The sequence below is a fragment of the Emys orbicularis genome, chromosome 1 (genome assembly GCF_028017835.1).
Source record: "Emys orbicularis isolate rEmyOrb1 chromosome 1, rEmyOrb1.hap1, whole genome shotgun sequence".
Lineage (NCBI taxonomy): Eukaryota > Metazoa > Chordata > Testudines > Emydidae > Emys > Emys orbicularis.
Window position 1 is genome coordinate 24,908,735 of NC_088683.1, and position 72,089 is coordinate 24,980,823.

General features: G+C 41.7%; 1 protein-coding gene across 1 annotated transcript; it reads left to right on the forward strand.

Moving 5' to 3' along the window:
• Positions 1-7,361: 7,361 nt before the first annotated feature.
• On the forward strand, positions 7,362-46,281 carry GNAT3 (G protein subunit alpha transducin 3). Its single transcript, XM_065397526.1, has 8 exons — positions 7,362-7,479; positions 19,762-19,804; positions 31,235-31,376; positions 38,006-38,163; positions 41,627-41,755; positions 43,850-43,979; positions 44,369-44,522; positions 46,091-46,281. The coding sequence occupies exons 1-8, from the start codon at positions 7,362-7,364 to the stop codon at positions 46,279-46,281; spliced, it is 1,065 nt and encodes a 354-aa protein (XP_065253598.1).
• The last annotated feature ends 25,808 nt before the right edge of the window (positions 46,282-72,089 follow it).

Sequence of the window (72,089 nt, forward strand, 5' to 3'; positions counted from 1 at the left end):
GGGAAATGTTTATTTTAAATGCTGTGGAAATTATAGACCTGATTTTTTTATTGCCTTGCTCCTGTGCAAGTGAGTGCAAAGAGGGTGTAACGCTCTCATTCTGACCTATTTACACTCACCTTGCACTGATATACATGACTACAGAAGGTGCAAGGCATTGAAGAACTATTATAGGGTCTAGGTCACCATTTCCCTATTCCAGTTTTATGCATGTGTAACTCCATTGACATCAATGGAGTTAGACCAGTATAAAACTAGAGAAACACAGTAGTGAATTAGGCTCGTAGTTTTGAGACAATGTTGTTCTTCCCTCTAGGCTTGTGACTTTATCATTTAAATTGTAAGTCACTTTATATATATATATATATATATATAGATGTATTGCTCTAAAAATCTAATGCTCTGAAGTTAATCGGAGCTCGAATTCTGATAAACAGATGCCTGGCACAAATCTTGCAATGATGTTTCAGTTACAGCTGCTGTGGCAGTTGGGACTGAGTGCCTGACCTTGTTCTCTTGATTGTTCCCTTTATTGCCTTTGACTGGCCTTCCCCAGTGTGATTCATGAGGGGGTGGGACTGACCTAGGCAAGCAGGCTTTAAAAGCCAGAGGTAGAGCGACCAGGGGAGCAGAGCAGACAGGGGGCTGCAGACAGGGGAGTTTGAGAGGGAGTTTGACAGAGGGAGGCTTACGATGGTTAGGAAGACCCGCAACACCTGTGCCAGCACTGCTTCTGTCTCCTCCACCTGCGCCTGTAGCCAGACAGAGCACCTGAGCATGGATGCTTTTACCCAGATCCTGGTGTGGTTTTGCAGGGACTGTAACTTGCAATTTCCACTTACTGATATCCAGGCTGGGGGGGGGGGCATCCAATGTGAAAGGTGCCTGCTGGGGGAATCTCTCAGGCAGCAGGTGGGAGAGCTACAGGAGGAGGTGGCTAGGTTGAGGAGCATCCGAATCCACAAGCAATTCCTGGACAGTGTCCAAGTGGAGACAGCTGAGGTAGCTGTCCCAGTACACAGGACTGCTGACACACCACTGGTGGAGGAGGAGATGGCTCAGGGTGGACACTGACAGCTGGTTACTTCTGGCAGCAGGCAGTGCTCCACCCCTGCTCCGAACCCTCCCGCCGTGGTAATAGGTAACCGTTATGCTCTTCTTGATACAGGAGAGAACGAATCACCCCCTACAGTAAAGGAGGAGAAGCCTCGTACCCCTAAGGCCGGGAGGTCTGCTGCCACCACTTCGAATAGGAAACGTAGGGTAGTGGTGGTCGGAGACTCTCTGCTGAGGGGGACGGAGGCGCCCATCTGTCGCCCTGACATTTCATCTCAGGAGGTATGCTGCCTGCCGGGGGCCCGTATCCGAAATATTACGGAGGCATTGTCAAGGATTATCCAGCCTTCTGACTACTACCCCATGCTACTCATCCATGTGGGCACAAATGATACTGTGAGGTGTGACACTGAGCAGATCAAGAGTGACTACAGGGCTCTGGGAGTACAGGTGAAGGAGTTTGGAGCGCAGGTGGTATTCTCTTCGATTCTTCCTGTCAAAGGTAGGGGCCCGGGCAGAGACAGATGCATCATGGAGGTGAATGCCTGGCTGCGAAGATGGTGTCACCAGGAGGGCTTTGGCTTCCTCGACCACGGGATGCTATTTGAGGAAGGACTGCTAGGCAGAGATGGCGTTCACCTTTCAAGGAGGGGAAAGACCCTATTTGGACACAGACTGGCTAACCTAGTGAGGAGGGCTTTAAACTAGGTTTGACGGGGACAGGTAAGCAAAGCCCACAGGTAAGTGAGGAACATGGAGACCTGGGAGATGGGTCGGAAACAAGAGGGAGCGTGGGCTATAATGGCAGAGAGAAAGGAGGGTCAGGGCAAAACTGGGAGGCAAAATCAAACCAGTATCTTAGATGCCTATATACAAATGCGAGAAGTATGGGTAAGCAGGAAGAACTGGAAGTGCTAATAAATAAATACAACTATGACATTGTTGGCATCACTGAAACTTGGTGGGATAATACACATGATTGGAATGTTGGTGTGGATGGGTACAGCTTGCTCAGGAAGGATAGACAGGTGTTGCCTTATATATTAAAAATGTACACACTTGGACTGAGGTGGAGATGGACATAGGAGACGGAAGTGTTGAGAATCTCTGGGTTAGGCTAAAAGGAGTAAAAAACAAGGGTGATGTCATGCTGGGAGTCTACCACAGGCCACCTAACCAGGTGGAAGAGGTGGATGAGGCTTTTTTTAAACAACTAACAAAATCATCCAAAGCCCAAGATTTGGTGGTGATGGGGGACTTCAACTATCCAAATATATGTTGGGAAAATAACACAGCGGGGCACAGGCTATCCAATAAATTCTTGGACTGCATTGCAGACAACTTTTTATTTCAGAAGGTTGAAAAAGCTACTGGGGGGAAGCTGTTCTAGACTTGATTTTAACAAATAGGGAGGAACTCGTTGAGAATTTGAAAGTAGAAGGCAGCTTGGGTGAAAGTGATCATGAACTCATAGAGTTCACAATTCTAAGGAAGGGTAGAAGGGAGTACAGCAAAATAGAGACAATGGATTTCAGGAAGGCGGATTTTGGTAAGCTCAGAGAACTGATAGGTAAGGTCCCATGGGAATCAAAACTGAGGGGAAAAACAACTAAGGAGAGTTGGCAGTTTTTCAAAGGGACACTATTAAGGGCCCAAAAGCAAGCTATTCCGCTGGTTAGGAAAGATAGAAAATGTGGCAAAAGACCACCTTGACTTAACCACGAGATCTTGCATGATCTAAAAAATAAAAAGGAATCATATAAAAAATGGAAACTAGGACAGATTACAAAGGATGAATATAGGCAAACAACACAAGAATGCAGGGGCAAGATTAGAAAGGCAAAGGCACAAAATGAGCTCAAACTAGCTACAGGAATAAAGGGAAACAAGAAGACTTTTTATCAATACATTAGAAGCAAGAGGAAGACCAAGGACAGGGTAGGTCCACTGCTCAGTGAAGAGAGAGAAACAGTAACAGGAAACTTGGAAATGGCAGAGATGCTTAATGACTTCTTTGTTTCGGACTTCACCGAGAAGTCTGAAGGAATGCCTAACATAGTGAATGCTAATCGGAAGGGGGTAGGTTTAGCAGATAAAATAAAAAAAGAACAAGTTAAAAATCACTTAGAAAAATTAGATGCCTGCAAGTCACCAGGGCCTGATGAAATGCATCCTAGAATACTCAAGGAGCTAATAGAGGAGGTATATGAGTCTCTAGATATTATCTTTGGAAAATCATGGGAGATGGGAGAGATTCCAGAAGACTGGAAAAGGGCAAATATAGTGCCCATCTATAAAAAGGGAAATAAAAACAACCCAGGAAACTACAGACCAGTTAGTTTAACTTCTGTGCCAGGGAAGATAATGGAGCAAGTAATTAAGGAAATCATCTGCAAACACTTGGAAGGTGGTAAGGTGATAGGGAATAGCCAGCATGGATTTGTAAAGAACAAATCGTGTCAAACCAATCTGATAGCTTTCTTTGATAACGAGTCTTGTGGATAAGGGAGAAGTTATGGATGTGGTATACCTAGACTTTAGTAAGGCATTTGATACGGTCTTGCATGATATTCTTATCGATAAACTAGGCAAATACAATTTAGATGGGGCTACTATAAGGTGGGTGCATAACTGGCTGGATAACCGTACTCAGAGAGTTGTTATTAATGGTTCCCAATCCTGCTGGAAAGGCATAACAAGTGGGGTTCTGCAGGGGACTGTTTTGGGACCGTCTCTGTTCAATATCTTCATCAACGACTTAGATATCGGCATAGAAAGTACGCTTATTAAGTTTGCAGATGATACCAAACTGGAAGGGATTGCAACTGCTTTGCAGGACAGGGTCATAATTCAAAATGATCTGGACAAATTGGAGAAATGGTCTGAGGTAAACAGGATGAAGTTTAACAAAGACAAATGCAAAGTGCTCCACTTAGGAAGGAACAATCAGTTTCACACATACAGAATGGGAAGAGAGTGTCTAGGAACGAGTACGGCAGAAAGGGATCTAGGGGTTATAGTGGACCACAAGCTAAATATGAGTCAACAGTGTGATGCTGTTGCAAAAAAAGCAAACGTGATTCTAGGATGCATTAACAGGTGTGTTGTGAGCAAGACACAAGAAGTCATTCTTCCGCTCTACTCTGCACTGGTTAGGCCTCAACTGGAGTATTGTGTCCAGTTCTGGGCACCGCATTTCAAGAAAGATGTGGAGAAATTGGAGAGGGTCCAGAGAAAAGCAACAAGAATGATTAAAGGTCTTGAGAACATGACCTATGAAGGAGGGCGGAAAGAATTGGGTTTGTTTAGTTTGGAAAAGAGAACACTGAGAGGGGACATGATAGCAGTTTTCAGGTATCTAAAAGGGTGTCATAAGGAGGAGGGAGAAAACTTGTTCACCTTAGCCTCTAAGGATAGAACAAGAAGCAATGGGCTTAAACTGCAGCAAGGGAGGTTTAGGTTGGACATTAGGAAAAAGTTCCTAACTGTCAGGGTGGTTAAACACTGGAATAAATTGCCTAGGGAGGTTGTGGAATCTCCATCTCTGGAGATATTTAAGAGTAGGTTAGATAAATGTCTATCAGGGATGGTCTAGACAGTATTTGGTACAGCCATGAGGGCAGGGGACTGGACTCGATGACCTCTCGAGGTCCCTTCCAGTCCTAGAATCTATGAATCTATGTGGCTCTGTGAGTTCATCTCTTAAAAAAATACTGGAAAGATTTGGTTATGCACAGATATCTTATTACCTGTTATTTTAAAGAACAAACATAGCAGGAATGTTGACTTAACACATCAGAGTGTTTTTTGGCTGTGTAAATAAATATGCAAAACTCCGTTGTTGACACTTAGCAACTGGTTCCACGCCTATAGAAGAGCAATGCAGAGAGTCATTAAATACATCGTTTTCTGGTAGAGTTTCTCCAGTGAGTAATAAGGATGTAATGAAGGAGCCAAATCTGCAGACCTTTGCACTGGGTTATATCGTCTTATTGATGTGTGGGGATAATGCCTATTACCTAATGGGACCTGCAGAGAGGAAAAGATCTATTCCTCAATTAAGACATTTCCCCCTTTTGTTCCAAGGGGAATGTAGCTGATTGATGCCATGCTTGCTTTCTCTTTATTCCTTTCTCTGCACATTCACCGCATCCAGCACTGGCCTCCTTCCTCTTACTGCTGACAGTCTGGCTACTGCTGGTGCCAGAACCTTCTCCTCTGCTGCTCCTGACCCCAGGCCTCTGTTGGTCTCTCTGCTCCCTCTGCGCTCATTCTCATTTCACATCTTGTCTGAAAACATAGCAAACCTCACCTGCTTCTATCTTGTCACTGGTATTTCCCTTGGCTATTATTTACAGGGCAAGTCCTGAAATACTGTATTTATTGGTGTTACCACAGCGCCTAGGAACCCTACTTGTGTAACAGGATGCCATTCTGCTCGGTGCTGTACAAACACAGAACAAAAAGATGGTCCCTGCCCCAGAGAGCTTCCAGTCTAGCTATAAGACAGGAGACAACTGGTGAATTGAGACAGACAGACAGAGGGGAACAGGGAAATAAGGGGACAATATTAGTCAGCATGCTTGGCAGTGATCTCTGCACAGGTAGCCTAACTGCTGTCAAGCTTTTGGTAAACATCATAGAGAAGACTAATGTTGAGGAAGGTTTCGAAAGAGGATAATGAGTTAGTTGGCGGTATTTGCAGGGAGCTCCTCCCAAACATGAGGGGCAACATAGGCGAAAGCATGAAGATGTTTGTTTACAAATTTAACGTGGTGATGGAGGCTTTCATCAAAGGCTGATCAGAGGCAAAAGTCAACCTTTCCATGCTGAGTGAGATGATAGGTCCGGTGGGGATGGATCATGAAGGGCCTTGAAAATGAAAACAAGTAGCTTAAGTCTAATACAATATAGAAAGGGGAGCCAATGACGAGATGCAGAGAGAGGAATGACCTGGGCAAAGCAACTTATATAACCCTCATCACTATGGAATGATACAGGAGCATAAGATTCATACAATCTGGCAAAACTTTTGTTGGGTGTAACCCTGGCATCATTAAAGTCAATGGCAAAACTCCCATTCCGGGCCAGGATTTTACCCATTGAGTTTTAAGAGACTGTAAAGTAAGGAATGACTAAGAACTGGACATCATTTGAATTAAATTCTCATCTGCCTCCAATATGCACTGCATGCAGTTGCGCGGAGGGGACCAGAAGGGAGTTGTTTCAGTCCCTCCAGTCCTTTGGGGTTATGTCCCAGCCTTTAGCCAGGTATAGATTATAGTAGCCACTCCCATGACACTGGGGACTTCCCCATGCCAGGGAACATTTCCACCTGGTTGGAGCCACTGGTTTTGGAAGCCCTTTGCACTGGCCGACTGGCACAGAGAGACCATTGCAAGGGAGAGAATTTGGCTCTTTAGAAAAGCCTGTTCTTTCACACAAAAAAGAGGGAGAGTGATATTTCTAACTAACCCCCCAACTGCACCATATTCCATAACAGTTAATGGGGTGGTAGGAATTGGCAAAGACACCATAGCTTTTACCAAAAGGTAGCCACACAAAAGTGTATTTCAGCAGTTACATATTGTTACAAAGTCTGAACAGGAGTCGATGTATATTCTCATAATAGTGTGAAATTAGAGAACATTTAGACATCCCAGTATGTTAATAATTAATTTATTCTTAATGATGTGACATCATCAATATCTACCCCTAACCTAGACTTCTCTGTGTAGATAACAAGAACATTTGGAGTTACATTAGTAAGGAATAAAAAATGCACCCAATTGTTAGGAAGGGATATAATAAATCCTTATGCTTAAAGGCATAACCCAGCCACTGACACATGAGGTGAGAAACTTACATTCCCTATAGCCAGGTTATTCTGTAATTGCCCACTTCAGGTTTCTTGCACTTTCCTGTGAAGCATATGGTACCAACCATTGTCAGAGACTGGATACTGAACTAGATGGACTGCTATTCTGATCCAGTATGGAAATTCTTATGCTCCTGTATCATGATTCTCCATAGCTATAATAGCTGAGTAGGACATTTTCATTTTTTTGACATCATAACACAGTAATTCCATGTCCCTATGTAAATCCCTGTTTGTGCCATCTCTGAATCATGTGATGGATCAAAAGCAGCTGCTTAGTCTGAAGGCAATCTCTAGATAAGAGGCTGAATTGGAATTTTAGACTTCCTTATAACGTTGCTGTTGCATTGCCTGTTTGAACAAAAGCAGCTCTTCTAATTAGAAGTAAACTAGCTAGGACAATAAACTGATTCTGTAACACCACACCATGGGTAGTGGAGTCAGTTCAGAGAGTAAGGAGTCTGCCAGAAAATCAAAGGAACTGGAAAAGAAACTCCAGGAAGATGCAGCGCGGGATGCCAGGACAGTCAAATTGCTCTTGTTGGGTAAATAAATAATAATAATCTATTATTCCTTCTATTAAAGTATGATTTTCACATTGAAACTAAATTTCAATACAGTGATTATCCAGCTTTTACAATTTTACTTTAAAGCAGACAATTATATAAAGTGACAAATACAAAAAAGTTTTGTGATTTTACAGTGATGCCTGGCACCTGCTTTATGTCATTAAATGAATGAGAGGGACAAGCAAGAGAAGACAAACAGGTTGAAAATGAATGTGGTCTTTTTACATTTAATCATTTTTAGATCATTTAAGTCCCTGGAATGAAAGAATTTGAGGAACAGAAATCACTTTTAGAATAATTAGTTAGAGTAATTGCTGTTGTCTTTTGTAATGTAGAATACAGAAAGTAAGAGGTAGCGGTACAATAAGGACTGTCTAAATGCCCTAGCAAATGGATTGAAAGAGGCAATTGATTAAACAAAAAATCGACAGATGCAACTGCCTAATGAAAATGTGTTGTTTTAAATTTGCAAAACTGTTGCAACTTGCTGTATACAGTAGAAACAGATGGTTTAGTGAAAATTTCTATATGTAAAAATGCTTCTGTGTACAATCTGTTTTAGAATGTTTAGCAGATTATGTGAAATTAATGCAGATGGATTTTGCTATATACCATTTCTCCTAATACAAACTGTGAACTAGGGAATGCTTGCTAACAGGCAGCATAAGCAATACCACAGTATTAGTTCTATACATGAGAAAGTTTGGAATTTTATCAGACATCCATCAGTATGCTATGTACTTCTATAGATTTTATGAATAGTCTTATAGTGTGATATTTGGCGTAACAATATAAATGAAGTTGATCAGATGAATAGGACTTACAATAACTGTGTTTACGAAATGCTTACAAAAGCTTTTAAATTGTAGTTTATTCATACCAGATCCTCAGCTAACGTAAATCAGCATAGATCCATTGACTTTAGTTTTAAACCAGACTTCAGTTTGCACCAGCTGAAGATTTAACCCTCATTATTTAAATAAATTATGGGATAAATATAACACCGTAGATATCTCAAGCAATAGTGAAAAGGTACCAGTTTCGTAAATATTTCTTGGTTACATCATATTAGGGTTATGATGTAATTTGTAAGAGGGAATAGTTGTAAATATATTCAGAGATGTTTAGTTGCATATCACACTGGCAAATACTCTATATATGAAGTTTTCCCTGGAAAATTAACAAATCAGTAATGTTAAAGGGCTATATCTTTGCAATCTACTGATGAAAAGTGCTACATCAGATATAGGTATTTATTATTTATTATTATTATTGTTGTTGTTGTTTGTTGTTTAAAAGCCAGAGCTGTATGTGGCCATACCGAATCATGAGAAACAGTGTTCCTTGAATATTCTGAATACAGGTTAAAAAGCTTTTTCAACCCGATGGTGAATATGGAGGTCATCTGTGCCACAGTAAGACAAATTACTGTCCTCTCAGAGACAAACTAAAGTTGGTCAAAATGTGGGGAAGAAGGAATCTTTAAAAAAAATGAAATTCTAAATGTTGATAAAGATTTTAGTCAAAATTTAAAAAAAATTGACCAGCTCTAGAAAAAAAAATCCTATTGTAGCCCAAAACAGTAGATAGATAGATAGATAGATAGATAGATAGATAGATAGATAGATAGATAGATAGATAGATATTGGTAGGAAATATTAGAATTACCACACTGGATCAGACCCATGGTAACTCTAGTCCATTATCCTGACTCTGACTCTGTCCAGCACCAGTTCCTGCAAAGTAAGGTGTGGAAAAACCCACAGAAGGCAATTATGGGATAACCTGCTACCAGGAAAATTTTCTTCCCAAATCCCCATTATTTAGCTGTTGCATTATACTGTGAGCATGAGCAGTTTTATCCCTTCCAAAATGCTTCTTTTTCAGTATTTATTATTATAACTCTGCATATGCTTCGCCGGATAAGAGTTTACTACCGTGTTGAACCCCATTAGGGTGACCAGATGAGAGGAAGAAAATATCGGGCCAAATGGGGGGGAGGAGGGGGCCGCCGGCGGAGCAAAAAAAAAAAAGCTGAGTGCTGCCGGCGGAGCAAAAAAACAACAACAACAGTGCTGCCAGCGCCAGCGGAGCGAAATATCGGGACAAATTGCGTCCCGACCAAAAATCGGTCGGGACGCGGAACAAACACCTAAATATTGGGACGGTACCGATTTTATCTTTATCTTGGTCACCCTAAACCCCATTAAGATCTTGGCCTAAATGATATCCTGTGGCAATGAGTTCCATGGCCTACCTGCATGTGATATGAAAAAGTGTGTCTTTTATCATTTTAAATTAGCCACCTTTCAATGTCATTCACTGTCCTCTTGTTCTTGTCTGAAGAGGCAGGGTGAGTAGCCTGATCTACCTTCTCAAAACCGTTCATTATGTTTAAGCCCTTTGGTTCTCAGTTTAAACCGATTTTTACTGAAAATTTCCCAGGTTTTACAAAAAGTATTATTCCATTTTTTCAGATTTTCACCCTACTTTTGTATCATTCAAACATACAAAAATAACTTGTTTTATTAGGAAAATACAATACATTGCATGAGATATCTCTATTAGGATAATACATTAGTCTGTGTGCATATGCAAAGCTGCCTGTTGAAGTAAGGCTATGTATTGAAGATACACACAATAAACAAACAGGCATGCATACAAGCTCTGAAATGCATGCGCATCTGAACATACTGATGAATCTCACGCCCACCACATACACATTTCAAGCTGTTAACAGATAACAATTTAAAGATTTGATGCACTAAAATGGGAAGAAAACAAAAATCTGTATCAGAATACGTTTCAGAACACAAGGAAGTATTCGAAAGTTTAAAAAAAAAAACAGGAGAAAAGGATGAAGTTGAGTGTATGCGATGCAAATGGTGTGGCCCAATTATTAAATGTAAATATTTATAGGCTAATAGTTCTAAGTTTACAGCAGTAAACTGTTTATTAAAATGAAAAGTTTTATTTGGGGATGAGAGATATATTGTTTTCTTAAACTCAGAGTTGGCATTGTGTTTTGAGTTCCGTTTTCATTCTGCAGCAAACCACATTGATGAACGGAATTCAAAGCATTAATCTACTGAATACTTTTTTCCCCATCTTTCGGTCCACCAAAATAAACCCCAATATTTTTCACCTGTTTTTGTTGTTGGAGTAATAAAGACTGATAAATTCCCAAGAAAAATTAAATAAAATAAAAACTGAAAACAAAGGGTCCTAATTATGTTGTACATTTCAATCACATCCCCTTTTATTCACCTTCTCCCTAATGGAAAAATCTCAATCTTTTCAATGGGAAATACGTTTTCCCTTCTGGAATCCTTGAGATGGACAAGGAGGAGACAGCTATCTGCTAAAGAGCAAGTGAAAGGAAAAGATTTTCTGGGTTTAGCAGATCCTACTTACAGGGTCTTTAAAAAAAAAAAATAGAGCCACTAAGCTGTATTTGGCCTGCCCCAGAGGGAACCACAGTGCCTCCCTGAGCTCCTTGTGCAGGTGCAGCATGCGCCCCCTTCCATGATTAACCAGCAGTACTTGCCAGACTAGCTCTGGGCCCAGTTCACAGAATTTGGATCTAGCTCCAAAGCTGGAATTTCTCCAAAGCTTAGGTTGCTAAGGTCTGGGCTTTTGGTCCATACCCATCTCTGAGTAAGAGCATGGACCTGATTCTCCTTTCACTTTACATTAGGGTAAATCAAGAGTAACTGCACTGAAGTCAATGGAGTTACACCAGTGAAAATCCATTTTCAGATCAGAATCAGGGCCCCTAGTGCGGGGATGGGGAAATGTACAGATGATGTCAGTGCTCTGAGCATGGGTCAGCTATTTTTTTGTGCAGAAGGTGTTGTTTATTACCTTTACATCATCAAGACTCCAATTATTAAATAATTTCATTGTAATTGTACTGAGCATCATAGAGAAGGACTTTCAGGTAGACAGATTTTTACCCATTCAGACCATAGATTGCCACTGTATTATGGACCTGATATCACCATTGTTTTTTTAGGGATAGACAGATCGCAAATTAGAAGAGTCTTGAGAGTGACCATCATGCCTTTATGATTAAAACAATGTAATAGCGTGTACTGTTTCCTGTGGTATTTCTACCAAGAGGAGGATTTAATACTTAGGCTAATCTCTCTGGAGTTTACAGCTTTCAAGTGGTCACATTACAAATAGGAACCCACCTACAAAAATGAAGAGACCATTATTTAATTCAATTTCCATTATTTGTTCAAGGAGTTTAGCATGGAGATGCTGATTGTTGCTCTTGGAACAGGAATTGGGTTGCACAGAACCATAGGTTTCAGATTCACATAAGTCTCACAGTGGATGCAAAGATGAAAAGCCTTTGTGATTCTATCTCCTCCCCCTGGAAAAATACCCCACCCCCCACCTTCCATCCAGATCTGCACATAATTCACATTTGATTTTTGAGTTAGGAACAAACCCCAAGCAAACAATAAGGTCTCCTTGAGACCATTTGAAAACTTAGTTAAGTGCCAGCCTTTGATTTGGTACATTTCATTTAGTCTGTATATTTCACAGAATGGAGACCTGCTACTTTATTGCCCTGCCAAGTTCAGTGGAGACCCATGACACTGCATCAATAATCAATAATAATCACAGCACTCCCATGGGATTGGGCCCCACTGGTAATCTAGGTGGTAAACACATTGTTTGAGAATACTGCTTCAGGACTGCTGAGACTTTGTCCTTTGCTAGGGCTCCAAGCAGCATCAGGACTTAGGCAGCTTTGTGCATGCCGACCAGAGGAACGTTAAGTGCCTGAGCCCCCTTAGCATCTACAGGGTTTGGTGGCTGCTGAATGGTGGTTTTTAGAATATCAGTGGTCTTTAAATGTCAGATTTAGGTGCCTTGAAAAGCAGTTAGGTCCAAGGCCAGGTCTACACTTAAAATGCTGCAGTTACACCACTGTAGCGCTTATGTGAAAATGCTCCTACGCTCATTGCAGAGAGCTCTCCCATTGGCATACTTAATCCAGCTCCCTGAGCGGCAGTAGCCATGTCAACGGGAGAAGCTGGCCCATCAACATAGTGCTGTCAACATGGCGGTTAAGGTCAGTGTAACTACGTTGCTCAAGGGTGTGGATTTTTCCTGACATAGGTCTGTGGACCTGGCCTAAGTACCTTTGTGAACCTGTCCTTAAGTCACTTTCAAAAGTGAGACTTGGGGCTTGTCTACACAGGACCACAGTCTGGACTACGGGGGAGGGGAGGGATGGGGGTGAATTGTAAAGTGCTGCGCTCTAACTGCCTCTCGTAGACCCTGCAGGCACTAACTAAAAGGCACCTAGTTTGTGTTGATGTAGACCAAAACAGGACTGTGTTAATGTGAACTAGGTACCTTTTAGTTCTCATCAGCAAATACATTAGAGCCTAGGGTTGCCAATCCTCCTGGATGGGCCAGGAGTCTCCCAGAATTGGCCTCAATCTCCTGGTGCCTATTGAAACCAATCCGGGAGATTTTAATAGGCTGCTAAAAGTCTGGTTGGCAGCGCAGTGGGGCTAAGGCAGGCTCCCTACCTGCCCTGGCTCTGCCTGGCTCCTGGAAGCGACCCGGGGCAGTGCCTGTAGGGAGGGGCAGCATGCGGAGCCTCCTGGTGGCACCTGAGCCTAGGAGCCAGATATGTCGGTTGCTTCCCAGAGCCGCCCAAGGTAAGCACCACCCGGAGCCCACATCCCTCAACCCCCTCCCACACCCCAACCCCCTGCCCCAGCCCTGAGCCCCCCCACACACCCAAACTCCCTCCCAGAGCCTGCACCCCACACTCCCTCCTGCACCCCAACCCCTTGCCCCAGGCTCAACCCAGAGTCCCCTCCTACACTCGCAACCCCCTCTGCCCCACCCCCAGCCCAGAGCCCATACCCCCTCCTGTGCCCCAACCCCCTTCTCCAGCGCAGTGAAAGTGAGTGAGGATGGGGGAGAGCGAGCGATGGAGGGAAGGGGGATGGAGTGAGTGGGGGGTGTGGCCTCGTAGAAGGGGCATGGCAGGGGCGTGGCCTCGAGGTAGGGGCAGGGGAAGGGTGTTTGGGTTTGTGCAATTAGTTGGCAACCCTATAGAGCGCTCTACAATTCACCCCTCTCCCCATTGTCCGGACTATGGTGGCATCAGTCAGTTAGAAGTAGTGAAAATCTTTATAAACATATTAGCTGGTTGTGGCCCTCACCTAGGTTTAACCATAGCCAGCTAGCACACTTTTAAACCCTATTATCATTGTCTATACTAGGTGCTAAGAGGTGTAAGACAATGTGTTAACTAAAATGTGCTATTTAATATTGTTGTCTAACACGGCTCATTTATCCCAGTGTAGACAAAGCCCAGCTTACTCCATATGCCCATCCCAATCCTTACTGCTCCTTTCACCTCCTGTTTCTCACACATGAGTTCATGACGTCCTTCATGCTGCCCTCTATCCTTTCCCCCAACATACACCAAGAACATTTCACTTGTCTATAAATAGCATAGCTCAGCCAGATTCACTTAGCCTAAATGCCCCCCCACCTGCTTCAACAGAAGGGAGACAGTCTCAGCACTCATTGACCAGCTGGGGGGGAAAGGTGCTGAATGGCCAGTATTCCCCAGCTCCCTGGATTTAACCTGGAGTGGGGGCCATGTGGAGCCTCTTATCCACCTCGAGCTAGGAATGGAAACCCCATCTGACAAATGCTGTGGGCCTAGCTGATCACCCATATGAGGGTCAGGAAGGATTTTTTCTCCCCTGGTCCAATTGGCAGAGGATCAGGGAGCATTTTGCCTTCCCTGAAGCACCTTCAAGCCACAGTGGGTTAAGTAGGAACAGGCGTAGTATCTAACTGAGGTACTGGGATTGAGTTGTTTATTGGGCACAACTTGTGGCCAGTTTCCAGTGTGGTTAAAACAATCAAATGAACAATTCACAAAGGTAAAAGATCTGGGATCTGGTGATTGGCCTTGGGTTTTTGGGATAGGGTGAGACCATGTGGCCTTATGGCTCTTGTGGACTGAGGTCCCCACCCTTCAGCACCCTCTGTCCCCCTTGCAGGGAGGAAGGTGCTAGGACTCAGAGAGAGCTGAGTCCTGGGGGGTTGGCTGAGGAAAGCCTACCCCACATTATGGATTATATGGTAAAGAGCCTTGTAGCTGCCACAGTGGAACAAATTAAATGCCTGGTATAGAAGAGTATGGGTGATGGGCAGGTAGCGCCCCTCCCCTGTGCTAAAATGTAATAAAAGTTGCAGCTTGCTCCTTAATGCCATGCATGGGCCTGTCCTCATTTCACCGCTGGTCCGCATCAATCCAGTTGCATTTTTGAACTTGTAGTCATTCATAATCCGTTGAAAAATTTCCTTCCAACTTTCCTTCAAGTCGTCATTCATTCCTAATCCCTATCCTCTCTTCCTATCACACGGTTCTGTCTGAGTTTGGGGCTGGTTCGCAATGTCAGATGCTGTCTGGCCCCACCTGCTTTGTTAACATCCACTCAATGTGCAGTGGCAGTCAAAAAAGCAAAGAGAATGCTGGGAATAATTAAGAAAGGGATAGATAACAGGACAGAAAATGTCATATTGCCTCTATATAAATCCATGGTATGCCCACATCTTGAATAGCTATATTAGAATTGGAAAAGGTTCAGAAAAGGCAACAAAAATGATTAGGGATATGAAACGGCTTCCGTATGAGGAGAGATTAATAAGACTGGGACTTTTCAGCTTGGAAAAGAGACGGCTAAGAGGAGATATGATTGAGGTTTATAAAATCATGATTGGTATAGAGAAAGTAGATAAGGAAGTGTTGTTTACTACTTCTCATAACACAAGAACTAGAGTTCACCAAATGAAATTAATAGGCAGCAGGTTTAAAACAAATAAAAGGAAGTATTTCTTCACACAATGCACAGTCAACCTGTGGAACTCCTTGCCAGAGGATGTTGTGAAGGCCAAGACCATAACAGGGTTCAAAATAGAACTAGATAAATTCATGGAGGATAGGTCCATCGATGGCTATTAGCCAGGATGGGCAGGAATGGTGTCCCTAGCCTCTGTTTGCCAGAAGCTGGGAATGAGCGACAGGGGATGGATCACTTGATGATTACCTGTTCTGTTCATTCCCTCTGGGGCACTTGGCACCGGCCACTTTCGGAAGACAGGATACTGGGATAGATGGACCCTTGGTCTGACCCATTAGGGCCATTCTTATGTTCTGACATTACTCTTTAAAATGACCACCGGGCCACATTCATCCCTGGTGGAACTAACTCTGTGAAGATTAGTGGACTTAACACTTACAGCAATTCTCTATCCTAGGTCTTTAAGAAACAAGTTTTATGTTTAGCCATTTATACTTGTCTGAGCATAAATGAAGAGTGTATTTCAGATAGTTAGAAATGGTTTGTTATAGGTTTAAAAGCTTCATAGGTTTAGTTTAAAGAAGCACCCAAGAATTAGTATGTGCAGACTTTATCCCTCTAACTCAAACATCTTGAGTCTTGGCTCTAAATATCACAAGAACAGGCTTTCTAGAAACACTTCCATCATTGTATTTCACATTCCACATTAACAAACTAACAAATAGTCTGGTGGGAAAGAGTTCTTTCTGTTGTTCCTGAATAGTTATACAGAAGTTGCCATAAAAACATCATTTACCCATAGAGAGACTGACGCCTAGGTAGTTATGCAACTATTATCATGTTGTATTGCATCTTTACCTTTCCTGGGGCCTGGAGTCTGCAGAGGTAGCTGGTGTTTTATGAGCATAAGTGAAGCAGCATGTTGCAAAGAAGATGCACACTGCTGTCACTCACACACGGGCTTCATTTTTGCATTCTCGTTTTATAGTTTTTTTTCCCTTTAATCTAAAATAACAGTGAATGAAACTGAATGTGACTGACCTTCCTGCATGGAAAAATTTAACAGAATATACCTCAGTCTTCATCTGTTACTCCAAGTAGGAGATAACTGAAATAGTTGGAAGGGTGCAGTGTTGTCTACTGGCTAGAGCACTGGACGGGCACTGATGGGACCTGGGGTCCATTCCCAGCTCTTCAGCAGGCCTGCTGGGTACATTTCGTCACCTCTCAGTGCCTCAGCTTCCCCATCTGTAAAATGGGGATTAAGATACCGATCTGCTTTGTAAAGCACGTTGAGATCTATGGATGAAAAGCACTAGATAATACTTAATAAATAAGCATTATCGGATTCACTTTGTAATAGCTCCCACTGTACATAACTCCGGTTGTTCAGTGTTATGAGTAGAGGTCTGGGAACTCCTTGCTTCTTCTTCTGACTCTATCCCAGACATAAGTGATACATATAAAGTAGGATTGTCACTAGCCCTAATCCTCAGAGCAGAACAGGAGGGAGCCAAGGCCCCCAAACCCGTATGCAACCATTTAAGAGCTATTGTGACTTTGGGTCCTCAGCTCAGTTGCTGCTGTTCCCTGTGAAGGAGGGGTGGAATGCAGATACAGTCATGGCTCTCTGCCCCTGGCCCCTTGAATGCTCTGGCGGGAGGAGCAGGCTGAACATGAGGAAAGAAGAAAGGAAAGATTCAGGGCTGCACTAAATTCTTACTATTACACTCCCTTGGGAGCAAGAGCTCCTCCTGAGGCAGTATAGCTAAGAGTGGTCCCATACTCAAGACTGAGCCTAAAAGTTCTATGTAGCCTATGATTAAAGTATTCCTGAGAGATTAATTAAGAGTATAAGCAAAGGAGAAGAGCTGCACCCATTGGATTTGAATCCCAGCTCCTTCTATAATTTAACATTGTCTTTCAGTCACTGAACAGGGACTCATTTGTGTATTATTTTCACTAACATTGTTCAATGCCCCAGGCTTGCATGAATGTCTTAAGAAGAAGAGCTCGGTATAGCTTGAAAGCTTGTCTCCCTCAGCAACAAAAGTTGGTCCAGTAAAAGATATTACCTCACCCCCCTTGTCTCTCTAATAGCCTGCCAACACTGCTACAACAACACTGCATAAGACCTCTCTGTCACATAGTGAAACTGTGGTAAGCATTGCACAATTGGCCGGGTGGGCTGTGGTTTGCTCAGTTCCTTAAATGGGTATTGAGAAGATACTGACTGCTGACCTATACCAAATTTGCAAGTTCCAGATGCAAAACCAATTGTTGACATGATCATAATTAATCACAAAGAATGGCAGATGGCTGCATCAGCCAACTTAGCATAATCATGGTATTTTTCACCAGTGCTTTCTGCCACTCATATCATGGGTTTCAGAAGAATGTTTTGCATATGTTTTGCTGGTTTTTGTGACTCGTTTGCTGACATTTAAATGTTGTGAACTTTAAAAAAATCTGTTTAGAAAATACTTGTTATCAACTCATTCCCTTCAGCCAATGAACATTCAGTTGGAATAGCAATGGCCTGATTCTCCACTGGGTGTAGCCATTTACACCTGCGCCAAAGGAGGGTAAATCAAAAGTATTTTGCACTCGTGCTGTAACTGACAAAGAGCAGGGCAATGGAAAATCATGTTCATAGAATCATAGAATATCAGGGTTGGAAGGGACCTCAGGAGGTCATCTTGTCCAACCCCCTGCTCAAAGCAGGACCAATTCCCAACTAAATCATCTCAGCCAGGGCTTTGTCAAGCCGGGCCTTAAAAACCTCCAAGGAAGGAGATTCCACCACCTCCCTAGGTAACGCATTCCAGTGCTTCACCACCCTCCTAGTGAAATAGTGTTTCCTAATATCCAACCTAGACCTCCCCCACTGCAACTTGAGACCATTGCTCCTTGTTCTGTCATCTGCTACCACTGAGAACAGCCTATCTCCATCCTCTTTGGAACCCCCCTTCAGGTAGTTGAAAGCAGCTATCAAATCCCCCCTCACTCTTCTCTTCTGGAGACTAAACAATCCCAGTTCCCTCAGCCTCTCCTCATAAGTCATGTGCTCCAGACCCCTAATCATTTTTGTTGCCCTCCGCTGGACTTTTTCCAATTTTTCCACATCCTTCTTGTAGTGTGGGGCCCAAAACTGGACACAATACTCCAGATGAGGCCTCACCAATGTCGAATAAAGGGGAACGATCACGTCCCTCGATCTGCTGGCAATGCCCCTACTTATACAGCCCAAAATGCCGTTAGCCTTCTTGGCAACAAGAGCACACTGTTGACTCATATCCAGCTTCTCGTCCACTGTGACCCCTAGGTCGTTTTCTGCAGAACTGCTACCTAGCCATTCGGTCCCTAGTCTGTAGCAGTGCATAGGATTCTTCCGTCCTAAGTGCAGGACTCTACACTTGTCCTTGTTGAACCTCATCAGGTTTTTTTTGGCCCAATCCTCTAATTTGTTCCTTGAATTCCTGGCATTTAGCCCCCAAATTATGCCCCCATTTGTACTATTGAAACATTAGGGCCTAAGACCTAGATGTGGGAAGTAAGTTACTCACCTGAGCTGCTAACATTGTTACTCCCCAATCTGTGCTCTGACAACATCTCAGGTGAGTAAGTGCAGCTACACTTGCTTTGCAGCAGGGGGAGATCATTTTGTGATTGTTAGCCATTTTGCACCTGAGTAGGAGGGCCAGGTTCAAGTAAATAAGGCTACCCACTCCCAAATCTTGATCTCAGTTCTACAACTGACTTTATGGAGGCAGACACAGGCCCCACCTCAGTGAAGTCAATGAGGTTCTGCAGATACAGAGTTCTTCCTAAACTGAGCAAGCTTGGTTGGGGTCCTACTTTACACACACACTCACTCTCCCTTCTACATGAGAGTCCAAGGTTACGATGCATAGAGAGTGGAGTTATATCTGCAACAAGGGGTTTGCACCCATGATGCTTCTAAGTATAGATAAATGTAACCTTTCCACACTCCCTTCCCCACCATGCAAGGTAATGCAGGATCAAAGGCCTTTTGTTCAAAGGCCTTTTGTTCACTAAGCTGAGCTCTCATATGCTTCAAGTGCCCAGTGGATGCTGACAGAACATAAGTTTGGCCCATTTTCTTTTCTTTTTGTTTCCAAAATCTATATTCTTTTAATTACGTCAGTGTTCTTTTAGCTTTTACAAATGATATTTCTATTAGGATTTCAGTGCAAAATACGCCTTGATTTAAAATGAAAGAGGATTCTACGAGATAAAATGATGCCTCTGAAGACAGTATGTGTCTCTCCCCTTCCCAGTTTTTGTCCATGGAAATTATGGAATTTGCAAGATTATTTTAATGCCTATTAGAGTTATTCGTGTATCAGTAACATTTTTGAATATTCCTTTTCTGCAGGTGCTGGAGAATCAGGAAAGAGCACTATTGTGAAACAAATGAAGTAGGTATATGAATATTAATTTCAGTTATAAAATTTGAATATTTGCAGTATGTATAGCAAATGTCTTAGCTATCAGTAATTTTATTTTCAAATAAAATGCAAAAACAAAAAAAATTAAAATCAACTTCCAATTCGAAATACAAAATGATTGGAGATACATATCTGATTTTCTAATCAAATATATTTGGAAAAACTTGCACTGCTCCAACTACTACTGAATTCAAGCAGTCTTTCCATTAGCTTCCACAGGAATTGCATCAAGTCATGAGTAAGGCTGCGTGTCTGTCATGGAGGTCACGGAAGTCACGGATTCTGTGACTTTCCATAACCTCTGTGATTTCTGCAGCGGCCGCTGCTGGGGCAGTCCCGGGCCACCACGTCCCCAGCAGCAACAGTAGTTTGGGTGTGGGAGGGGCTCAGGGCTGGGGGTTGGTGTGCGGAGCAGTGCTTACCTCGGGGTGGGGGGTGGAAGCTCCCTGGAAGCAGCCAGCATGTCCCTGCAGTTCCTAGACGGAGAGGCCAGGGGGCTCTGCACGCTGCCCCTGCCTGCAGGCACTGCCTCCGCAGCGCCCATTGGCTGCGTTTCCCAGCCAATGGGTGCTGCGGAGCCAGAGCTAGTGGCAGGGGCAGTGTGCGAAGCCTCCCTGGCTTTCCCTCCCCCTAGGAGCTGCACGGACATGCCAGCCGCTTCCAGGGAGCTGCGCGGAGCCAGGTAGGGAGCCTGCCAGTCCTGCCAACCCCTCTCCCGCCAGCAACAGTGGAGGTCCTGGGCCACGTGTCACTGCCCACCCTCCCACACAAACAGCACCAGCGGTGGTCTCAGGCTGCCCTGCCCAGCAACTGCGGTGCCCCCCCCCCCCGGGGCTGCCCCCCAGAACCCATGGCCCCCCCAGGCCAAGTTTTAATTAGGAGCATATAGTAGAAGTCATGGACAGGTCACAGGCTGTGAATTTTTGTTTACTGCCTGTGACCTGTCCATGACTTTTACTAAATATACCCATGACTAAAACGTAGCCTTAGCCATGAGTATTAGATCAGGGAGTATAACTGAACTCATAAATCTATGCTTTGCTTCTCATAGTGTCAATCGCTGTTGATCTTCACAGAATTACTCTAATTCCTGTCTATAGCTATCTCCCTAGTGAAGGCAAAGATTGTGTCTGACTCTTGTGCCCTGTGCAGAGTGGGAGGTGCAAGCAGACCCCATTACACACTTTGCACCAAGTCTAGGGACAAGTGCAGGGAGTGATGTCTTTGTGCACCCAAGGATGCAAACCTCTCGAAAGGGCAAGGGAAGAAGTTGGGATGATGGCCCTACCCCACTTGCAGGCATCCATGGTCCCAGCTGGACATGCTGGGAAGTGCAGGTGGGATCATCCAAAGGGCAATATCCCTTCACAGACTCTCATTGGGGATTTTGATTGTGCCATTACTTCAGATAAACCTAGTGCAGTAACTGTTCACTCAACAAGGGCCTGGTCCCGCTTCCATTGAAGTCAATGACAGTATTTCCATTGATTTCAAAGGGAGCTGGACTAGGCACTTCATCGTGGACTATTTTTTATATTTATAGCTAGGCTGTTCACATTCCTTTACATGTATCTAAGCAGGCCAATTTTTCCAAAGGTAGCTAAAGTAGTAGTTTAAAGAGATAACTCAACTGTGCCAAGCAAGTGGCAACATAAGTCCTACTTAAATGTGCAGCCCATGTCCTCCTTTACATTTACAAGCTCGTAAAATTGTATTGTTTAATCGGGGCTTATTTTTCCAGGTGAATTTGTGAATTATTGCCTAAAATTGCTTTTTATAGTCATCTGACAAATAAAGAGGGTGATCACAAAATTCCAGAGCCATAACCATTGTAATTATTTGAGCATGCTGCCACATTACTAGTATCAATCTGTTCCAATGTAAACATTTTTAAGGAGAGCATTTTTAATAGAGGGGACACTTTATCTCTTATTTACATTTTTCTGGTTAATTGACATCCTTATTGACCCATTTAAAGAGTAATTTGGACAATGTTGGGCACAGGGATAAATACCATAAATACCATTTTTTTACTTTTTTTTCCCTTTGGTTTTGCAGCAGGACAATTTTAATAACATCACCATAGCTTTCACCAAATGTTTTTGCCAACTTTTATGTTTCACATAAGATCATGTATTTTTTATTTCCTTCATTTTAAGTCTGATTGAGCAGCACATCCATACTCTGCAAAGTGCTTTATAATGTACGTAACTCCCACTGGAGTTGTGCTGAAGTGTTTTTCTGAATAGGGCTAAACTTAAGCTTGTTCTGCTGAATTGGGAACTGTGAGAAATCTGATGGCTAATTTACTTGATGGCATTAGAGAGAGGTAAACCTGAAAAGCTCTATGTCATTTTTAAAGCTCCATGTCTATAAGATTTAGAGCTGGTGGAAAATGTTGTTTTTTTTCCATAGAAAATTATTACAAAAATTGTTTTCATTTTTGTTAACAAATTCCATGGAAAAGTTTGACTTTTTGGTGAAACATCAAAACCAAAATATTTCAATATTCAACGGTTTGATTGTCAGGTGTTAGTTTTTTCAAAAAAATGTCAAAATTTTCCATGGAAGCAGACACTGTTTCTAAAAAAAATTGTTTTGTTGAAAACTTTCCTGTCAGAAAACAGTTTTGACAGAAAATGACTAGCCCTAATGAGGGCATCCTAATACTACTAATATGATTTTTAATGAATACATTACAATACTATACTTTCTATTATTCATCATGACAGAGATATCTGTAGACCTGATCCAAACCCCACTGAAGTCTGAATTATTCCATTGACTTCTGTACGCTTTGGATAACATCCTTTGAGACATAAAGGAGACTTACAGTGTCTTAACAGAGAAAAAGCTAATTTTCAGTTAGGATTGAGGAAGATAATTCTTCAGCTGTTAAAACTGTTCTTATCCTTCTGAGAATTTACAAGGTGATATTACTGGTTTTAAATTTTCTCTAAAGAAGGCTATGCTTTGAGAGTGCATTTGAAAATGTTTCCTTGCTTGTTAAAGTCATACATAAAGAGAATAGGGGACTGCTACTGACTAACTATTCCTCGAGGTGGGTAGCATGGATGCTGCCAGAGGACGTGAATATAAATATAAAAGCCTCAAGAGAAAACAAGTATTTTTCTTTTTGTAATTACAGTAGCTAGTGCTATTTTGAGGCCCTCTATTTTCTTCCTTTCTTTGTTGTTCAAATGCTTTTAAGGATAATAACAACATTTAAAATGACTGTTTGAGAATTGTAAGTGCATTTGCCTGTCTTCCCTTCAGATGTTCACAACCCCCCACCCTTCAAAACAGACAGTAAAAATGTGTTCTTTTAATCCCACAACTTCCACACAGACCTTACTGCATGCATTGCTAAGGGGCATGCAGAGTAAAACAGCCAACCTTAGATTTTGAATGTACTGTAGTTTATAGTTTCCTTATATTTCATGCCATTGTATGTACTAAAGTACCTGGTTTTTATAGATGGAGGGCTATAAAGGTCTCTTCACAAGTTCCAAAATATCTTGAAAACATATCGGAAATAGTTTTTTTTCTGTAATAAATAGCATATACAGAAAGTTTGATGGAATGGTACAATGTGAAGGTTTTTTGATACTCATTTGGATGACTTTCTCATGACCTGGTTTGCCACTCATGACCAACATGGACATTCCAAGCTCACCCCAATAAGTACTCCATGCGACTCCATACCACCATGTATCCTGTACATGGCTCATATGTTACATTCAACTGGCATTCATTTTGTCTTTCATTTTGAACATTTCTAGAGGTTGTAGAGGTGTTTCTCATTCTGGGGCCAAAGCCCACTGAAATCAATAGGAGTCTCTGAAGCCTTCCACAGTCTTCGAAGGGCTTTGAAATAGATCCAATATATATTCATTTTGAGAATGTCACTCAAACCACTAGGCACTTCCAAAATGGAAGGTAAGCTTTAAGCTATTTTGGAACTGTTTTAGAGAGGGGTTTTTGGTACCTCACTGTATGCAAAGTTGTATCTTTGCCTTTTCTTGTGTGATTCGGGTCAGAGATATGATAGGATTCATAGACATTCCATTCTAGTCTACTCTCAACTTGACCTCCTCATATACAACTTCATCCTTGGGGTTGAGTCCGCTGTCCGCAGTCTCCAACCCCGCCGAAATATCCATGGAGCTCTTGGTGGTGAAGGTGAGGTCACTGCAGAGGATGGTGACCAGCTCCTTATAGAAGCATCAAGTTTTCGGTGCAGCACCAGAGCAACCTACCTCAGCTCCTTTATCTTTACATGGCACTACTATGTGTCCCATTCTCAAGTATGCCATGAGAAATCTAACCATAGGTATAAAAGTCCCTACAGCTGGAGCGCAGCTGGGACGGCACAGCCTCCTCTCCCCACAGTACCAGCAGATCCAACAACTCAGGTGTGCTCCAAGCGGGAGAGCATTTGCTGCGTGGAGCCACCATTGTCATCTGGAAAGATGTGATGTGAGCTGTCCACGCCGAGCAAACAGGAAGTGGCATTTCAAAAATTCCCAGGTCTTTAAAGGATGAGGGGCGGATTCCTGTGTACTTGGGTGCAGGGCAGCAGAGTACTAACTGCTGACCAGAGCGGTCATGAAGAGCATTGTGGGACACCTCCTGGAGACAATTTACAGCAGGGATAGGTGTTGTATCCACCACGCAAGGTATTAACAAACTTTAACAGAACTTTATTTACAGTGGAAGTCTCTTTTCCAAGCTGTAGCTGCACACCCTGTAACTTTCCCAGCCTCCTCAACTCCTCCTCCCTCCTTCCTGTTTCCTGTCCTTTCAGACTCCCAACAGCCAGTGCTCCCAGTTCTAATAATCACATGCAGCATCTAAACACCACATTCCCTCCTCTCTTAAGAAACTTTCCAAATTAAAATAAACATTGTTGTTCTAACCACAGGAACAAATATGAAACAAGACACTATACTGTTGGCAGGAATATTACACTGAAAACACTGTAGATACTACATAACATAGTCTTTAGTCCAGGCAGGTGGTCATCTGAGTCTGACAGGCCGTCTCTCAAGCCCCGGTTCCAGTGCAATGTCTTGTTGTGTTGGTTCTACAGTGAAGTCATCCAATGCAGACTGGGTGTTGGCATTATCTCCTCTTGGTGCATAGGCAGGTGCAAGATAAGAAGCATTCCATACCCGCCCATCAGAAAGTCGATAGGTGTAAGGTCCCTTCTTCTCTATGATTTTAAGAGGAGCTGTGAATTTATGGTCCCCTTTGCGTAAGATTCCAGGTTTTCGTATTCTAACAAAGGAACCACACTCAAACTTTGGTTCCTTAGCACCCCGCCATTTGTCTGTGAAAGCCTTAGACTTTGCTTGGTTCTGTTCAACTGTCTTTCTCACATCATCCTTGTTTGGGGCATCAGGTCGTGCCTTTAACAATCCAGCAATGTTCAGTTTAGTAGTCATCCGTTTCCCATGAAGTAACTCTGCGGGTGATCTTTGCGTTGTGGCATGTCGTGTAGCCCGGTATGCTTCCAAGAAATCAGTAGTGAAGGGTATCCACAATCACCCTTCCAGTTTAGCTGTTTGCAAACTCTCTTTCAAACTTCTGTTAAACTGTTTGATTTCCCCATTGGCTTGAGGGTAATATAGGGATGACCTCCTGTGTAAAATGTTCCTCTCTGCTAGAAAAGTTTCAAATTGACTACCATTATCTGAAACCAGTTCTTTGGGGTTACCTTCCCAGCTAAAAACTGAAGAGAGGAACTTAATTACTGTAGCAGAAGAAATTTGCGATGTAAACGCTACCTCAGGCCATTTGCTGAAATAGTCTATTAAAGTGATGGCATAACGACAGTCAATTGGAGCAGTATCAAAGGGTCCTACAATGTCAATCGCCACTTTTTCCCATGCAGATTCAGGAAGAGGAACAGGCTGTAATGGAGGGGTACATGTCACTGCTGTCTTACCATGCATTTGGCAAGTGACACAGGATTTTATGAGTGCTTCAGTTTAAGAGTCCATCCCTGGCCACCAATACAGATCCCATAGTCGTTGTTTGGTTCTGACAATTCCTTGATGAGTATCGTGTGCCAGGTGTATGAGTTTTGACTGTAATTCTTCTGGCACAAGTAGCCGGTGTGTACCTCGTAGCACACAGCCATCGAGCAAAGAAAGTTCATCCCAAACTCTAAAATAAGGCAGCAAAACTGGGTCAAGGTTTTTAGGGTTACTGGGCCATCTCTTTGTCAGAAATTCCCGTAATTTTTGTTGAATTGGACACGCTGAACAAGCAGCTTGAAATTGTTCTCTTGTAACTGCAGTAAGAGTGCTTGTAATAAGCGCAACTACTACATCCTCATCCTCCGGTGGACCATATGGTGAAGGCAAAGGCAGGCGAGAAAGGCAATCAGCTACCACATTTTTGTTTCCAGGCTTATATTCCAGTTCATAATTGAAAGAAAGTAGTCTTGCAGACCATCTAGCAATACGATCTCCTGCTCTTCCCAGTCCTTTCGTGGTAAGCAACGTTGTCAAAGGGCTGTGGTCTGTGCGCAACTTGAACATGCGGCCCCACAGGTAAGTTCTCCATTTTTCAGTAGCCCAGACACAAGCAAGTGCTTCTTTTTCAACTGTAGAATATTTTCTGTCAGCATTACTTAGTGTCCTTGAAGCAAATGCAACAGTCCTCTCTGTGTTGTCCTCATGAAGTTGTGTGAGGACAGCCCCAAGTCCATAATCAAAAGCATCAGTAGTTACAATTGTGGGCAATGCGGGACTGAATAATGCAAGTACTGGACTATGTACAATCAAGTCTTTCACCCTTTCGAAACTAACTTGTGCATCCGTTGTCCACATTAAGGTTGAACTTCTCCGTAGTAATTCTCGTAACGGTTCAATGACAGAAGCATAATTGGGAATGAATTTTGCATACCGGGAGGTAAGACCCAAGAAGGAACGTAAGGTTTGCAAATCTGTTGGAGGAGGAGCATTTGAAATTCCCAGGATATGATCTGGATCAGGTTTTAGTCCAGCCTGTGAAATTGTATGCCCCAGAAAGGAGAGTTCAGTTTGTCTAAATTTGCTTGAGCTTGAGGCTTGCTTTGCTGATGCAGTTTAGTACAGACTGCAGGTTATTGTCATGCTCCTCAGTAGTATTTACAAACACAATAATATCATCCAAATAGCACTGAACTCCATGTTGATTCTTCAGAATCAATGACATCATTTTTTGAAAGGCACTTGGGGCTGATGCGAGACCGTATGGAACACGTTTAAAACGAAATAGTCCCTCGTGTGTAATAAATGCTGTGAGGTCTCTGCTATCTTCATGCAACATAAACTGGTGGTATGCGCTCTGCAAATCAAGAGTAGAAAACATCTTTGCTCCACGGAGTTCTGCAAATACTTCCTCTATGTGAGGAAGAGGATGGCTGTCAATCACAATAGCTTTATTTGGCTCCCTTAAGTCCACACAAAGGCGAATGTCTCCACCCTTCTTCTGCGTCACTACTATAGGTGAAACCCATTCCGAGGAGTTAATCTCTTCAATAATGTTCTTTTGAACAAGTTTTCTAAGTTCCTCTGAAACAGCTTCCCTGACTGAAAATGGTAAGCGCCGTAATTTCTGTCGTACAGGCAACACATTATTCCACATTTTAACTTTATGCAGAAACCCATAAGCACAGCCGAGTTTCTCCTCAACCTGGAGTTGGGTCCCAGCTGAAACTGGTGTGTGTACCGCAAGAGTGCTTTGCTGAGGAAGATCAATTCGTCCATTAACTACCCTGAGATTTAAAGCAGCTAATAAATCTCTGCCAAGGATAGGAGTGCCTTTGTGAACAATGTAGAATTCCGCAGTTACACAGCGATCACCAAAAGTAACTATTGCTGGCAGGCAGCCATGTACTGGAATATGTTTTTTCAAATAGCATACCAAGTGAAGTTTGGGTTCAGTAAGAGGCACATCTTTAAAGTAATGCAAATAGATGGAATCAGGTAGTATAGATACTGCTGAGCCAGTGTCCAACCTTAGCTGAATAGAGTGTGATTTGCCTGAGGATATGGCAGAAACATTTACAGTGCACTTTATCTGTTCTGGAATATGTGCAGTAGTGATTTTGTCTACACTCAGCACAGTAACATCTGGTATTGTAACTGCATGCACCCGTTGATTGAACTGTCTACTGCGACATACTTTAGCAAAATGCCCAATCTTTTTGCAATGATTGCACTGAGCTACTTTTGCTGGACATCCTGTGTAGCTTGCAAGATGTTGTGGGGATCCACAGCGAAAGCATGCTTTTACTGTATTTTGCATTCACTAATTCAGTGGCTTTTCATTAGTTTTCCTTTTGCAATTGTTTGTCTGCAGTGATAGTGAACTTTTCTGCAAAGGAGTCACAGTCTGGACTGGGCCTTCTGTACCCTTGCTCATTATTTTGGCTTCAGCTGTAGCTGACTCAATCTGAGTAGCAATGGTTATTGCTTTTTCTAGTGTAAGTTGTGGTTCTAGAAGTAAGCGTTCTCTTACACGAAGCACGGTTGTTTTCTCAATGAGCTGGTCTCTGATCATCTCATCTGCCATATTTCCAAAGTCACAAGTTGCAATCAGACTCCTCAGGGAGGCAATATACTGCATTATAGTCTCCCCTGGTTTCTGCCCACGCTGGCGAAATCTGTAGCGATTAGCTACTACATTCACTTTTGGCACAAAAAAGTTCTTTAATGCAGTGAGTGCAGTCTCATATTTATCATCTGCAAGGGGAAAAGTGTAAAATATACGCTGCCCTTCTGCTCCAAGGCAGTGGATTAGCAGAGCACGCTTTCTTACTTCAGAAATCTCTGTAGCACTGATTGCAAGCAGATAAGTCTCAAACATACGGATCCAGGCAGTAAAAGCAATTGGAGGCTCACCTGGGCTTTGCAGAAAGGGTGCAGGTGGGTTCAGAGGCAAAAGATCCATCCTCGTCGCCAAAATGTTGTATCCACCATGCAAGGTATTAACAGACTTTAACAGAACTTTATTTACAGTGGAAGTCTCTTTTCCAAGCTGTAGCTGCACACTCTGTAACTCTCCCAGCCTCCTCAACTCCTCCCCCCTCCTTCCTGTTTCCTGTCCTTTCAGACTCCCAACAGCCAGTGCTCCCAGTTCTAATAATCACATGCAGCATCTAAACACCACAATAGGCAACCTATGGCACGTGTGCCAAAGGCAGCACATGAGCTGATTTTCAGTGGCACTCACACTGCCCGGGTCCTGGCCACCAGTCCAGGGGCTCTGCATTTTAATTTAATTTTAAATGAAGCGTCTTAAACATTTTAAAAACCTTATTTACTTTACATACAACATAGTTTAGTTATATATTATAGACTTATAGAAAGAGACCTTCTAAAAACATTAAAATGTATTACTGGCACGCGAAACCTTAAATTAGAGTGAATAAATGAAGACTCGGCACACCACTTCTGAAAGGTTGCCGATCCCTGATTTACAGCAACATAACCAAATGTCTACACTGACACTTTATGGATATAACTTTGCCGCAAAAAGCTCTTTGCTTCTCGTCGAGGTGGTTTTATTTTGTCGGAAAATCAGGAGAGTTTTGTCGGCAGAAGGAGCATTGCAGTGTGTACACCTCCACTGTTTTGTCAGCAAAACTGTGTAGTGTAAACAAGGCCCCAGTGTAGGCTTGTCCCTTGCAAGAAAAGTCTCTCTGTATACTTCTGTTCATTCAGAGCTACGTTGTCATGGCCCTTATTCTGCTGGGCAGGAAGTCCTACTTAGCCCTGCTCGGATTGTAACTCTGGATACAGGGCAACAGCAGGAGTAGCTCACGTGGTACCCTATCTTCACCTTTGAGTAAGTGGGCAGGAAGGGTGCAGGGAGTGGGAGTAACCTTGGCTCTCTGCCCAGTATTTCCAGCCAAACACCTGGCTGGATGCACAGCAGGGAGTAAGCTGCACCCCAAAATGGGGGGAAGTAACTTATTCCCCTCCAGAGCCAGTGAAGAATTGTGTCAGAAGGTTTGTCTTCATGTACCGCGCTACAGTGACGCATCTGCACCGGCGCAGCTGCACTGCTGTAGCACTTAAGTGAAGACACAACTATGCTGAGGGGAGAGCTTCTCCTGTTGGTGTAGTTAATCCACCTCCCTGAGAGACGGTAGCTATATCAACAGGAGAAGCTCTCCCATCAACATAGCACCATCTACACGGCAGGGTTAGGTCGGTATAACTATGTCTCTCAGGGGCATGGATTTTTCACACCTCTGAGCGACGTAGTTATACCAGTAAAGGTCTGTTGTGTAGACCTGGCGTGAGTAACAATTTGTTCTCTCGGCTGTTCCTGGAGCAGTGCAATTAGGCACCACCCCTAACTCGGACAGATCATGAAGTTTCAATCTATCCCTCAGTGTTAGATCTTCCATTCACCCTCACTGTCCATCTGGCTGTGGAATAGGAGAGCTGCCATCCCTGTCCTTTTGCTCCCTTTAGCCCAAGGACTGTTCCCTGCTAGTGCCCTACTATATTAGCAAAAACAACAAGGAGTCCTTGTGGCACCTTAGAGACTAACAAATTTATTTGGGCATAAGCTTTTGTGGGCTAGAACCCACTTCATCAGATGCATGGAGTGGAAAATACAGAAGCAGGTAAAGATGGGAGTTGCCTTACCAAGTGGGGGGGTCAGTCTAACGAGACAATTTAATTAACAGTAGAATACCAAGGGAGGAAAAATCACTTTTGTAGTGTTACTGAGGGTGGTCCATTTCAAACAGTTGACAAGAAGGTGTGAGTAACAGTAGGGGGAAATTAGTATGGTAAAATTAGTTTTTGTAATGACCCATCCACTCCCAGTCTTTATTCAGGCCTAATTTGATGGTGTCCAATTTGCAAATTAATTCCAGTTCTGCAGTTTCACATTGGAGTCTGGTTTTGAAGTTTTTTTGTTGAAGAATTGCCACTTTTAAGTCTGTTATTGAGTGACCAGGGAAGTTGAAGTGTTCTCCTACTGGTTTTTTAATGTTATAATTCCTGATGTCAGCTTTGTGTCCACTTATTCTTTTGCACAGAAACTGTCCAGTTTGGCCAATGTACATGGCAGAGGGGGATTGCTGGCACATGATGGCATATATCACATTGGTAGATGTGCAGGTGAATGAGCTCCTGATGGTACGTGGGCAGAGATGTGTTGAGATAGTGCTCTCAGACCTACCCACCTCTTCAGCAGCCAGAAGATCTGGCTGACTACAGAGACTCACACTTGGCTTCACATTTCCTGATTTATAAATGGTTCTACTAGAGCAGGCTACATTAAGTTCTTCTTAGTATTCAAACAGAATTCAAAAAGCACTTGTTATCCAGTTCTTCTTGAACCTTTACTTGAAAGTTGTCTGAGATCTGTTTTTCTGTTTTTCAGGATCATCCATAAAGATGGCTTCTCAAATCAGGAATGCATGGAATTCAGATCTGTTATTTACAGTAACATATTGCAATCCATCCTGGCTATCGTGAAGGCGATGTCCACTTTAGGGATTGATTATAAAAACCCAGCCAGTAGAGTGAGTATGACATCTGTGCCTTTGAAACAGGCATACAAATATGAACTTTTATGTCAAGATAATGGATGCCTATGGGATAGCAAAAGAGCTCAGCCTTTGTTTTACTATAGTGGACACATTTATTCTGCTTGAATTTTGTTTGCGTCACAGTGTTTTTAGGCATCTGAATTGTAATATTTAACATTTAATTGAATGTTTTTTTGAAGGCTGACACATGAGATTCAAGATCTAAACTTTTGAGCAAAATGTTACTCAGTTTGTACAAACATTGACCAGAATCCAAACCAGTAACTCATCCCCTCGCCACTAATAAGAGAGAGAATCCCTTTGTGTTTAACAGCTATTTTCCCACTGTTGTTGGGAAGTGCAATGAATATTTCCCTTTTATGGACAAATTTGGGGGCTCAGTTTGGGGGCTGAAAGGTCACTGAGCCATGGTGAGAGTAGGACAGAGTTACACTGCCCGCTTGTGCTTCCCAGAGTTCCCACATTGTGCAGAAGCAGCACACCTACCACTGCATCTGTAAGGGATGCAGGCGTCTCCTCCCGTATGTGGCTTCTTAGTTCTGCTGTTGATGCACAGAGGAAGACATGACCTAATCTTCATCCCCTACTTCTCTCTCCAACCTCATTAGGGCGGCTGGTGGCACTAGTGGTGCTGGTACTTTCCAATCCCTGAGTACAGATCAAAGACTTCCACTGTGGCTTGCACAGGGTAGAGTGCACAGGGAGTAAAGGAGGAGGGAAGCCCCTTGCTCCCCACACACACTTTGTGCCTTTGCACAGGGGCCAGCTACTTTGCAGTCCTATTATGTATTAATGTTCCATATGCAAAATGAAAACATTAGAGCTCCTCTTTAGAGATATAGACATGCAAGTAATTCCCACTCCCTCCACACAAGAAAGTCTATTATCCCAGACTTCTCATGCAGAGCTCCCATCAGAGGGACAGAAATCAAATAAGAGCCTACATCTTCCCATTTAATGCTATGATTAATCAATTCCCTATAATTCACACATATATTCCCTACAATTCACATCTATTGGTCTGGAGTCATAGTATAGTAAGGTCATATTGGGCCTACAGAGGGGTAGAAGCCCCAGCACGTGTTGCTAAAATGGCAGTTACCTCCTGATTTCACTGCAAGACTGTGCCTCTTATGTAGAGTGACCAGACAGAAAGTGTGAAAAATCAGGACAGGGGATGGGGGGTAATAGGAGCCTATATAAGAAAAAGACCCAAAAATCGGGACTGTCCCTATAAAATCGGGACATCTGGTCACCCTACTCTTATGACACCTAAGGCCCAATGCATCTGTGAAAACTCAGCACTTGCTAACTCCGTTACAATGCAGAACAAATCTGACACACATGGTGCTCTCCTGGATGACGCAGAATCAGCTTGGACAGTCATAAGTACAATCATCCAAGAAGCCAGAGATGCTGTTCCAAATCTGGAATGCTACAAGTGATTCCCTTGGCTATCTGATGAGATATTTCAAATTCTGCAAAAGAAATCTAAGGCTAAACAGAGCCATGGCACCACAACAAGGTATTTGCCATGATACCATTGACAAGGTACTTTTTGGTTGAGAGTAAAAATGGGGCAAAACTTGGCAAAAGAGACAGAAGATGGAATAAGATCTAATAAATTATTACCTACATTCAAAGCTACTTACTTACTTCGATCAAAAACTGGACTTTGCATGGGGTTTATGTCGATAAATATAGCTGATAGGTAAAACATGTTTGACCCAAGAAGAAGTCCTGAAAAGATGGAAAGAATATTATGAGACCGCCCTTAACAATTGTGAATTAACTCCATGCCCATATATGGATGCATTGGTAGTAGTTGCAATTCCTGACCCCGAAACCTGTATAGATGTACCTAAATTGGAAGAGGATCACTGCCATGAAGAAACTGCAAAGCTGCTAGACCCAATAGCATGACACCTGAATTTCTCAGGTGCACTATAGAGCCCAGAAGTGCAGCATTTTTGTCTGGGCTTGGACTACTGGGAAGGTTCCAGTGGAGTGGAAGAAAGGGATCACCATCCCACTTTATAAGTGGAAAGGTCCATGCGCTGAGTGCAGTAGCTACAGGCCAATAATCCCGCTTTTCCCAGAAAAGTTTTTATATGTGTCCTACGCATCCATCTCCAACCTTTCCTTGTGAAATGCCATTATCCAGAGCAATCGGGCTTCACTGCTGGGCCATCTCCAATGGACACTACACTTGCTCCTCGTCTTTTATTTGAGATCTATCACAAATTCAATCATGGCAAAAGGTGGCAAAATTTGCAGATGATACAAAACTACTCAAGGTAGTTAAGTCCCAGCAGACTGTGAAGAACTACAAATGGATCTCTCAAAACTGGGTGACTGGGCAACAAAATGGCAGATGAAATTCAGTGTCGATAAATACAAAGTTATGCACATTGTAAAACATAATCCCAACTATACAAAATGATGGGTCTAAATTAGCTGTTACCACTCAAGAAAGAGATCTTGGAGTCATTGTGGATAGTTCTCTGAAAACATTGACTTAATGTGCAGTGGCAGTCAAAAAAGCGAACAGAATGTTGGGAATCATTAACAAAGGGATAGATAATAAGACAGAAAATATCATATTGCCTCTATATAAATCCATGGTACTCCCATATCTGAATACTGCATGCAGATGTGGTCGCTCCATCTCAAAAAAGATATATCGGAATTGGAAAAGGTTCAGAAAACAGCAACAAAAATGATTAGGGGTATAGAACAGCTGCTATATGAGAAGAGATTAATAAAACTGGGACTTTTCAGCTTGGAAAAAAGATGACTGTGGGGGATATGATAGAGGTCTATAAAATCATGACTGTGTGGAAAAAGTAAATAAGGAAGTGTTATTTACTCCTTCTCATAACACAAGAACTATTAATTAAGAAATTAATAGGCAGCAGGTTTAAAATAAACAAAAGGAAGTATTTCTTCATACAATGCATAGTCAATCTGTGGAACTCTTTGCCAGAGGATATTGTGAAGGCCAGGACTATAACAGGGTTTAAAAGAGAACTAGATTAGTTCATGGAGGATAGGTCCATCATTGGCTACTAGCCAGGATGGGCAGGGATGCAAAACCATGCTCTGAAGTGTCCCTAGCCTCTCTTTGCCAGAAGCTGGGAATGGCAACACAGGATGGATCACTTGATTACCTGTTCTGTTCATTTCCTCTGATGCACCTGGTATTGGCCACTGTTGGAAGACAGGATACTAGGCTGGATGGACCATTGGTCAGACCCAGTATGGCATTCTTATATTCTTACGTTCTAATCCTTTCTCACAGTTTTGACCTGAGACTGGGCAATACTCATTGATTTCAACAGGGCTTTGCTTTTAGATGTAAGTTTTGTTCAAACCCAAACCTATGAAGACTGAACCAAAAGAAAACGTTTGCACAAAGTTTTGTGGGTGGAATACTGAGTTTCACAGATCCTTATGGCTAATCCAATTTTTTTAAACAACCTTCAATTAAAGTACTTATTCATTTGAGACAGGAATAAAGGAACTTACACTTCAGATCACACCCAGACTGTCCATCTAAAGCAGCATCCTCTTTCATTCTAGCCAATGTAATTGGATATTCTGTGGTATATGACACCCAAGTCTGTCAAATTTTGTGAAATATATTTGATTCCAGTGTTTGTATTTTGCTGATGCTGGATATACTAGAAAGAGAAATGTGCATATAATATATGGTCCACAGGACCCAATCTGCTCCCATGATTCATGCTCAACATCTGTTGTATTTTTATCTTGTTTTCTCTGAATGACACTTTCCACCACAAAACTTGGAGGAAGTAGTTTTGTTATTAGTGACGTGGCTATTGTGCTCAACATTGTGTAGATATAGGGTAATGCCTAATTCTGTCACCTGTAGTCTCACTGAGTAGTATTGACACAAGTCAACATGAATAGGATTCATTAAGACACAGTCCCTGTCTTCAGTGATCTCATTTAGGAACAGAGGATCTACTAGCCAGTGCTCCTGCCTTTTAGCCAGTATTGATCACTACTGCTATAATTTAAAATAAAGGAAAAGAGTTTGTTTTGTTTTAGAGCAGATAAAAAAAGAGAATATTTCATTAATTTTTTCAAATGCATCCCTTTTTATTCTTGAAAACTTTCAAAATAGGTTTCTAAATCCTTACTTAGGCACCTAACTCAGTAGCCTGGTGTTGAACAGCTATAACACACATTCAAATTAATAGGAGTTTGGGATATTCAGCACATGTGAAAATCAAACAAGTCATTTAAGTGCTTGCATTAGGCACCCACCTTTGAAATGTTTGCCTTATTATTTTAGCTTCATACATGTGCATGGTGCTTTACAAAAAAATATTAGAAGACTAGGTCCTTGCCCTGAGGGACTCTCAAAGTAGGTAAGAAAGATCACACAAAAGAAAGAAAAAGTCACTGCTGTGCTGATGGTGTGAACAAGGCTTACACATCACAGGTTCTGTCTACACTGCAAAAAAAAAAAAAAGACACATGGCAGCGCATCTCAGAGCCTGGGTCAACTGCATCAGGCTCACGGGGCTCCCACTATGGGGCTAAAAATAGCAGCACAGACGTTCAAGCTGGAGCCCAGGCTCTGAGGCCCAACCCCTTGCCAGATTTCAAGAGCCTGGACTACAACTTGAGCCCAAACGTCTATATATATTTTTATCCCCAGAGCATGAGTCCCGCGAGCTCAAGTTAGTTGATCTGGACTCTGAGACTTGCTGTCATGGGTCTTTTTTTTGTGTGTGATATAGACATACCCACAGAAAAAAAAGACACTAATGTGGAACTACAGTGATGCACAGCCCTTGTGCTTGTCCTCTGCATAGGGATGAATGTTTCCTTTAGTGAAGATACAAAACAATGGGTAAGGAAGAAAAACAGGGGAGTGGCTAAACAATCAAAAATGGAAAAACAATTTCACCAAAAATATTCAAAATTTTGAAACTGTTTCTGTTTTGCAGAGTGCAAAACTGAACTTTTTTTAAAAAAAAATCACAAAATAAAACTTTATAAAAAAGTTTTGGATTTTCAGACTTTGAAATTTTAGTTTTTCGCTCTCCCACTCTTCTCTTCCTGTTTTCACCACTGAATGTAATAAAATTAATGTTTTTGTTTTATTTTTTTCTCATTTTTTTTCATTATAACTTGTCAAAATTTGTCCAACTTTTGGGAAAGTTCCGGTGTCAGAATTCCAGTGTTTCAATTTTGCAAGTCTGTTACTTTTCCAAGGCTGAGTAAGTTTTGAAAAATTACAGAGTGGAGAAAAGAAAAAGGAAAAGTGGGAACCAAAACCTAGTCTTTCTATTGTATTCGGTGGCAAAAAGGAAAATGGGGCATAAAGAAGGAAAAGCAAAAATCAGAAATTTAAAAAATCTGTCTCTTTTTGAAAATCAAAACAAAAAAATCATTTTGAAATTAAACAAAATAAAAATGTCTTTCATTTCTAAATTTCCCATTTGAAAAATTGAAATTTAGAATTGAAAATGAAATTTTCTATGGGGGGAAAACAATCATTTTTGAAGAAACCATAATTTTTGGTTGAAATTTTTCAAACAGCTATGAGGCTATTTGGTTGCAGTCATTTCAATATATTTCTTAGCTTGGTGAGAAATGATTGTAAGGGATTATTTTCTATAATTATCCACTGATATGACAGTGTATCAAGTGATCCTTATATAATCAAGCTCTCTATTTAAACTCTGCTTCTAAGCCATTAGGTATTGAAAAAAAAATATTTTCCTCATAGTACATTGCCTGCAGTCTTTTGTTGATTAATTACAACAGGACACACACAACTATGAATAATATATTTAAAACTGCCACTCTTTTCTTTTTCAATTACAGGTTCCTTCCCTAAAGTCCACATCAGAAGGGAAATGCGTTCATTAGCTGGATTCACTTAGCAGCTGGGGGGGGGCGGGGAGGGGGAAGAGGGTTGTAGTGCCCTAAAGCTAGCAAAACCTCTGTAATTTTTTTTTTCCAATTACATTAAAAATATCCTTAGGAAATATTTAAGTCTTAAATCTCACTTACACTTTAGTACAGAAAGCCAGAGGATGTTCTCTTAACCACTTAAGTCAGGGTTCTCAAACTGGGGGTCGGGACCCCTCAGGGGGTCGCGAGGTTATTACATGGGGAGGTCACGAGCTGTGAGCCTCCACCCCAAACCCCGCTTTGCCTCCAGCATTTATAATGGTGTTAAATATGAAAACAAGTGTTTTTAATTTATAAGGGGGGTCACACTCAGAGGCTTGCTATGTGAAAGGGGTCACCACTACAATAGTTTGAGAACCACTGACTTAAGTCCTGCTTTGGACCTGCACCAGAAGGTGATGTGATAAGCTGTGAGACCATGCAGGTGTGTGTATGTGCTTCCCCTCCCCCTCTCCATACTCACACACACACACACACAGAAAAGTTGCACAGATCAACATAATAACAACAACAACAACACCAACAACAAAACACTGCAAGAATGAGAAATTCCTAAACCACTGTGATTCATTATAAAATAAGTATGTTTCAGAAAGAGATCAAGGACCACAATATGTTTGAACTATACTTACTGAAATTTCCTTTAGGAAGATGAAAGACAACTGTACACTATGGCAAATTCTCTAGAGGATGGATCCATGACTCCTGAATTGTCTGAAATCATAAAGCGACTGTGGAGTGACCCAGGAATCCAGGCCTGCTTTGAAAGGGCAGCAGAATATCAGCTCAATGACTCAGCAGTTTAGTAAGTGACAAGAATTATACCTTAAGAGGGTTTAGATATTACAATGATGTGCTCTCAAAAAAGACCTAAAATTAGATGGTCTTTATCAGAGCTTTTAAAAGGTAGTTTCTACTAGACATTCATTTATTATTGCTGTCAAGGAAATATAGGAAATATAGCCTGAATATTGTGAGAAAGGTTGGGATGCATCAAATGTGGTGGATGAAAATAAATGCATGGTAACTTGAAAAAACCCAAGCCAATTTTTGATTTGCCTATCATGCATTAATCACATTTAAACAAAGAAAACAAGTAATGATAAGAGGATATTTCATTCTTTGAAATTGGGTTGATAAAATAGTTGAAATATTCTTAGACTTTTGTAAGGTATTTGATTTAGTACTACACAACATTCAGACTAAAGAATTAGTACTATACAATATCAATTACATGGATTAAGAACAGCTAACTGACGGATTTCAAAGTAGTCATCAATGGGAAATCATCATTGAAAGAGAGTGTTTTCTACTGGGGTTTCCCTGGGGTTGGTACTAGGCTATTATGTTCACAGCATTCAATCAGAGAAATTGTATAAATAAAATACTCTTTCTGGAAGGTTGCAGTTGCAATGTGACACTAATTTATTTCTTAAAATCCAGAACCATAACACAAAGAACCAAAAACAGTGAGAAAGTAGAGAGGCACAACTCATCCCACCTTGCTCTAGGCTGGCTCTTGGAGACTGACTCTGAAAGACCCAGGTCACCCACTTCCCTTCAAACCCCTTGCAAACTTAAAGTGATAGCTTGTAATTTTAACACAATTTTCAATACACCACACAGGCCTGATGATAGTCAAGATTTTCATCAATGATCAGGAAGTAAACAGAAAATCATTGTTGATAAAAATGTGTGGATGACACAAGTTTCGTAGAGTGGTAAATGATGAAGAGATAATGGATACTTTTAAAATACCACTAGATACCGATATGCATCTTTAGGCACCTAAATATCTTTGAAAATCAGACCTTTAGACCATGATCCTGCACCATTAAAGTAGAAGTGAGTTTGGCCATTGCATTCAAAGCTCTCATGGTCAGTTTAAAGCCTACTGGAGCCAACTAGCCATTCTAACATTGCACTTAAATTGCTTTTAAAACTACTTAGATTGTAAGCGCTTTGGAGTAGGGACCATCTTTTTGTTCTGTGTTTTGTTCAGGGCCTAGCACAATAGGGTCCTAATCCATGACTGTGGCCCCTAGATGTTATTGTAATACAAATAATACATAATAAAAGCCACTTCCTCCAATGGTGTAATTCAGTATAGCTCCACTGATTTCTATGGAGATACTCCAATTTACACCTGCTGAGGATCTGGCCCCAAGAGTTTCATTGACTGATCTTTGAACTTTTTTGTTAGGTGAGTCCAGTAAGTTTGGACATTCTCCTTCTTTCTGGTGTTTTTATTGTTTGTTTGTTTTTCTTAAACTTCTTGAACTCTGGAGACGATCTCTATTTTTAGGATATCATAATTTAGAAATTTCTTGTCCAAATCAGTTCAAATTTGGCTGAAAATTTTTACCTTGGAGTCAGACACAATTTATCCAAATTTAAGGTCAGTGTAACGGGGAAAAAAACTAGGGTTATAATAGAAATTCAGTTGCAGCCTGAACTATGGAATGACAGAACTAGCACTTAATGCCTCCGGCTTGTTTAGGCACTTGACTGTTTTTGTGTTTAAGAAGACCCAAGGTGCGTGTATATTGACTAGCATATACACGTGTGCTTTACTACTTTTATACATAGTGAAGACTGCCGTGGCTCCTGACTCCCACAAACTGACCTCTGGCTAGAGTAACTGCTAGGCCACGTGCTCAGAGAACAGGAATTTAGACCCCATGAACAAGAATTAGATGACAATTTTAAAACAATAGGCTGGCCATTTCTGCTGGACATACATAAAGGGCTGTCATTGAAATGCTCAGATAAGCTGAAGTACTCCTTCCTTCTTCTGTGAGGTCTATTCAGTTTACAATATGAAAATCCCATTTGTTTACTAATCTGCATGGACGGGAAAATCCCAGCACTTGCACTTTTTAAATTTGCAGGTATGTGAAACAGTGCCAGATTAGGATGGTGAGCTGTGGCATTTGCTTTTGTAGTTCTCTGATTAGCTGAACTGTACATAGGCACATGCCACGCTGGGTAGACCTTGTGTAAGAGATGAAAAAAGCACAAAGCCTAACAAACATCAGAGAGACTTCCATTTGGGCTACATTCCTTGTTTGCCTTTGATAAACATATCACTGTAAAAGTGCCAGCTCACAGACATCCTAGAGGTCTGAAGATGCTGACACCATTGTTAAACCACATATCAAAACTGATGTATTTTGCCTTTACATTTTGTTCGCTATTTGGATATTAATTGTAAGAGTCAATATACTTATAAGCCAAAAAAAGTTCTTTCCTTCCTTTTTGTTGCTGGTTCATAACTCTCTTTATGTTAGCTTTTAACCTCTTAATGGAGGGAATCTTTACATGTTAGGGAGTTGGGTTACTGATGAGCCATTTCTAAATCTTTACTTGAAGTTAAAAGGGATAGAAGAAGGGTGAGCTTCAGGATGGTCAATACACTCAAGACTCATGAGATCAGGTTCAATCCCTGGCTCTGCCACAGACTTCCTGTGTTATTCCAGGCAAGGCATTTAAACTTCTGTGCCTCAGTTTACCCCTAGGTAGAATGAGGATGGTACTCCCCATATAACAGGGGTGCTGTGAGGATATTAACAAAATGGGCCCCCAACTTGGGTTAAGGCCTCCCTGTGCTACTATAATATCAATGTGAATTAACAGTAGTAATTAATAATAAAGAAGACACACACATTCCTGGACCTTCAACTTGTAAATTCATGCATGTGCAGGGAAATGGACCTTAGTTGTGAAGTCTTCTGAACCATTACGTTCACTCATTATGACATTATTCCATTTAGAAGAGGAAAAATATTATAGCAACAACCTGGCAGCATTGTCTGATGCTCAGTTTCCTGGCAGATCTCCTTCTATCAGAGGGATTTTGTCATGATGGCAACTTCTACTTGATTGAACTAAGTTAACTAGACAAACTACCTTTCTGACCTGTGCTTTCTTAGCATTCTGGAGAAAGATTAAAGATGTGCTGGAGCTGAAGTTTTCCAGCAGATGTTGAATGCATGGGGCTAAACTCTTTTCTTGTTTATGAGGGCAGATCCCCATTGAATCCTATGGGCTACCACTCTGTATGTGAGAGTAGAATGGGTCCAAATAAACGCTTTGACACAAGTGTAACTCTGTTGACTTCAGTGGAGTTTCTCCCAGTTTACAGGTGTGGAAGAGAGAAAGAGAAGTAAACACAGGTCCATTTATATTGGGGGGAAAACACGCAGTTTTATTGGTATCAGAAATCCCCTTTGATTCACGGATTATTAAACTCTGCTCAATTTCTTTAGCTATCTCACTGATCTGGACAGGCTGACAGCTCCTGGATATGTTCCCAACGACCAAGATGTTCTGCGCTCACGAGTGAAAACAACTGGAATTATTGAGACTCAGTTTTCCTTCAAAGATATGAACTTCAGGTATAAAACCCTCTGATGCTTCTTGGTGGGTTTGTCACATTTCAAGCTCTTTGTAAAAGGTTGAAAAAATATTACAAAAGGCTGATTCCTCTGGATGCTACTTATCCCAAAAGGCTGGTATATTAATAACTCAGTTGTGGTAGCTTTGAACCCTTTATTACTTATTTGATAGTTCATAACTGAAACAAGCAAAATACTGTGTTGTAAACTTATCAAGTTTAAGTTCATAATGAAATGCTTTTTAAGAGATCCCTGAGGAATTTGAATTAGGGTTTAATCTTGCAGTCCATACTCAGCCAAAACTCCCACTGTCTTCCTGTCTGAGCACGGATTGCAGCAGCAGACCTAAAAGGGCATCTTTATATTTGCAAACATCTAAGAATAGGTTTCATGCTGTGCCACCTGCATGGTGCCTTGTGACTCCTGTGCAATTTGGTTACCTAAATGATCTTAACAACATGCAAACATTTTACTATTACGGATTTGCATCTACTTTCTTCTTTTTTTTTTTACAGCAAGAACTATGATTTGCATTGGAATTGAAAATTATTAGTGTGGGTCAAAAATTGGAATTTCTGTCCGGTGTGAAATTCCAATACTTCAACATTTGTTTTCATGCTGAATCAGGAAGAAGAAAAAGAAATCAAAATGTCATCAATTTTCTTGGAACAAAAGTTCTGAAAAATATTGATCAAAATTAATGGTCCAACATTTTGAAATCTTCAATGTTTCATTTCAGTTTGTTGAACCAAATCACAATATTTAGTTTCAACTTTGTTCAATATCTAACTGCCACCTCCACACCTCCCCCGCTACCTCAAGGTTTGGGTGCTTCATTCCGCCCATTCTCCTCTATGGGCTGGACTCCATCTCCCACCACTGTCATGGGATTCTCATGATACACCATGACAGTTCAACTGGACGGGGGAAGGGGAGGCTGCAGGGCACCATTAGAGATGTAGTCCAGCCAGGTAGCCCAGCTCATAAGGGAGAATGGGGGCATGAGTCACCTCAACTAGAACTCTTGTGAGTAATTTAGGTAAATGCAGATTAATGTCAAATGGTTCCAAAACAAAATGTTTCAATTTGACAGACTAATATGTTTCAATTGGAGTTGACTCCACTTAGATTTTCTCCACTGAGAAAAATTTTCAAAAACGAGCAGTCAAAAAATTTCCACAGAAAATTTTGATTTTGAAGAAACTGCATTTTTCATTGAATAAACATTGATGAAAAATTCATGACCGGCTGTCATAATTATGCCTTATGCTTGAAAATTGGCTATGTCTGCTTCCAACTAAGGTCTTTTCCAGACACAGAGTAAAACATCCCCCTGCAAACACACCTATACTTCCAACTAAACAATTTTTGAAAAGGTTCATATTAAAAATATACAAGTACCTCATAGCTCAGCTCGATGATCAAAGGCTCCTAAGTGACTAAATCCCTTTTAAAAATTAGATTTTTGACTCCTAAATCAGTTAGGCATTGCAATGCTGAGCACAGCAATACCTAAATACCTTTAAAACTCAGAGCCTTAATTGCTACTGCTAGGTCAACCAAGGTTGGATTCCCTTTACTCCTATGTTTTCTATTGATCGAACTGCCAGTTCTCCACATGCACAAGAATTAAGCAAAGAAAATGATAATGGATTTGCGTTGCTTTTTAAAAAAAAAAGGTTAGGAAGGTTCCCTGCCTGTCTATTACAAAGGGCCCCCTCCCCCATTCATTTCAATGGGAAATTTAACGTCCACTCCTGCACCGAGCTCTGGGTGGATGGGTTCCTTAACCTGTGTGGAGCCCTAGTGACTTAACTGGAGCTCTGCATGAATGCATGGGACCAGCCACACATAGCTCCTTGGAGAAGTCGGGCTTTGGTTTTTACTGGATCCCCAATACACATTTGGAAGAAAAAATGCAGGTCTGCTTGGCTTCCCTGAGGGGGAAGGAGAATAGTGCCCACCCAAGGCTTGAGCCAGCTACATATTACAATATCCATCCATCTCTAATTACTTTGTGTACTTCGGAGGTGTGAGTGTGTCTTCAATTATCTACTGTTACACACAGTATGCATGTTATTTTTTTCTGCCCAGAATGTTTGATGTGGGTGGACAGCGATCAGAGAGAAAGAAGTGGATTCACTGCTTTGAAGGAGTTACTTGCATCATATTTTGTGCTGCACTCAATGCCTATGACATGGTCCTGGTGGAAGATGAAAACGTGGTGAGTAGGAAGGGAAAAAAAAAAACCTCTTGTGAGTTGTGAAGATTTAATGTGTTCTCTGATGGCACATTAGAAACCTTCCCTTCCCCTGTTTGCCAGATGCTGGGAATGGGCGACAAGGGATGGATCACTTGATGATTATCTGTTCTGTTCATTCCCTCTGGGGCACCTGGCATTGGCCACTGTCTGAAGACAGGATACCTGGCTAGATGGACCTTTGGTCTGACCCAGTATAGCCATTCTTATGTTCCATTTCCTTTTCCTAATACCCTTCTTTTAATGGTTAACACACTACACTGGTATATTGATTAAAGAGCACTTCAGAGTACAAGTAACACAAGGTGATGGACTCTGTCAGCTTCTAATCGGCACCTTTTGCATTTTAACAGAACAGAATGCATGAAAGCCTTCACCTGTTCAACAGCATCTGTAACCACAAGTACTTTGCTACCACCTCCATTGTGCTGTTTCTAAATAAAAAGGACCTCTTCCAAGAAAAAATAACGAAAGTTCAGCTCAGTGTCTGCTTTCCAGAATATGATGGTAAGGTGTAGGTTTCAAGATGAAAAATACATTAAAATAATCAGCATAGGCAAAGTTGCCAAGAGCTATCAGAAGGTTATTAGGGCAAAAAGGCATTATGTTATCATCATTCTGTGTGGATGCTATACTAATACACATCCGACCAAATTCAGAACCAGCATAAGCAGGTGCAACACCATTGAAGTCAATGGAGTTTCACCTACTTACACCAGGCCTGAATCTGGCCACTTTTTTCTGCATTACATAAAGATATAGTGTAAAATGTGTGAATGCTGGTCCTTTTTGGAGGTTATAATTTCTATGGATATAGAAAAAAGCCGTTGTTGGCTGGTGCAGAAGAACATGTAAAGTCAGGTTACAATCCATCGGTAGAAAAACAGTGCCATGCTCCAGACTGTTATCCTAATGTGTACATTAAGGACCAAATTTTCAAAAGTGACTAGTAATTTTGAGTGCCCAACTTGGAATACCTTTCACAGGGGCCTGATTTTCAGAATATGGGTTCTCCAGCACTTTCTGAAATTCAGGCCCCTTAAAGGTGTCTCAAGTTGGCTACCCACAATTGCTACTCAATTTTGAAAACTGAGGCCAAACAGTTAAACAATATGGGCCAGATTCAATGGAGCTATGCTGATACCGGCTTAGGATCTGGTCTTGCATAAACATGACTGAGGCCCACCATTGTCTTCAGGCAGTAATCAGCCAAAAGTTTTCTCCTCCACATTCTGCCCTTGGCTTAAAGTGGATCCCCTGAACCTCCTTCCAGGATCCTTCTTTTTGTTAGGGAAGCACAAATACAATGCAGGAAAATTACATAAAGAAACAAATATTGCATCCTTAGACCTATTTGGCTTTCTTGCTTTTTCTTGATCTTTTTCCTCTTTCTCCTTCTTGCCTGCCTTCCTGCAAGCCTTTTCATTTCTATTTTCAACTCTTTTCTTCCTTTCCATTTTTGTCCTGCTATTTTCTCATCTCTTCCTGTTTCTCCCACTTACTGCTCTCCTCCCTTTGTCATGTCCCCCAACTCTTTTACCAGTAGAAAAAACAGCTCAATTTTCCAGGCTGTTTCAAAAGGGTCTAGCAATTTTGAGTGCCCAACTAGAGACACCTTTTAAAGGGGCCTAATTTTCAGAAGATGGGTTCTCAGCACTTTCTGAAAATCATGCCCCTTTAAGGTGTCTCAAGTTGGCCACCCAAAATTGCTAGTCAATTTTGAAATTTGAGGTTTATGTGATTTTAATTGCCTTTTTTTACTCCTTCCATTTCTCACCTTCCTTTCTGCCAGTCCTTTCTTTTCTATTTTCAAATTCTTTTCTTCCTTTCCATTTTTGTCCTTCTATTTTCTCATGTCTTCCTCTGTTTCTCACATTTACTGCTCTCCTCCTTTTGACAAGTCCCAAACCAGACCACTTATTTACATGATAAAATATGAATTTTGGTGCTTAACTTAATTTCAGAATTTTCAGGCCTGGGTGCCTCAAGTTATCTTCCTGACAAAATTGTTTGTTATCAGCTGCTATGAAGCCTTTGATGAAAAATGTTTGTCATTTGCTGTTGTCTCCAACTAGGATTAAACACATTTGAAGATGCAGGAAATTACATCAAGAAGCAGTTCCTAGACTTGAATTTAAAGAAAGAAGACAAGGAGATATATTCTCATATGACCTGCGCCACAGACACCCAGAACATCAAGTTTGTTTTCAATGCAGTAACAGACATCATAATCAAAGAAAACCTGAAAGACTGTGGGCTCTTCTAACCATTCACTCCCTCAGCCCCATCCTCTTTCTTCCTCTACCTCTCTCTTCTCACCTCTCTTTATCCTGCATGTTGGTTGTGGTGGAAAAATGAGAAGAAAGAGAAAGTGCTGTCAGCTGGGCTTTGGTTAGATATAACTTTATACCTTGGATGTAGTTTGCATTGTAGAGCAAAGACCCCTGTAAGGAGTGTCATGAGATTATATGATCCTGATGTTGAGAGATTCTGTGCTCCCATACCTCTTATTGGAGTCAGTCGGAGTTTCCCACTAAAATCAATATGAGTTAAAGTTGATCAGCGTTTCTCAAGATAAGACCCTGTATTCTTCAATGGGGGGAGGAAAGTGGTGGAGTGTGAAAGACAACATGCAGGAAGGGTTGTGTTGGGTTTTTTTTAAGGTTTAAGAAAACCTTAATATTAAAAAACATATCTCTGAATATTATCCAATCATTTCAGTTCAGTTTTCTTGTGTTTTCAAGTTACATTGATGGTTCAAAATTATGTTGCATTAATTCAACAATTTTTATGCAAATATAGAATAACATGCCCCAATGGAATTTTAGATTGTTGTATTTAGTTGGCTTGTGGCACAGCAATGCAAATCAGATTTCTCAATATTATTATTTGTGTCAAAAAGTTTACGGAATATATATATGTATAAATACATACATAATTCATACAAGAGCTATATACTGTATTTGAAAAAATGTAATATTGGAAAAATTATTGATATGCGGTAGAGCAGAATTAGAGATATACCTTACAGTACATCCCTTAAGGATAAACTGCAAATCTTTCTTTGTAGCTGCTAAAACATGAGTTTAGGGTTCTGAAACCAATTATCTCTGGTCATAGTGTGATAGCTGCCATCTTGGATGACTGAAAGATCTATATTTGTGCAGAAAGTTAAGGGGTATAGAGAACATATAAATAAACATATACATAAATAAACATATAAATAAATAAATATATGAAGGGGCAAACACGAAAGAGGGAGAGGATTTAAATGTAGGATTAGTGGAATAAAATTAAGAAAGGAAAATTTTAGTCCTAGTTTCAGGAAAATCCTTTTGACAGTAACACCCATTAGACCTCGTATAGTCTCTCACTTGGGTCTTTTAAAACTAAATTAAACAAAACACTAGAAAATGGAGTGTAGTGGACAGTCCTGCATTACACAAGATGACCAAATACAGTAGGGTCTGCCATCCCTAATATCTGTGTTTCTATTAACTTCTGAATTGCAGCCCTTTAATTGACTTATTCATTATTTGTATTTTCAGTAATGTGTATTCAATGCCAAGGCCTTGGGATGACTTTAAATCAACAAATCACGTTTAAAATGAACCCTGTCAAGAGTGGCATCATCAAAATTAATTTCTGGATGCCATGATGGTATAATGCAAGGCAAAACCTTTTTTAAACCATTTCTAATAATTGAAAAACCCATGCGTTATTTATGATATCGTTCACACCATTTCGAGCAAGAGAATGAGCAAATGAATGGACCTTATACTGTGCCCTGAAGTTCAACAAATGTAAATTGCACACTATGGGGTTTTATGCTGCATCCTCTGAAGCATCTGGAGTTGGCCACTCTCAGAGACAGGATTCTAGGCTTCAAGACCCATTGCTCTGATGCAGAATGGCAATTTCTTTGTTCTTAAACTTGAGATCTTGGAAGCCAACAACAGGAATGAGCTCCAGCATTGCGGGCCCAACACCAAAAATATTCTAATGCTCCCAAAAGTGCAAATCTAATGACTTTTAAGAACTTCTTCTGATCTCAGCTATCAGAAAGGCAGTATCTATTGTACCCAGAACCAAGGCTATGCCTGTAAAATGACCAGTTTTTCCCGCAGGAATATTTGCATGCAAAACCTGATCTTTTCACAAATATTTGCAAACTTTGTCAGAAGAAAGTCTCTCACCGAATACAGCCCTTCACTGCAAAATGATCTAATTCTGCCAACTAAGCAAACTCATCAACTTGCTTAAAATCACCACAAGAAGAAAATCATTATGGGCCCAGTCCTGTGAGTTACTGAGAGCCATCCACTCCCTTTGAAGTCAACATTCACAGCAAAGAGAGATTGAAAGTGTTGGGAACACTTTCAGGCCTAGAGATTATACATCTATCTCTGAATATTGATTTATTTAGGAATAGAGAGCAGATTACTAAAAATGAACTTCTAATTCCTGATTTCTCAATTGCTTTTTTTTCTTTAAAAAAACCCCATAATTAATATAATTGATTACTTTGTAATACATAACACTTCTTGAACCAGCACGCAGAGCCAGCAAACGTGAGTAATAGCCATGTCAAATTGTACCTATCAAAATTTACAGAGTGTCACATCATGGTTCTGACGTCTATCTGTAGAACTGTTGGGTTTTTTTCCAGAAATCCTGATTTAAAAAAAGTGCACTTAAAATTCTAAGTTAGAACAGCAGCAATTATATCAGCAAAGCAAGGAAAACCCCCAGGGATCCCTTTCAGATTGTCTCAAGCCTCAATGAAAATAAATGACCATTAAACATTTTCATAATCCACTTGAGATAGTAAGATTTTTGGGGAAAGCACTTCCGTACATTCATTTCATTTTGCAGTGTAACTGGACAGCAGGATTATTTAAAGAAAAACCACTAAATCTCCATGTACTTTATTTGGATTTGATGCTGAACTGATTGATTTTCCTCTAAATCTCTCCCGAATAGTGAGCAAACAGTAGTCTCATCTCTGGTACTGTGTATAGGAGTCTACAACCACATGGGGGCATGTTGACACCATTTTTCTCCTTTTAAAATATATGGCATAACTTCATGGATAAACTTCAGTATCAGTTCTGTGCTGCTACCAGTGTCTGTAATGGAACAATAAATAAAAATGGATTAGACATAATTCCTTCTAGACACACAGTTCAAGCTCCCAGTCCAATAATATACAATGCCATTCAAGCAATATCATAATATAATTTATATATTTTGTATGCACATACATGCACACAGTGGCTAAACATTGCTGAGTAGATACTCTCCCAAATTACTGTGCATGAGAATGGATACAACAGAATTGTAATAGAGATTATATTTACCATTAAATCCTCCATCAAGGTACTGTTATTTTCAAGAAATCATTCCAATCTGAATTGCCATCCATTGTCTGACTTCAGTAAGTTATTATACAAGGGACTGATCTTGATCACACTGACTTCAAGGGGAAAAAAGAAAACCTTATACTTTAATGCCACCACTTACATCTTATATAGAACCTTTCATCCATGGATCTCAAAGCACTTTACAAATAAAAATATTATGTCTTGTTGGGTGACAAACGAGATCCATGCCAATTTAGACTTGTAGCCTTTATTTTGTATGTTTTAAGACACTACTTTACCACCTATCAGTTACACATGCATGGAAAAACAGATAAGCCAATAAAATAAATTGATCAAGTTACCTCTCTTGGGAACAGGGCAACTGTTTCCAAATCTTTGGTCTCTGCTATGTTCTTCCCCTATGTTTTATCCACTTTCCTATTGTCAATGACCTATCTTTTCTCTTCTGTTCTATGCAGACTGAGTTACCTCATCTGCGTACCTATCCCTTCTAAACCCCTGAATAAACATTTTATGCATAAATCATAATAACTAACCTAAGTAATGCATTTTGTTTAACCTACTTAAACTTACTTTTATCTATTTACTTTTATCATTTATTCGCCACTGTTAATCCTACTGGCTCCCTCAAGTTGCTAGAACTGGTCTATTTTTATGGCCTTGGGTTTTTGCTGGTCAGTTTGTCTTGGGGAGCACCTGAAGTTAACAGTTCCTTCATAGAATATCAGGGTTGGAAGGGACCTCAGGAGGTCATCTAATCCAACCCCCTGCTCAAAGCAGGACCTAATCCCCAACTAAATGATCCCACCCAGGGCTTTGTCAAGCCTGACCTTCCTTAGAGATTTTTAAGGAGATTCCACCACTTCCCTAGGTAACCCATTCCAGTGCTTCACCACCCTCTTAGTGAAAAAGTTTTTCCTAATATCCAACCTAAACCTCCCCCACTGCAACTTGAGACCATTACTCCTTGTTCTAGTCATCTGGTACCACTGAGAATAGTCTATATCCATCCTCTTTGGAACCCCCTTTCACGTAGTTGAAGCAGCTATCAAATCCCCCCTCATTCTTCTCTTCTGCAGACTAAGTAATCCCAGTTCCCTCAGCCTCTCATCATAAATCATGTGCTCCAGCCCCCTAATCATTTTTGTTGCCCTCCGCTGGACTCTTTCCAATTTTTCCACATCCTCCTTGTAGTGTGGGGCCCAAAACTGGACACAGTACTCCAGATGAGGCCTCACCAATGCTGAATAGAGGGGAATGATCACGTCCCTCAATCTGCTGGCAATGCCCCTACTTATACAGCCCAAAATGCTGTTAGCCTTCTTTGGCAACAAGGGCACACTGTTGACTCATATCCAGCTTCTCGTCCACCGTAACTCCTAGGTCCTTTTCTGCAGAACTGCTGCCTAGCCACTCAGTCCCTAGTCTGTAGCAGTGCGTGGGATTCTTCCTTCCTAAGTGCAGGACTCTGCACTTGTCCCTGTTGAACCTCATCAGATTCCTTTTGGCCCAATCCTCTAATTTGTCTAGGTCCTTCTGTATCTTATCCCTACCCTCCAGTGTATCTACCACTCCTCCCAGTTTAGTGTCATCTGCAAACTTGCTGAGGGTGCAATCCACGCCATCCTCCAGATCATTAATGAAGATATTGAACAAAACTGGCCCCAGGACCGACCCTTGGGGCACTCCACTTGATACCAGCTGCCAACTAGACATGGAGCCATTGATCACTACTCGTTGAGCCCGATGATCTAGCCAGCTTTCTATCCACCTTATAGTCCATCCGTGACCTTCTTCTTGTTGCTAACATACCTGTAGAAACCCTTCTTGTTACTCTTAACATCCCTTGCTAGCTGCAACTCCAAGTGTAATTTGGCCTTCCTGATTTCACTCCTGCATGCCTGAACAATATTTTTACACTCCTCCCTGGTCATTTGTCCAATCTTCCACTTCTTGTAAGCTTCTTTTTTGAATTTAAGATCAGCAAGGATTTCACTGTTAAGCCAAGCTGGTCCCCTGCCATATTTACTATTCTTTCTACATATCAGGATGGTTTGTTCCTGCAACCACAATAAGGATTCTTTAAAATACAGCCAGCTCTCCTGGACTCCTTTCCCCCTCATGTTATTCTCCCAGGGGATCCTGCCCATCAGTTCGCTGAGGGAGTCAAAGTCTGCTTTTCTGAAGTCCTCATGACACTTTGCTTCATCCTGCTATTTACACAGACCAGGTTTCATGGTTTACACAACCCTGAAGCTGTTTCAGCTAAGTTCTGGAATACTGTATCAGCAGAGATGCATACATAAGAAAAACTTCCTTTACATATATATATATATATATATATATATATATATATATATATATATATATATATGTATATATATTATAAATATATATATATAAATATATAAAAGAAATGATTGTGTATATATATATATATACACAATCATTTCTTTTCATTACACACTATTTTGCAAAACTGTGCACAGACAGATGAAGTGATTAGGTCAAGGTCAAAGAGCAGGCCTGTGGCAGAGTTGAGGATAGAAGCCAGGTCTACTGATTGGCAGGCTAGTGTCCTAGTCACTAAATCACGCTACTTCTGTTACCCAGTAGTAGCAAGACCTGTTTACCATTGAAATTCAGACCAAAAAAAGATTATTTTGCTGATTAGTTTGCTCCTTACAGACTATTCATTTGTATTTTCATTTGTATTTGAAAATCAACAAGCTGAAAGAATCTAAAGAAAAGAAGTGGTAATAGTCACTAGCTCTAACATATATATTCTTTCACATCGCCCTCTCCCTTTGCCCTTCTCACAACTAAATGGGAGAGTAAATCAGGATTGCACTTTTGCTTAGTTTATTATTACTGTTATTATTGGACAGACACAAGGTGGGTGAGGTAATATATTTTATTGGACCAACTTTTATGGTTAAAGGGATGAGCCTTCAAGTTATATAGCTTTAAAGAATAGCTCTGTGTAGTCAAAAGCTTATCTCTGTCACCCACAGAAGTTGATCCAACGAAAAAGATTACGTCACTCACCTTGTTTCTCTCATATCCTGGGACCCAGACCGCTACAACCGCACTGCAAATGTTATTAGATGGAGACTTTTTTTTACACCCAACTGTGGTATGAGTTTGCTTTTCAATCATGTTTGTGTTACAAGTACAGTGAAAAATAGAACTGCAAAACAAAAGGAATAAAAAAGAAAGTGCTATTTTACTCTACCAGGATAGAAATAGCCTTTCATTGTACCTTTCAGATGAAATACAATACACAGTGATTTCTTGTTTGTGTTCACATATTTACAAACCATAGGTTAGGATTTTCAAACGCACCCAGGAATGTGGCAATTTTACCATTGGGAGCATTCAATGGAAGCAGAGATAGGTCAAGACTAAGCACCCATGGTCTCCTCTAGTAGGGTTTCAGCAGGTGTAGGAGACTCACAATCCACAGTGAACCTCTGCTGAAGCAGAGCCTGAAGTGGGCACCACCCTTGTGATCTTATAAAAGCCACTGTGATGTTGAACGGGCACCCATATGACCCACCCCACCTTGTTTGTAAGTCAGTGTCCAAGGTTTTGAAATCTTTTGAGTCAGAAATGTACTTTTACATCACTTTTACTTGCTGAATGAAACTGGAAATCCAGGTCAAAGTCTTTGTAAAGGATTACTGAGACCATGCATTGTACAGTTTGCATTTTGTGCTGTTTTTATATCAGTGTATGAAGTAAATAAAGTTGATGTACTGTATGCTGCATCCCTTTGCTAAATTATGGATATGAAGATGCAAAACTGTACATTAACCTTCAAGCTAGATAGGAGGGGGGGATATAGTCTTTTACCAAAGAGACTAAAGAAACAGTGGCCAAGATTGTACTTTTTATGTCTGACACTGATTAAAAGTATCTTTAACCATATGATTAAAAATAATGATATACAAACTTGACCACTTTTGCCTTTTAGGAAACATAAAGGTACATGTGAAATTTCTATGCACATGATTTTGTGACCACTGAACAGTGGTAAGGGACCATTTAATAACACAAAAGACATATTTATTCATTGATTTTTATTTTACATAGGTTTCTCCTAGCCCTTATCCTTTCATCTCTCCAATCTTTGGGGTTTTTTTTTACTTCCCTCATCTTCCTCCACTCCCATTCACTTTGCATTACATCAACTGTCCTCCCACATCAGAACGCCAGGATCAGCCCCCTTCTGGTCCTACCAAGCAATCACTATAGTAGAACAGTCTAGCAATCCATCCTGTCTCTGACACTTGCCAGTTGAAAGATGCTTCTGAGAAAGAAGTAATCTACCCTGTGATGCACATAATTATGCAGTACTGTATCTCACAGGATGGAATATTCCCTGCTGAATAACCTGCCACCACTGTACACACAGGCTCCACTTCAGGGAAACACTTGCGCATGTGTTTAAGCATGTGAGCAATCCCACTGTAATCAGTGGAACTACATGTGCTTAAGTGCATTGCTGGATCAGGGCCAAAGAGGTCACTAGAGAAAGACACAAAGAACATTTTCATCCTCTGAGATTACACACAGTTTTTCTACATTGCTCCTAGCCTAGGAGCAAATAATTGATGTCAAGTCTCAAATATAGAGTCTCCAAAGGTCACATTCCCTCTAGACCTCTGAATCAGCCACTCTTCTGTAAAAATAAATTCTTTATCTACTAAATTGGATTAAATACTCTGCAGTCTATTCTCCTGTCCATAGGGACATATAACTCTTATTAATGTCAATAAAGATTGCATGTGCCCAGGGAGAGGAAAATAAACCCCTTGACATTCAAATCACTTACATTACATATCCTAAAGCCATTTGTAGGATACCATTGCTGACAAGCCTTCTGTAAATATTGCCCCGGCCATAATGGCTGAAAAGAAGGGAGATGCAGTTGCTGCAGGAAGAGCCTGCACATGAATCAAATGGATTTTGAGGTGGAGATAATGAATATCACAAAAGCCTCTTATCCTTGGCACAGTCCAGAGTCCATTAGAAAGAAAACGTGAATATTACGGCACCCGGGGGGAGGGCGCGGGGGGGAGGGCGGCCAGAGCGCCGGGGGGAGGGCGGCGAGCCCGGCTGTGGCCCCGCTCTCCCCGGCGGCCCGAGCGCCGCGCCGCCCCCCTCCAGGTGCCGCCCCAAGCACCAGCTTGGTTGCCTGGTGCCTGGAGCCGGCCCTGTTTTGGAGAGTATGTAGTTTTGGCTGGACTAACAATTCACACCCTGGGGGGTGGAAGAATCCATCATCCCCATCAGTTCCATGCACAAGGAATATTATTCAGGCTTTGCACAGCAATCCAGAATTCAACCCTTTGTGCCTTGCACTGAGAAGATAATGGGTTTTCATAATTCTTTTTTTACCTATTTTTATGTCAAGTTAATTTCAATTATGCATGTATAAGGTGCACCGAGGCAGTCAAGTTCTCTCTGTCACCACTGGGGCTGGGTTACTCTTTGTAAATATGCCATAGTCCCAAGAATTGAGACACTCGTGAAGAATCACCACTAACACAACTAAGCAGATTAAACAAGAACAAGAGCTGGAACACCACGTCTGCTGTGAGGATCAGTTGAATCATGTGTGCCTGGTTCTAGGGCCTTATCACACGGGGTGGCACCTGCTTGCTGATGCACATACGAGGCTGAACTCAAGCCTCCCTGATGCCTCATGCAACCCCACTGTATGTAAAGTTATAAGGACAGTACACTAGAGATGATACATGTATCTGAGGTATAGGAGGCCTAACGACTCACCCTAGCATTCAAATTGCTGTATCCTTGGGGGTATCATGAATGTTCAGGAGGTTATAATATCTTCATATGTGAAAACCTTCATGTATCAGGTGTAAGCCAACCTCTTACTGTTGGGGGTTAGGTAGGTTACCCCGTCACTGCCTACCACAGGGTCTCCTGTACCTTCCTCCATTGTCGGAGATACTGGCCACTGGTCTGTGACAGAATATTAGACTAATTGAGGATAGATAAAATTGGGAGACATCTACTGCTAACTTCACATACTATAAGCTTTCCTTATGAGTTAATATTTGGCTTCATCCTATCATGTTAATTCCTATTAGGTATGCAGAATATTGCACTTTATAAAGGGAACCACAGTGTCTCACTTTTCTTAGAAATATTTTCTTCTATTAGCAAGGAGATATTTAATCTGTGTACAAGATACATCAATTGTACTTAGATGGGAGACATATTATGCCATCAAGTTTTGAGCGGAGCTCCCTATTGATTTCAAGTCAATGGGATGTTCTGCTTTAAAATGATGGCATAACACTGCCCGGGGGTATTTTTTTCAACATGCGCATAGTGTGTATGACGATCCAGTAACAAATCACATCGCTTAGAATCATTTAAACTATATGCTATTGTAGTTTGAACCCTCTTTAACTTGCAGTAAGGGATTGGAGTCTCAGGGATTTTGTGTCTTGTTTAGGATTTTTTGATCATATTGTAGTAGGGATTATTAGTTACTTTCATAAAAAGATCCTTTGTTTTGGAAAGAATACTGCCTGTGTCAATCACTTTATCGGAAGGTTTTATCTGTGTCCTTTAGTGTTTCCTTAACAACCCTGGAAACTTTTACCTCAGGAAGAACAGACTAAGGGGGCGAGAGGCAGGTTATTGGAGCGGTGTCCCAAAAATCCATTTTTCTGGGTAACAATCCAATACGTTGGTTGCTCGCTTTTATGTTACTATTATACTTACATCTTGTAGTCCTGCTTAAAGCTGATGTTTTCTATGTATTACTTATACATATAATAAATTATATTACAAGTTTATACACACAGACACACATTGGACCTATCAGAATTTGCTGTTACTTGGATACTATATTAAATTATATATGTTACTTTGTCCTTTTCCCATTCCCTTTCCTCCTCTCCTTTTTCCTCTTTTCTTATTTCCCTTCTATAACATAGATAAGATATTGGAAATAATGGAATACACATTTTAAAGCATATTGTTTTATTTTACACTATATCAGGAATGACATTAATCTATAATAGTGTTTCACTTTTATGTCTGATTGTTTAGTCTGGGTGTATCCATATAACTAAACATGGGTAAGGAATGGTGTCCCTAGCCTCTGTTTGTTAGACGGTGGAGATGGATGGCAGGAGAGAGATCACTTGATCATTGCCTGTTGGTACACTCCCTCTGGGGCACCTGGCATTGGCCACTGTTGGTAGACAGACTGGGCTGGATGGACCTTTGGTCTGACCCAGTATGGCTGTTCTAATGTTCTAACATTTAGAAAAACAAATGCAATTGTTCCTTCCAGTCAAACAACAAACACCACAGAAACAAGCTAAAACAAATGCGGAAAGGGCTAGAACAAACAAATGCGGAAAGGGCTGGAACAAACAAATGTGGAAAGGGCTGGAACAAACAAATGTGGGACAGGGCTAGAACTCAGAACCATTTTCTCTCAAAACACAGGATTAATTCTGGCTTTGGACTTACTGTAACTTTGTTGATTTTAGTGAAGTTCCACTGTGTCACAGAGCAAAATTCAGCTCATGGCATATTATCATATCAACTAAACATGAGGCTATGATCTTGGTCTTATAAGCTTTTTGCATGCAGGACTTCTATGAGGGCCAGACTGAGTCATAGATGTTATAGGCTTGTGCTAGACCTCATCTCCTAGAGCAGTGGTGGGCAATCTGTGGCCTGTGGGCTGCACGCGGCCCGTCAGGGTAATCCGCTGGTGGACCACGAGACAGTTTGTTTACATTGACCGTCCGCAGGCACGGCTGCCTGCGCCTCCCAGTGGCCGCGGTTCGCCATTCCCAGCCAATTGGAGCTGCGGGACTCAGCGGCCAGCACGTCCCTGTGGCCCACACTGCTTCCTGCAGCTTCCATTGGCTGGGAACGGTGAACTGCAGCCACTGGGAACTGCGGGCAGCCATGCCTGCGGACGGTCAATGTAAACAAACTGTCTCATAGCCTGCTAGCGGATTACCCTGACAAGCCACAAGTTGTCCACCACTGTCCTAGAGTCATGTGATTACAGCTTTCAATTTTTTTAAGTAAGTTGCAACGGAAAGCTTGGACATGTGACCTGAGTGTAACCGATACAGTGATGACTGCCTCAGTCTGAAGACAGCATGAAACCGCAGCTTAGAGAAAGGTAATCGGCCCCCTACCTGTCAGGTTAGTGTAACTCCAAAACCCACTGCTCTGGAGGGCCCTGCCAACATCACCCCAGAATAGATTCATAGATTCCAAGGCCAGAAGGGACCATGGTGATCATCTAGTCTGACCTCCTGCATAACACAGGCCACAGAACTTCCCCAAAATAATTCCGAGAGCAGATCTTTGAGAAAAACATCCAACCTTGATTTAAAAATTGTCAGTGATGGTGACTACTATTACGATCCTTGATAAATTGTTCCAATGGTTAATTACTCTGACTGTTAAAATTGTACATCTTTATGCAGAGGCCTGTATGTGCAGCGGGAGGAGGAGAGTGAACAGGCTTAGCTCACCCACAAAAGCAGATACACCCCAGCAGCTGGGGTAAGCACTGTGCCCCTTCACCACCACCACCACTGTCACCACTACCTCTCCAGGGGGGACCCCAGCTGCCACCCTTGCTATTCCTAAGGGGAGAAAATGCTGCTGCCATTCTTGGGCAGGGTGTTAACAGGCCCCATGCCACAGTCTGTTAAGATCTCCTACCACTTTTACTCCACGTAGAGGATAGGACCACAGCAAATGGCCATGGGCAGAGCCATGCAGGGGGGGCTGCATTGTGATGTGCCTAACTCAGCCCTGGTGTCAATGAATTCAATGGGTGTTGTGTGTGCACACGACTCTCAGGATCAAGCCCTTATTTAGGGGTTAGTATCAGAGCTGGTCAAAAAATCTGCATCAGAACCATTTTCCATTGGAAAATGCAGTTCCTCCAAAATTGAAACACTTCACAAAATTGTGTCAATTTCATCAAAATTTTGTTTCAGAGATTAAAAAAAAAGGGGGGGGGGAGTTCTAACAATTTTTCCTTTTGAAATGACTGTTTTGAAAAATTATATTTTGTATTATATGACAATATAATAAAAAGTTATAATAGGAACAAAACATTTGGACATTAACCTCAAAGCAACTTTTTTTCAGAATTTTGTTCCAAATCTGAACCAAAACCAACGTTGAAATCTCAAAATCCTCCACGAAATGGAATTGCCATTCTGGACACAGTTCTAGTTAGTTGTATGTATTTTCTCTTTGCTTACGTCTATGTGGCAAGCAAGCAAGCAGCAGCAAGTCTCAGAGCCTGGATCTACAGACCCAGATTTGGGCTAGTGGTATGGCACTAAAAAACAGCTGTGTAGAGATTCAAGCGCAGGCTGTGAAGCCCTCCCCCTTTCCTAGGCTTCAGAGCCTGATCTCCAGTCCAAGCCTGAATGTTTATTCTGCTAATTTTCATGCCGTAGCACAAGCCCTGCGAGCCCAAATCTGCAGACCCAGGCTCTGAGACTTGATGCCGCAGGTTTCTGCTTGCTGTGTAGATGAACCCTATGTCAGCCTGCATGTAGTAGACACAACATACTCTGGGGGCAACAGGCTTAAATGTGTGAATATCTTTAACAACACATCCAGCAGAGAACAGTGGTTTTCACACCACACTTCATCAAAGACCCAGACACTGCATGATCTGAACACCTTTAATTCCACTTAGATACTCAATAGGATTTGAGGGAACTCAACACCATGTTGGAGGTGCATTGTCCTCACAGGAGCAGGCTCCAGTACTTTCCACCCTGGGGTTCTATTTATTTTATTTTATTTATTTGAACATGTGAGTGCCCACTGAATTTAAGTTTATTAGATTTTTTTCCAGTGACCCCATAAAATAGTCTTTGCCAATACAGTTTGATATTTACCTGCTGACAACATTATTATTTCTACTCAGAAAGGCTCTGTTTATACAAATAGAAAATCTCACCGCACTAGCTCCCAGAGCTGCAAAGCTCCTACTTCAAAAAGGACCCAGCTAATGCCTGAACTAGGAGGTTTGCAGTTTGGAGCTAGTGCTGGTCTATGGCAACAAAACACCCAGCTGAGCCCAGACAGAGTCACAAGTGTACTGAATCCTGGAGGTGAAGATATCACAACATCCACTGGCTAATTGTAACATTAATCTCACTCTGCCTACTGCTGAGATGTTAATGCTGCACTAGAGGCATGTTGCCATGTAAAGTCATTTTATTCTGTGCTGGAAGTCATGTGGTTATGACGGCTTGTACAGACCCAACAAAGTGACACTGAATGGAAAGGAAAAGGAAAGCAAAGAAAAGGCAAACAGGTTTACTACTTTTAAAGGATAACATTTTGAGAAGTGGCCTCTGATTTTGATGGGCCTCAATGTTTAGGGGCCCAACTTGAGACACTCACAGGTCACTTTTGAAAAAACTGACCACAATGTCCAGATTATATCAGAGCAGCTGGTGGTTTGGGGGATCAGTGCAGAGAGTGAATTAAGGGGCTCAAGACTGCAAAGTGAAGGATGCTAATGGCACCTCTGGGATCTCCCTCTCTTCCTGTCTCTTTGATGAGGAACTCGATTGGATGCTGGGAACTGTAGCAAACCCTGAGCCCACACAGGTGAATGACAATCAGCTGAGCAGGGTCAGAATCTTTATAACTCCCTAGCGCGAGAGGAGAGTCATTTGATGGATGAAGGGCAAGAAGTGACCCTGGTGCTGAGGCCAGTAACCAGGGAGGCTGGGCCTTCAGAGCAGCTGCAGCACACCCTAGGTCCATATTTGGAGAAGCTATTTGGGATGACCTGAGGTAGCAGCACACAGTGGAACCAATAGAACAGGAAGCACTGTTGGAGCCAGAGCCTGGTAAGTTTCTGCCATCATGTTTATTGTTATTAATATATGGACAGGAAGGATTTTTGGCTTATGACCCTATTCAGTTACTAATACCAGCTGGGTTGATAGCATGTTTCCATTCAGGGCTGAACTCAGACCATTTATCTAGCACCCCACCTCCCATCTGACATCCATGGGATTGAAAATGGACACCGGGAGTGGAGGAGAAAAAGGTTAGACAAGCAGTTCTCGTGAAATTTTTACTAGTTCCTCACTGATTGTTAGAAATATGGGTTGGGGCACTACAATTATGGTACCTTAGAGACTAACAAATTTATTAGAGCATAAGCTTTCGTGGGCTACAACCCACTTAGCCCACGAAAGCTTATGCTCTAATAAATTTGTTAGTCTCTACGGTGCCACAAGTACTCCTGTTCTTTTTGCGGATACAGACTAACACGGCTGCTACTCTGAAACCTACAATTATGGGCATCACATACTCCTGCTAATACAATTTACCTTATAAATTGAGCTGTATTGGACTGCTCAGTTAACTGAGTCAAAAAAATCACAAACCTTGCTGTAAAGAATCCAAACGAAACCAGAGTGTGTATTTGGTCCACAGCTGGCTGAAGTATGAGTTCAAATGACAGGGGATGGTGTTGGTATTAGGGAGTCAGCTGGGGCTGTCCGTGTCACCAGGGTGCATGTAAGGTGTCTGCACTATGTCTCCTTGCACATCAGCATCTTGTTGATTTGAGCATGAATTTTTGCTGGTGTCCTATCCAAATTAGGAGTCTCTGAAGAACTGGAACATCTGGTAACTCTGGAGATAATTGCAAAAATATTTTTAGGACCAAACAAGTTTTATACATATTTTCACTTAAAGATCTCATATCAAATTCTGAAACATGTGCCGACGATAGAGAAACTTGCCACTCCAGAGTCCATTCTAGGGAAGAAACTAAAAGCTCCCATCTGGAATTAGTCAAGAACTGTCATGTCTGAAAAATGTGAGCTAAGCAAAAACATCAGTTCTCACTCTCGCTCTTGGAGGAGGAGTTTATTAGGAAATATCTCTCTCGCCTGCTCTACCTGTGAACGTCACAGACAAATCCCAGATGAGATTTTCCAGCCTCCACAGTAATGGATTCCTCTTGTTAGTTCCTCCATTTCCTCAGAGACTTTTATGTTACATAATACAGTGCACTCAAAGCACAGAAATCAACTGAGCAGTGATGAGTAAAGCCTGCCAGCTCGGTGCCCCTTTAAAATACACGTATCCTCATGAACATTTCTGGGCTGCTACGGTGAAACCAAGCAGCAGTTCCAATTTTTGAGGTTCAGTATGGGCTTTTTCTCCCAGCTCCTGTATTACCTGGAAGCCTCCAGCTTCCATCCAGGACACATCACATGATCCATTGTCTACAGCCAAGCCCTAAGATACAACCGAATTTGCTCCAATCCATCAGACAGAGACAAACCTACAAGATCTCTATCAAGCATTCTTAAAAGTACACCTTATAAAACTACAATACCCACCTGGGGAAGTGAGGAAACAGATTGAGAGAGCGAGACGGGTACTCAGAAGTCACCTACTATAGGACAGGCCCAGCAAGGAAAATAACAGAACACCACTGGCCATCACGTACAGTCCCCAGCTAAAACCTCTCCAGCACAACATCAGTGATCTACAACCTATCCTGGAAAACAATCCCTCACTCTCACAGACCTTGGGAGGCAGGCCAGTCCTTGCTTACAGACAGCCCCACAACCTGAAACAAATATTCACCAGCAACTACACACCATACCACAGAAACTCTAACCCAGGAACCAATCCCTGTAACAAACCCCGTTGCCTACTCTGTCCCCATATCTACTTTAGTGACACCATCAGAGGACCCAACCACATGAGCCACACCATCAGGGGCTCATTCACCTGCACATCTACTAATGTGATATATGCCATCATGTGCCAGCAATGCCCCTCTGCCATGTACATTGGCCAAACCGGACAGTCTCTACGTAAAAGAATAAATGGACACAAATCAGACACCAGGAATAGTAACATACAAAAGCCAGTAGGAGAACACTTCAATCTCCCTGGACATTCAATAACAGATTTAAAAGTAGCCATCCTGCAACATAAAACTTCAAAAACAGACTTCAAAGAGAAACTGCAGAGCTACAATTCATTTGCAAATTTAACACCATTAATTTGGGCTTGAATAGGGACCGGGGGTGGCTGGCTCACTACAAAAGCAATTTTCCCTCTCTTGGTATTGACACCTGCTCATCAATTATTGGATTATTGGGAGTGGACCACGTCCACCCTGACTGAATTGGCCCTGTCATCACTGGTTCTCCGCTTGTAAGGTAACTCCCTTCTCTTCATGTGTCAGTATATATTTATGCCTGTATCTGTAATTTTCACTCCATGCATCTGAAGAAGTGGGTTTTTACCCCCAAAAGCTTATGCCCAAATAAATCTGTTAGTCTTTAAGGTGCCACCAGGCTCCTCGTTGTTTTTGTGGATACAGACTAACACGGCTACCGCCTGATACTTGAGATTAGGGGAGTTTACTGTGCATGCCCACTCTTCAGTTTTGGAGGCTGGATTCTACCCTTTGGTGGCGGTGTCTCTGGAGGGAAAAAGATGTCATGCTATTGAGCCAAGCCTTGCTCCTGAGTCATATCCCAGGCAAACCCATCGCCTTCAGTGGAGTTTCAGCATACTTAGCACTTTATGTTTTCAAAGTGCTGTACAAATATTAACCCATTAACTCTCAAACAGGTCCAGTGAGGGAGGGAGTTCAGTAATCCCAGCCCCATTTTGCACACAGTAAGTAACTGAAGGACACAGAGAGGGCAAGGCTCCATAGTGCCTTCCAAGAGGAGCATCCAAAGGTATTTTTCTGCAGGAAGCAGGATTCATCCCAGAGCACATGGGGCCATAGTGCAGTGCATCTAATGCCGTACCTCTTTATGGAATGAAGACTGTTACCCACAGCACAAGCATGTCGCTTCATAGGCCAGTGTGCCTGGCTAGGCAAACCCCTTTGGGGGTGCCATGTGTGCACAGATAATAGGCACAAAGTAGCCCCTATGCCTAAGGACTGCAATTCCACCAAGCCCTTACACAGGCCACCATCACATGGGTTTTTATGCACTCCTCACCACCGCTGTGCCCCCTCCTAGGGTCAAGGCACTATTTGGCCCAAATCGATTCAAAGATCCTAGGCAAGTAATTAGCCAGTGCTTGGATTAGACTCTGACTATATGTCTAGATCTTAATTCACATGAGCAACTGTTCTAACTTTGCTGTACTACTTTGCTGTACTACTTTATCTGTACTGAACATTTACAGTTCCCAGGAGTCTGTCTCTGCAGCAATAGCCTTTTTGCCATCTTGACATGCAGAATGGATGAGGCCTGTTACAGCGGAGACACACGCTGTACTCTCTCAGGGAGACTGTTACTGTTGTTGTTTGCTGTTTTCCCTTAATCTAAAATAAAGTTCATTCAAACGGCAAGTATATGGTTGCTTGTTGTGTATAGAAATTATTAACAGGTACCTTTGTCTATTAAGGTCCTTCTATGCCCTTCACTACTGCTCTGCAGTATCTGAATGCTGGATTACGGAATATAGAAAATGGGTATAAAAGAACTAGTTGCTCTTCTTCAAGGTGAAAAATCCAATACAGTACCACGTTAGCCCTGTTCTCTTCCACACGGAGCTGGTCTGGGGGAGATCTTGTCCTGGAAGGTGAATCACTGTGACAGGTTACTGCCCCCCCACTCCGAGGTGCCACCTGATGTATTGGGGTTCCACCAGCCTGGGCTCCTTTACCATGTCCTGCCGAGCCAGGCCCTCAAGCCTCCTCCAGCACACACACAGGTAGGGACACACCCAGCTGCAGAAAGACACAGACACTGAAATCAGCTCTGAATGGGAAGACTCAGCTAGGGAATTGCTTGGCACTCAAGTGCATACCCCTCTGGAGTGCAAACCCCAAATTGTACTGTCTTGCGCTGCACAGAAAACTGTGCAGCGTAAGCTCATGAAATTCACCCCCTCCCTGAATGTGGAGGAAGATATGCACAGCTTTTTGCCCCCCAGTTCTGAATTCCACAAACTGGTTTTAGAGAAAACAAAAACAAGTTTATTAACTACAGAAGATAGATTTTAAGTGATTATAAGGGATAGCAAACAGATCAAAGCAGATTACCCAGCAAATAAAACAAAAACATGATATAAGCTTAGATACTAAAGGAATTGGTTACAAGCAGTAATTTCTCACCCTAAATGTTGTTTTAAGCAGCTTACAGCATTTCTTGAAGACAAACTGCTCTTGCTTGCAGCTTAAAACTCCAGGTATTCCTTTCACAGGCCAGACACCTTTTCCAGCCCTTCTTTCCCCCTTTGTCTTTGTTTCTTAGATGTTCACAGCAGCCTTCCTGGGCAGGGATTCAGTGAAGATCAAACCCTGATTATTTCACTTCCCTGCCTTAAATAGGTTTTACATATGGCGGGAACCCTTTGTTTTCTAGTCTGGTTCCCCCCGCCCCAGTGGAAAAATACTGGTATTCCATCATGGAGTCCAGTACCAGGTGACATGATCATATGACCCTGCAGTATCAAAGCAGCCTTGAGTCAAAGACCGTTTGTAGCATCACAGGAAGGTGGGAGATTAGCATCTTCAAAGACCTATTATTGTCCCTAATGGTCTGTTGACTTGTTTCCAGACTTAGTCAACCAGACTGATTGCATTTTGTCTGGTGGGCATTCCCCAAGTGCAAACACTTTTGCAGTACAGATGTATAGTCAATATTCCTAACTTTAGATACAAAAATGATACAAGCATACAAACAGGATAATCATATTCAGTAAATCATAACCTTTCCAATGATATCTCACATGACCCATCCTGCACAAAATACATCTTAGTTATGCCATATTAATATCAGAAGCATATCTCTATGAAGAATATGGGGCGTAGTGTCACATCCAGCAAGCAGCCATCTGGGGTAGGTCAGAGCCAGTGGTTTGTCAAAATGTAGACACATTTTAAAGATACAAAAGCGCCATCTTTTTACTGGTTGCACTTGATATATTCCATATCGAGCCCTTGTGGGGGAGGAGGGAACCACCATCTGTAATAGATATTTTCTCCCAAACCATTCTGAACTCTAACATATCATTTTCTGTAGCCATGAAAATTACAGTATTGTTAAGAAGCTGCCAACACAGTAACATGCACAACATGCAGCTTTTGACTCAAAATGTTTTGAAGGCTTTTCTTAAATACAGCTAAGTGTTTCTCATGCTTCCAGTAACCTATAATAAAGAGCCAAACTTTGTGTTCACAAATGGTGGGGCAGGCTTTTCAAGAGACAGGACCTTTCATTTACTTTATACATTTCTATTTAGGGCTCTTCTCTTTAAAATTTAGGAAACACAACACTGGAGATGGTCTGCCGAAGCTAGGATTAGACAAGAACTTGCCTACTGCAGTACTTTTTATTTATGTGAATATTTCACACTAATTCTGATTACTGCTATTAACAACAATGGACCCAAGAGAGCCCCCCCTACCCAATCTTCATATAGAGGAGACTCTCCATATGGGTACCTCTCCCCTCTCCCCCATGGATGGGATCAGCCTCCTCCATGGCACTGTCCCAATCCCAGAGCCTCATGGGAGCATTAAGTGAGCTGGGATTTTGGAGGAGGGCTGAGAGTTGGTGGCCCTTTGGAACAAGACAATCAGGATCCACATCATTCTCCCTCCCTCCCCCCATCCCTGCTGAGATTTCCCAGCAAAGGCCATACAAGTGAGGGCTGCATTACCCACCCTGAAAAGCATCTTCCATGTTAGGGATCCCCCCTCTCATGGGGGTCCCATGACAGTGGTGATCAGGAGGAGACCTTGGTAGTGAAGCTCCAGAGAGCCATGCTGGAAACAGACCTATTGGTCTGCCCTGGTGCTGCAGGATCCCTAGCAGTCTGCCAGGAATCAGGGATTCCCTGAAAGTTCGTTGAACCCAAAATGTTTCAGACAAAATACTTTGGGATCAATAAATCATCAGTTTCATTAGACATTTTCCAGCCAGCTCTTTTCCCCACCATGGATAACACCAGTGTCAGTCTTCATATAATCCGGCCACTTTTGGCCAGTCACCACTAATTTTAAGCACCATGTCAGATATGCTTGTTCTGAGCAAGATTACAAAAAACAATGGCAGTAGCTGGATATTTTCACTAGGGCTCCTACAAGGGATAAACAGAATTTTTTAGTGTAGATAACCCTGTTAAGAAAAGCTGGGCAAGAACAGTGTCTTATTAGCCTGGTTTATTATTATTGTTTGTTGTATTTGCTGTTGCTCTTGCTGTTTTACGAACGCATAGCAACCATGGATATTGTAAAGGATGTGTTAGTGTCCATGTCCCCATGGGGCTCTCCTCCCTTTAGTGGTTTCCGTTTTAAGCCAGAATACCAGAGTTGATTGCTCTTATAGATGCAGGCTTTTATTACAGGTTTCAGGAACTGTATGAAAGAATATTTCTTTGGTGACCTTCTGCACTCTTCAAGGCTTATCACAGTGCAGTGATCAGTATCTGTCTTTGTACTGCATTCCTTATCACTAATGAACAACCCTGTTTGTGAAATCAGCACCAACAGGCAATGTGGCTCAGCGCAGTCTTAAATCCAGCTGGAATTAACAGCATCAGCTTCTAAGCAGTTTTATGGGAAGTCCCACACCTGGCAACTTCCTCATTAGTTGCTTTGGAAGGGATTTGATTATACATGTACAAGTGCAGATGAAGGCATGGTCTAGCCCTCATATTTTGCATTCCACTCAGTAGCAAAGCTGGGTAGAGGCAGAAGTTCCGTTCCATGAAGGATTTTTCAATTCAAAACATTTGGCTTGGTTCTGAACTGGAACAAAACCTGAAAGTTTCATAATTCCCCACAATGGAAATTTTTTTTTAAATGTCATTTTTGGTTGATTTACGTTTCATTTTGACAAAAATCAAAACATTTCAATTTAAGTTTTTTAAATGTCTCATTTTCGAACACAAAATTTTAAAAATTTCAAAATGAAAAGTTGCTTCAACATGAAAAATTGAAACATTATGTTCTGGAAATATCGAAACATTTCATTTTGACATTGTCAAACATTCCCCCTTACCCCCGCAGGGTTTTCTTCCAAAACAAAATTCCTGCAAATCAACCCAATTTCGTGAAGACTTTCAATTTTGATGTCACTCATGTTCTGAAAATGTTTCTGACAACGTTTTTTCCAAGCAGCTCTACTCAGCAATTTGGACCAGGGACGTCAATTAGTCAGTGTCAATGTCTGGACAACCCTACAACATTTGGCAGCAAATGACGTGACCCAGAAGACCATGAAAGAATGAGTAATAAATCCTTCTCTGGGTGGATTATAACTGTCTAGGGGACTGCAAACACTGTGACTCACAGTTTCTGCCAGATTGTCTTGGGGCAGGGCTTCCCCTTTCATGGAACAGGCTGGCTCCCTGAGATCCACGTAGACATCTGAGTATCTGCTGTAGCACAGGAGTTTCTGCCCTGTGCCTCCTTACTTCTGTCAGAAACCCAGACCCCTGACGGCAATGCAGTCATTATTAGGGTGACCAAACGTCCAGATATTGTTGAGACCATCCAGATAGGGGCTTTGTCTTATTTATACTGTCTTTGTCCCAATTTTTCACACTTACTATCTGGTCACCCTAGCTATGATGATGAATGATACCTGATGCCACTACTTCCAGGAGTCCCTGCTAAGGTGGGTCCATGCTGCAGTGGAAAAGAATCAGTATTAACTTACCAGCTAAAAGTCATATGGGGCTGGTAGGGATGAGGGATGGAGTGAAAGACAACCATCATCCAAACCCCAACCCCACCTGCCTCTAGCCTACCCCCTTTTACACTTTGGTGCCTGAAACCAATGGAGCATCTACAGAGGGGATTGTGGGAAAGGCAATGGGGCTGATGAAGTGAAACCCCTCCTCCTGACCCACATATCTGCTCGCCTGGGATTCTGGAGAATCCCAGTCCCTCCTGCTCAGAGAAGGGATGGAACATGACCCTCTGTTATTATTGATATCTAGTGATATATTTTTAAAATCTAATCAATGAGAAAAGTCACTAAGGTAATGTTCATGACAACTGAGGGTGCTGGGTGTTACCTGGGACTTGTTACTGACTAAAGGAATCTGGCTGTAATTTGAGGCTCCTCTATTGAAGGCCAGGGAGGAGGGGATGTGGGTGTCAGTCCCACTGGTACCTGGCAGCACCTGACTGTTCTCTCTACATAGGACGGGGGGGAGGAGGGGGAAATGGCAGGAGACCTTTTCCCTTTAGTTTCTTATACTTGTGACTTAGTGCTGATGATGAGCTAACGTGAAGCAAATCAGAAATGTTAATTGTACTTAAAAAACTCCCTCAGAAAGGGGATGTATTATTGCCTGGTTAACTTAGAAAGTTCTGAAAGCCAAATTTTCACAGATGGGAAAAAATAGAGTAGTTTCATGCTCAGAAGGCATTCAGATGCCACAGTAACAAGCATAATGTAAAGGCCTAGACAGATAGATAATGTTCTGCTTCTGTTTATGCTGCAGAACTGGAATTTGTGGAAGATCATCACAGGGAGCTATGGGTTAAACTACAGCTTTAAAGTTAGCTTTTAAGTAGGTATAAGGCAGCAATGCAAGAAGCCTACAGGCCCAAATCTGTAAGACATTAGCTTAGCATTTTAGCATAAATTAAGCCTATTAAACCTTAGCATCAGTAAATTGACCGACAGTGACCCTAACTCACAACATGGCACAGAATTTTGCAATAAATAATTCTGCTAAAATTCTGCATACAGTGCTGACTGGTAACCACAAGAAGTGAATTGATGCCAGTTTGCATATTTTAGGATAGGAACATCAGCAGATGCTTAACCACAGGATTACTATAGTACCTAATTGATGTATATATAAATAGTTTGAGATAATTAATATACTAACATTTAGAATAAGGACACCACAACATTATTAGGGTGAGGACGTTAGTTATGGGCAAAGGAGGCCGAACAGTTATGAATATCCATAGCAGCCATCAAACCCTAGGACTAGACCATCGAGACCTTGACCATTGGAATAGTTTGGCATGCCAGAGATAGGATAGGATCCTCATGGACAAGTCTCCCTAATCCCAGGTCTCGACAAGGATTGTGTGAGTATGCATATGACAGGACATTAAGTTAATATTGCATTACTGTTATATTCATGTTTGGATCAGAATATATGTTTGTTTACTAATCTTGTTAATAAAGCTGTTAAAATCTCAGAACATTTTTTTATGTATGATTTTTGCAACTGTGCACATTGAGATTTCCAATTTAACTGTAATTCTAATAATTCTGGGCCTGGTCTTGGAACTGAAACCTGTTGGACTTCAGAGTGTTAATTTGCAGAATTGGGAACTATTAAATAATCTATAAAATCAATAAATCAGGCAACAGTGAGCACTGGGCTACTGGACACACTCCTCCAGTAGAAGTTTACAGGCTGGGTATGTTATTTTTCTGCTCAGTCATGAGATTGGACCCACAGCATTTGAATCACTAGGGAGCCGTTCTGTGCAATCATCCGTTGAACAGAACCTGAGGCTCTTGTTCATTCCATATAAACTACATTGCGCTGAGGGAATACTCTAGGCAAGATGGAAAATATACCAATATAAAATCAGATATAATCATTGATATTGTTTTATAGCAGTAATATAGAAACAAGCATGTGATCCTGCACTTACATTAAAATATTTCAAGTATAATCCGTTCTCTTTTATTTTCATATGCTTTCCCAGGATTTTTTCCTCAACAAGGAAAGATATTATGGGCCACATTCTGCTGCCCATATCCACATGGAGTAGTACCTTGGGAATAATCCAGTTAAAGACACTCACAGAGTAAAACTACTACTTATTGAGTGAGACCTCAGTAAAGACCGCAGAATGTGTCCCTGTGGATCAGAGCCAACCTTAGGGGTAGATGTGCAGGGCAGTTGGCCGTGGCACCAACTCCTCAGGGTGCCACATCAGTCTGTCAACCTGCCTTTTTTTTGCTTGTCTGCTCTGCAGTGGGGAGAGGGGAAGGAGTGCTGAAAACATTTTTGAACCTGGGTGGCAAAACAGAGAAACACCTAGGGCTGGCCCGGCCTGTGGTAGGAACATGGGGCTTATCTTTTTCTGTTTCTCCAGTGTAAATCCAGAGTGACTCCACTGCCTTTAAAGGAGTCACTGCAGATTTACACTGAAAAAAAGAAAGAACAATTAAACCCCATGTCTCTTTACAAAAGGTTGCAGAGCAAATAAATCTCTGAAGAACAATCAAGCATATGAGTAACTTTACATGCTCAGGAAGTGTACCATTGGTTTTGATGGGACTATTTGCACAAGCAAATCTGCACACATGCAAATTTTGTTCTCTAACTCAGAAATGATAAATTGCTGGCTAGGTATCTTTTGCATTTTCCAGACAGAAAATTGATCTCTTTTGGAATAGAGAAAGGCAGGGCATATACTAAAACCGATCCTGTAGAAATTAAGGAAATATTTTATTTGAAATTAAAAAAAATATTTTAAACAGTAAAATAAATAATATAGAATGATAGTGGAAAAGATACAAACAATTGAATTCCCTCCAAGCTCTTGTAGCTCTCAAAGTCAGACCTCTGTCTCTCCATTTGACTTATTCGCATTTCAATTGTCCAGAAGCTCTCTATTTTTTTTTTTTTCTGGCATCAAGTATTCTCTATGAACTATCTTCATCTGCCCTCAAGAAATCTTAAAGCCTGGCATTTAGGTGAATGTCTTATGCTGCAGCTGGGAATGAGCCAGCACACCAAAAATAGCCATGTGGACGTTGCAGCTCCAGGGGAGACTCAGGCTACTCACCCAAGCTTAGACCCTGGGGGACGGGGGGACTTGAGATCCTAAGCTGCTGCTTAAGCTGCAATATCCATATTGCTGTTTTTAGTGCACTAGCTCAAGCCCCTCTGGCACCTGCCTGTTTCCCCGGGCTGGGAAGCTCACTCCCAGCTGCAGTGTCGACATAACCAACAAACAAACGGAAGTGTTTTTAAATAAATTTGATTCTAAAAATTGTGAAAGGAAGAGTTATTTCCCCTCTGTTACCTCAGCCCACCTGTGAGCCTTCTACTGAGTAGGAACTATGCTGCAGATCCTCTCTTAGTAACTCACATGAAAAGACTGAAAAGATTGGGGTTGTCAAGGAGATGACTAAGAGGAAGCGTGATAAAAGTATACAAGATAATGACTGGTTTAGAGATGGTAGATTGGGAACTTCTGTTCAGTCTGTCTCATAATAAAAAAACTCCACATGGATAGATTCAATTAACTGGAAAGATGGAAGATTCAGAGTAGATAAAAGAAATACCCTTTCAGACAATACACAATTAGCCCGTGGAACTCATTTCCAGAGGAGGAAATGGGCCACACTCTAACCATTGTAGTTAGGAGGGAACTTCCCTTGGGGCAAGATATTCCAATAACTGCCTGTTGCAGAATTTATTTTCACCTTCTATTAAACATGTGGAACTGGCCACTGTCAGTGACAGGCTACTGGATTAGACAGACATTGAGTATGAACCAGTATGGCAATGTTCTTATCAGAACTTATCAGTGCTATGTTCTTATCAGAAGCCCATTGAAATCATTGGAAAGGGTCCCGTTGACTTCAATGGGCTATCGAGCAGGCCATTGCTTCACAGGTAG

What these genes read in the sequence shown, in the direction of transcription:
- GNAT3 (XM_065397526.1), top strand. Translation starts at nt 7,362, where the DNA reads ATGGGTAGTGGAGTCAGTTCAGAGAGTAAGGAGTCTGCCAGAAAATCA. An exon ending in ACTATTGTGAAACAAATGAA is followed by an intron (nt 19,805 to 31,234) that starts GTAGGTATATGA and finishes TCTGTTTTTCAG; the next exon opens with GATCATCCATAAAGATGGCT. An exon ending in ATAAAAACCCAGCCAGTAGA is followed by an intron (nt 31,377 to 38,005) that starts GTGAGTATGACA and finishes AATTTCCTTTAG; the next exon opens with GAAGATGAAAGACAACTGTA.